Source organism: Rhynchophorus ferrugineus, unplaced genomic scaffold (assembly GCF_030347505.1).
Source record: "Rhynchophorus ferrugineus isolate W39M unplaced genomic scaffold, kcgeb_rfMv2 rfM3, whole genome shotgun sequence".
Classification (NCBI taxonomy): domain Eukaryota; kingdom Metazoa; phylum Arthropoda; class Insecta; order Coleoptera; family Curculionidae; genus Rhynchophorus; species Rhynchophorus ferrugineus.
In genome coordinates, this window is record NW_027472582.1 from 59,285,856 (window position 1) to 59,353,503 (window position 67,648).

Sequence of the window (67,648 nt, forward strand, 5' to 3'; positions counted from 1 at the left end):
TATTTATTTTTTTGAGTCTTTGGAGATTTTTGTTCTGTTTTTAGAGTCAGTTATATTCTGGCGATCGTCCTTCACATGTGCTTTGGATTTACCGGCAACTATCCTATGTTTGACAGTTGAAGCTTCGGAGCATATGGAAATATTCTTATTTCTTCTATCAATGTATGAGATATGGAAATTAACTATTTCCTGACGACAGGATATACTCAAAAGATTTGACCTCGCCCTTTGCGATAAAATACTTTTGATTATAATTTATCGAAGTTGTCATCCCTGCCAACATTGAGCTGAAAGTAAGGACAGAACGGAAGAGCCTTTGCAGCAACATCTCTAATAACAAAAATGCGACTAAACATTTAACATTGGTCTGGTTCTGGAGTTTCATGCCCTGTCCTCAAAACCATGTGGGAACAAAAATATTTTAGGAATTTTCTATTTAGTATTTACGTGGATAATAACTAATATTGATGGACTAGAAAAGAGTAAAACAAAAATATGTGTAAATATACAATAGCAAATAAATTCTAAAAACTATTTCAATCAAAATTGCTTTACGCTGCACTAGTATCATATTAGAGTCGATATTACTAAACAACACAATGCTGAGTAAGTATAAAACTTTTAGATCTATATTGTGGGGAAAAAAGGAGTCGAAGAAGATCTAGGTGAATGTACTAAACAAAATAAAAGAAGTTACATTAAATACATGACAAAGAAAACGAGAACTGAATGTTATGGAAAACTTCACCTAAAATTAATTCGTTTGTTAAATCTCTGAACTAAATTGAAAAAGTGCATAAGAGCGTAAATACTGTTAGGTATTATTTATGCTTAGCTAAGATTTCAACAATTTTTATAATATGTAAAGCCACTAAAGTTTGCGTTTCGGACGTAATCGTTAAATTGTATAAAAACTTTCGCAAAGCGCAAATACTAGATATTTAATTAGTTATTAGTGCTTAAATATTTATAATAAATTTAATTAATATTTAATTACTTTTGCTCTTGTCCACATATACTTTCAACGCGTTATATTCTGGAAATATTTAAAAATTGTAACATATTTTTGATCTTTAACCAAGTGCGTGGATATCGTAAGCTTGACTGATTCGAGTTTTTTTAATATCCAATATACAGCTTGCAAATGCAGGAATTAAGAAAAGGTTTATAATAAAAAAGGAATATAATAGATATTGAAATGTAAGACAAGATTGAGTGGCGAGCAGTGCGCATTTTTGGCAAGATTAAAGGAGAAAATTAACGTGGTATTATGGCAAGCTTATACCAAAATAAACTTGCTAAAAGTAGATTTAAATATTTTAGAACCAGTTGCTAACGACTACAGATTACTATAGTGAACGAGTGAAGTTTTCCATCATTTTTCAACTAATTCTTCCAGTTTTTCCCAGAGTTTTCACTAGAAGTTCCACCGGTGTTTCCTTCGAAACCCTTGCAACGTGTCTCTTACTCGCCCTTGATAGTATTCTGGCAATAATAGGTCACTTAATTTGTTAAAATGATGTCGGTAGACTTCGGCAGTAACAGTTTCATTCGGTTTTAGCAGCTCGTTTACACTACATCTTGTTGATCTCACTATATGCACATGTCTTTACTTTATTGGGCACACATGTTGAACTTTATTGGGCCCCTGACTGTTCACCATTGATAAAAATTACCACTTTAAAATTGTTAAAGTCAAAATCTGACATTTAGGATATAACGAAGCACATAAATGTTACATAATTAGCATCTACACACTGAATAGAAAATTATTTTATTATGTAGCAAATATTTACGTAGAGAAACGTCAAAACCATCGAATTAAACTGTTTTGTTAGATTGTAAAACACGCAAGCACCTACTAATAATAGATAATATAATATATTAATAAATATTTTATTCAATAGTATACCCTATATCCGATATAAGACAGTAGTTTGAAATATAAAATGTATTGAAAACATAATTATTACAAGTTAAACCACGACTAGCGATTCCTTAATAATTTATTAAAGGTTTTCTGTTCGATAGTCAGTTTAAAGGGAACTTTTATTGGCGCAGAACAAAATTATATACTATTTCTGGTAGGGTAATATTAAGACAACGAAACATTTTTTTTATCCGACGGCTAGTTGTTCAATTCCCTTGAAATATCTGATAGGTCCTGAGATTTGGTTTTTTCTTAGAATTTACGTCAAGCACTGGAAGCTAAAGATCGATAGTATACCCACCGAAATAAAGGTGAATGTACGTTATCGGCGCTGAGACTCCATGAAGGTCAGCATAATTAAACTCTGGACGTTACCAACACGCTATTCTAGGGTTAGTCTCCAAAAAAAAAAGACAGGGGAACTTGAGAATGGCTACGGTTTACTTGCATGGACGGAACTTAAGTGTCGTTTATCAAAACCAAAAACGACTTTAAAGTACACAACTCTTGTAAAAGAGCCTTATCGTTAGACCAGCATTGCCATTTCTATTTAACCAGTTTTTTAGGGATCTCTGTTTATTAAAAACAACAGACAAATATAACTAAAATTCGATTTTTCGTCATATTACATAGAATTCGATCTCAAAAATAGAATATTCGCATAAAGAAAATCCTTCCATATATGTGGTGCGACTTGAAGAAGATGGTTTATTACGAGGTCATCTTGAAGTTGGAATGGAAAATTCCGTGCTTACGTCAAATTCACCAGACTTAGAATCTCACCAGAGAAAATTCAGTAATTCATATCATATCTATTGGTTTTATTATCTAATAAATTGTTAAGAAGATACATAGATATTAATACAGGTAATCAATAGTTGTATGTAATAAAATGGAAATAAATCAAAATTTAACTTCCCAAGCTCCGAAAGGTCATTACCTTCAAATTTTCATACAATATTAGATTATCTTGATTGCGATCTCTTGGTTAAAATGCGAACTATAAGCAATAGTCTAATCTAACAATTAAATTCGATGATTTTAACATTTCACTACATAAAATAAAATGACAAAGCCAGAAGTACCAAAAAAATTCAAAAAATCAATTGCAGGGCTTCTTGGGCGAAAACCTAATTTAAACCAAAATAATTTTCAGACATCTTAGCAGTCGATGACTCAAACATTTTCAGATGTTTACATGTGACAGGAAGTATCTAATAGCAGAGAAAAGATTACTATACGAATTGCCTAAAAATACAACAATACAAAAACAGTTTTCCATGACGTCTACGACCAGAGCGAGGAGTCGTGTGTTCAGGAGATCCATTCATGTCTATACCGATGCGAAATATTCATGCCAATAACTTTTGCTATGCATATGGAACGATTAACAAGGTATAATATATTACAAAATGCTAAAACCAAATTAAACAAATCAATTGAATGACATATTGTTGCAAAATTGACCAGCAATAGCAAGTGACAAATGCAAAATCTTCGTCTAATATATTAAAGCTGAGCTGTATCCAGCGTGCTCACCAAGGAAAATAATACCACTTGTTACCACTGCGAAAATAGGCCAAAGATTGGATCGCTGACAGCATCATTTTTTCACTACCATCTCGCCATGTTGTCATAAATATGGGGAAAAGTTGTAAAGAATTCAAGAAAATATTTTGATTAATATATAATATAGAAATTTAGACCTGAAAGAACCTAATGGAAACATGTTTTTTCATTTTAGTCACAACATTTAACAATACATAACTATTAATTTTATTTCGCTTATAAGTAAAACTATTTTAAACTATGAATTTTTTAAATTAAATCGCATCGTGCAGTTGGGCCAGCACCTGCGTTCAGTTTTCCAGATATGCGTTATAAGAAAGACCAAATCCATTATTATCGAGCAAGTACTAACAGACAGTTTAAGGAAAGGCATTGACGTAAAGGCTTCAAGTTCGATATCCGTTCATTTTTTTATATCGAATAATTTCTCATTTTCCCAATGATTTTCCATTAGCGAAAAATAACAAATAGCTATTAAAAAGGAGTTCTTAAACTCCTAACGACATAATAAATAGATTTTAACCAAAATAACACGAAAACAACAAAACTTATTTTAAATAATCAACAATTTTCTATTTTCACGACAATCTAAAGTCTCGTTGTAAGTTACCTTAGAGCATTATATTTGCCTCGGGTTTTATCTTGATCAAGAATTTTGTTTTATGTTTTATGTTACATGAGTAAAATTAGCATTATCTAAATCTCAATAATTTATAGATATCGTACACTACCGTAAAAATATATGAAAATAAATGTAGCTTTTGATTTACTAAAATACTTGTTACGCAGCAAGAACAATTTTCGAATAAAGTGAGCAATAGAGAAAAAAGTGTTTTTATAAGGGTGTGTAGTCTTTTTTGGTATTTTTTTTGTGGGAATCAAGTTTCCTATTTTTTACATTTTTCTACCTTCATCTACCCCAGAGAGTTGTAATAATAATAGCAATAGTAATAAGAGTAACCTTCAAATAAAATTTCTTTTGTACCACCTAGAAATAAAGATATAACTTCTGACCCCTTATTATCGTACCTACTTATTTGAGAATGTGCTAAAGTTTTCATCTCTTACTATCTTTTCCTTAGATTTAGATTTACGATCATGTTAACATAGGTTCCATGGACCAAATCTTATTTGTATTGTTAAAATAACGTAAAATGTTTTTTAATACGTCTCAACACTGCATTTGAATATTATTTTTCTTCATTACTAACAAATGATACACGCACCTTACAGCTATCCAGTCTCTTAATATTAACTCTTTAATTAAATATAAAGAGTCCTTTTATTTACGAGTGTAGCTCGGCTTTGTACCTTCCAAAGATACTATTATCATCAGCTATTACCTACAATAAAGATGCAAAAATACCATCCAAATGAAACTTCATACATGTTCATAAAAGTGTGTTCCTTTTTTTTTAAAGGTATGCTCTTTTATAGTATTGCCAAGACATATTGAATTTAATATGTCATATATAAATATTGACACATTCAAAATTCCACGTATAGTAATCCAAATAAAAATGAACAATGAATTATAATATAGCGCATTAAATAAAAAATGATCAAAAAGCCTCCCATAAATCCATATGATATTTTAAATATGTCTAACAATATATTACGTGTGTTTCTATATATATTTCCGAAGTAATAATGAAAAATAAATAGAAATGATCGAAATTGTAAAAAAATTCGCTAGTTTTCGTAGCACTATCCACTTCAATTGAGATACTTCCAAAATACGCGATTATAACGCATCAACTGAAGATTTCTATCAGACAAATAAGTAATGCAAAAGGCAACTATTTGTTCCGATATATCATCCACGAACAGCTTTTGTTGGGTGTAGCTAGTCTCGGAGACCAATAAAGGGAATTTCTGTTTCATTTCTCATAGTCATACGTCCATGATTCGTCATCTGTATTATATCATACATAGTTTTTGATGCACTTTAAACGTGTTATTTAACATTTTCTTACAGCAGTCGACGCCAAATATTTTTTGTGTATTTGTCAGATTATGCGCGGTTGAACTTGAACAGTTCTTTTCTATAACTGAATAATATCGTATTGGCAGAATAACCAATTTTGGACCACATCATAAAAGTTGTCCAGGAGCTAATTTTTTACAGTGTTGTAGGATGGCGTTCTATCAGTTGTTGAATGTTGCACCATGAATTTTACAAAATGTAAAGCAAAAACACAAATCAAAATGTAAAAAACGCGAATACGGTATAATTATAAAATGTTCTGGGGATGATTATGTTTAAGTTTTCAATGAAAAGATCGGATGATGCCAACATAATCTTGAATAAATAACCCTATGGATTGCAAAACTACATGCATTGATATTAATCATTGTTCTTGATGAAATGCCATTCAAACAAGGGATTGGCTTTGGCAAAATCACTTGCTTTGGGTTACTCTTTGAAAAGAGATGGCTATCACTAACTAATTTTGTAGCGTTAGTAGATCCAACAAAGCTTAAAATAAACATTTTTTAATAAAAACAAATCTTTTGACTAGAATTAAACAGATAGATCATGAACTTTTCAATCAACACACTATGCTCACTCTTAAAACGATAACCGCTGATGTCACCTTTGGGTCATCTAACTCTTGACCCAGCCTAATAAAAAAGCAGGGAAATAATTTATTGTTTAAGGTATTTATGATGGGACAATCAATATGGACAGTGGGCTAAAATGAGGTCGAACAAAAGTGAGTTCAAACTAAAGACGCTCAATATTTCATTAAGTCGATAACAGTTTTTTCTTTCTTTAGAAACATATGATTTCATGTTTGTCATACATTTTTTACAGGAGTGTTTAAAAATTTGAATCTTCATTTGTTTAATAAAAAATAAAACATGTATGTAAATTACATCAAATAACGTGAGTGGTTGTTTAGATTGAGTTAGAAAAAAAATTAATAACCAATAACGCAGGTCTTCAAAAGAGCTGTTTAGATTTTGTGGCGTAATCAGTGTTTTTGGTTTTGCTGAGCATTAAAATGACTTACTTTTTGTTATAGGACGACATGTTTCTTAACAATTTGGGTAACTATGTTGAAAGAGTTATTACATTAAAATAAAAGAGAGTAGACTTAGGATGGAAAAATATTGTATTTGTAGACCATTAACGATAAATATTTTTTAATTTAATATAGATTTACTAGCACGCACTAATACTTTTCCTTTTCTCAGTGGGGTTTTCTGTATGGTTGCGCTTGTGGGGAGAATCTGGAAGGTGTTTGTGAAGCGTCAAGCAGAAGTCTGATTCATTAATCCACCTAAACGTTGAAACCCTCCTAGCATTCTTTTTTCTTCTATTTATGTTCATTCTTTTCTTTTCCTTTGGTTGCCGAATAAATTCTATAACCTCCTTACAGGCAATTCACCCCTACCTTTTGAGAATCGTTATGGTCGTGATGAATTTTGGGTCATAAGACGTCTAATGTCTGGTCCGACGAAAACGGCTTCTCTCGCCGTTGATTCCGAAACTGTAACTTTGAAACTGTGTCTTTAAAATAATCTCCATCTTAGAGAAGTGATTTTACAAATGTCTTCATCAATCTAAACTTTATGTGCAGCAGTGCTACAAGAATTTACATGGAAATACCAATATTTCTTGGAGAACGTTCATTTCGACAACTTTTAGCTCCCTTAGCGGTCAACCTTCTTTGGTCCAATGATTTGCTTGGTTACTACTATCCCACTAATCATCTTGTTCGTTCAACATAGTGTACGATTATAGGAATGGAAACATTAAAGTTGTCGTTAGAAGCAGAACTATTTTAAGCCTTCCTCTTGATGAAAAAAAATAGCTAATTAATTAAATTTCCTAAATCCTGTCCTATTTTTTTTTCGAATTATTTTCATGTTCGACATACACAAAATGCATAGAAATCAGTTCCAAATGCTCAAACAGCTGTTTTTGTTATAGGCCATTGTTATAATACACTGTTATTTATATTGTATTAAATTAGATTCCATTATTGCATTAGATTTGCTTTAATATTTCTAGGAACATTAGCACGTAGGTATATACAATATCGTCATTAGCAATTAACAGAAATTATAACTGTTTCCACTAACGCTTGACTAATAATCTTTATGGACACATCAAATTAACTTTCAGTCTTGTCTAAATAAAACTTTCCGTTTTTTTTCGCGTTATAATAATCGTCATGCGCCAAGAATCCAGACACCGGTCAGCCAGACGTTATGTCCACTATGGTCAGCGGTCAGTCTAAAGAAAACTAGAACGCCGAGTCGACGCGAACGCGTTTTTTCCCGAAGAAACCGGCTTTGATACCGCCGTTATCGCCTTGAAATCGACCGTCAACATATATATACACACACACATACAACATACATGAATAAGGGCGTCTAGAAAGCGACTTTCAAGAAACCATTGTAGGTCTGAAAATTGTTGTGGGGCACCATTACTGGGTCAATCGTTGGTTTTATTGACGAAGACATGTTTGGTATGCCTGGAATTAAGTATTAATAGTAACATAATCAATAAGCTTAAAATTTCGTACCGTTCATAATTTATTGATAAACGATTCGCACTTTTTCTGTTTCTTTTTTTTTTTTCGTTATTTTGAAACCATTAATTAACTGGATGAGACGTGCTGCCCTAAAATCATTAGTTCAATATAAATACAGTTTCACTTTATGCACAGATTTTATTTTGAACACGTTTGTTTAGTTAGAAACTACTTATTTTATATAATTAATATATTACTATTGTCATTAACTAAAAAGTAAATATACATTTATTTCTACGAAATTTCAATACAAATACTAATCAATAACGGTTGATAATCCATTAGATTATTGATTATTGAATCCCATAAGTTGTTTTTTAAACCCAAGATAATTTTTATAACAAATAATTCAGGGTTTATTTAAATAAAATTACAAATTAATGTTTCTGTTGAGAATTACAGGCTATGGAAATAAGTTGATCCTTTCTTCTATAAAAATATAAGAACTGAACATCTAAGTAATCAATTAAAAAAATAATAAAAAAATAACTCATTAATTAAGCCTGACATTGATTGTAACAAGTATTAACCCAAATGATAATATTCTAATTAAGGAGATAAATGTAATAAGTTCTTCTCAGATTTTGTCATACGGAATTTTTAGTACTACTCACTAATTGAAACAACCGAATAAATTGATGATTGATCTTAAATTGTGTTCTACTTTTAAGATTTGATAGCATTTAAATCGGTCTCACAAATTATTTTAATGTTGATCTTGAGAATGCACCTAGGCATCATTGACTGCAATATTATTCTCATCATTATTTTTTACAAAATACAATATTTATTGATATTGGAGAGCCGATAGATTTATTACAAAATGTATTATATTTAAATGGCTATAATTAATAGAATACAATAACGCTAAAATTTGATAATTTACCGCACGTTAACGGTCTCAAAGGACCATTAATGGATACTTTTCAAACAGTCCTCCTAAATTTCCATGCTTATTTCCCGTGACTTAATATTGTCGAGATTAATTCATATATAACATGACAAATTATGAATAACTATCAACTCATTTTAATATTTATTGTTGGTAGATATAAAATTGATACATTCCTATACTTCAATAATTTTTAATATTTTTGTTATCTTCGATAAACCAATATTAAACAGAACAAACAAGTAGGATCACAAATTTATTTCCGTAGCATGTAATAACAGAGAAATACACCCGGAATAATTGTAATTTAGATAATTGCAAACCTTTTAATAAAATCTGGTAAAATTTATACTATGTGGAATAGATGCCTACCTTTTCGAAATGAGTGATTAATATATAGAAGACAAACTTAACAGGCAGAAAGCAAAATTTTTTTACTTACAAATAAAATAAAAATGTCCTATATACGGGGATAGATGCTTACTCTATGGGTTAGATGTCGCAATAGTTGTAGGGATAGTTACCCCTAAAAAAAAATTTGAATATTTTTAATTTCTTAATTTTAATCAATATAATAAATCAGTGGCAAGATAAAACTAATAATAAAAGTAATCATATAGTTTTATGATTATATTTTGTATTTACTTTAGATACTCTTTATTAATATAAATTACTACAAATTCTTGATAAGTTTCTTATTCGTAATTACTTATTCTACGCCTTGAATTACTATTATCCTTACGTAATACTAGTTTTTATAAAGTATCTAATTTAAAATGCAGTAATTTTTCCTGTTTTTAGGAAGTTTCTTAACTTTAATTAAAGTACAATCGTTTTTGATAGTAATCTCAAATACTTATTATCTTAAAAACAATCACATTCCTCCTTTTCATCACAATCAATTCCTTTCCAGTTTCTTCTTTCTTGTTCCTTTTTCTTTTTTCGTTTTCTTCTGGCTATATTAATTTTATCTTTAATTTTTTTTTCAGTGTACAATTTTAAACGTTGATATTGGTTACAATATAATCGTACACTGTGCAGGTTTCGTGCAGCCATTTTTACACATGATGCATTGAATCCAATCTGCCTTAGATTTTGTTTCCTCAAAATCTTCCAAACATTTGTCCTATTCTGGGATGTCTGACTCATTTAAAAGTTTCATCCATTTGATTGCAAATTTACCTGTTTGTTTTGTATCCTGTGTTTTAGCCTGATTTGTTTTTTTGTATCTCATTGTTTTAGTTCTATGGCGCTTTGTCTTTTTTATAATAATTATTAAGCTCGTTTTCTATTAAAGAATCATTGTCGAACATTATGTATGACATCTTCTGTGACAGGAAATCCAGCAGCCTCTAATTTTTTAACATGTACGACGATCTGTTTCCAATAGTCGAAGTTCAAAACCGAGTGTTTTCCTAAAAACAAATTAATGCTGAAATAAATGAACACATAACAATCAAATGTGTTTCGTAGTAAGATTTTTGTATTTAAGTTTTCAAAACTCTGGGTACCTAGATGTTAATTTTCTTGTATCTTGTTTCACAAACCGTCCTAGATGGAATACTATACCGACGAGAAGTTTCATTAATAGAACATGTGCTTTGTTTCAACTCTACAAAGGCGGCTAATAAACGTGTTCAGTCTATACGCCTCAAGGTTTTGCAGCTGCTTTGCGCACATATTTCTTTATATAATTAATAAGTAAAATTAATATTTATGAGAATATGATAATATAGGTTAATTAATAAGAATAAATTAATTAATTAATTAAGTTCATGATTGTGATTTAACTAACACGATAAAAATGATTTTGTCGCAACAACTCATAACACATTCGTTTCAACGAAGTATAACCCATTGCCTGTGGGTGTAGATGTGGTGGGCGGGACGCCTTTTCCGTTCAATTCGTTATATGATTACTTTGGCATCTATCCTCCTATGACATCTATTCCACATTTACCATATATTATAGAAGTTCTTCCATAAATATCATAAATAATTTAATATAACAGCTAATCGATAACTGATCGACAACATCGCAAATGATGATACTCAATCGATGATGCTCGACGTGGTAATACCAGAACTCCCGATGTCCTCTGACGAAACCGACGACGTGGCCTTCAAGGTCCTAAACCAGGACGATCTCCCAAACATCGCTGTGATCGGCGAGACCATTTTTAAACCCTTCGGGAACGATCCGAAGTTGAAGCCGAACCTTATCGTCCATCCGACGAGGCGAGTACTGACGAACTTGGAAGAGAATAAACAGAAAGGTTTCGCTAAGTCGCACGGAAACATCAGTAACAACGTTAGTAACAATAAAGGCTTGAAAAAGAAATTCAGCAGCTCGTCCAATCAACTCAATCATAACAACAGTAGTTCCGGAATAAAAATTGAAGATCTAAAGAACCAGGTAAGATAATGGTAATAGGAGATAATGATAACGATATAATTGATATTACTTTCTTTTTAAGGATAGTTGTTACATCAACATCAATAAATATCAAATATTATTTAATATTGATCGATTGAATAAATATTGTTCAATAAAATTAATTTAACATTAGACATATATTAAGATAATTAAATGAAAACGATTTTTGTAATTTGTACATTGTTCTATTATCGATTTATTTTCTAATTAGATAATTGCGCTATTATTTGCAAATTTTATTAAATATCTGCTTGTATATCGGACGCTTTCATTACCAGCTTTTGCCCATTTTGTTAGCGTTGACTGATATAAGAAAAAGGAACGGTTTATGTCCAGACAGAGAGACCTGCGTCTAAGGCAGGTTTGACTAGGATATGTAGGACTGCCTCCGGGTCTCTATCTGGAATAGTAGGATGTCAGTGCGGTCGATTTGGGAGTTTCTGATGAAATTTTAAATATTTTGGATCTTTGAATGTTTGGTGTGACCACTTGAAATAGATCCATATTGAACTACGGATTGAATTAGCATCTTATACAATAAGTACTTGACGGCTGTATCTCCAGATGAGCGGAATCAGAAGGTTGGCTATCCAGCTAACTTTTTGGATAACGATCTGAATTTCGGTAGACCAACTGAGCCTTCGATCGAAGTTGGGATGGTGACTTGCTTGGGTTTTCTGTGGGTCGATTTTAATATCCGATTATAACATATATAATTTTAGCCTCTCTGCCTGGTCGTTGGGCTATTTCTGCAATCTTATTTCAACATGGATTTGGCTCGATGCGTCATCATTCCATATCCGGATTTCAGGGAGAGTGTCTATTTCTCAACCAATATGCTGCTGTTGGTGCCGCTCACCTCAAACATTCTCGCTATACTATTTTGGCCTCGTACAATGTTGGTTTCCTATTTTTCAGATCGCTTTCTATGATCTTAACACATGTCCTTTTGGAGCTGTTTGCAACGTTTTCCAAACAGAAGGTCGAGTTTGGCACGAAAATCTGTGAAGAATTAATTTCATTTTTCATTCGATGGATACGTCCAAATCATTACAATTTGCGTTCCTGAATATATTCGTCAACTCTGTTCTGGCTGCTGTATCGTTCTAAATGACTTCACTTCTAATATTATCTCGGTGAGAAGCGTATATAATTTGCATTAACCAACGCAATTGCAGGATAATTGCCAAGATAGGCGTTCAAAAGAGGCTGTTTTTAATGTTGATTGTAACATTCCAAAAGCTTGGCTAACTCGACTACGGTATTTACTCGACTTTTTTTTTCCTCTATTACAGGTACCAATTTATTACCCGATTTACAACAGTTTTTTTTTTAAATTAATTCTCAGCTCTAGAGTGAGATGATAAAGAATGCTAAAACCATCAACATCTACATTAGCTAATAGGGCGCTATTATCAGCAAACATCACATCGGCCAAGGAGTTTGTTGGATATAGAACGTCATGTCTGTTGTGTGTATACTATGTCCTCGCATGTTCTCGCACTATGCAATCGATAGAAACCTCTTCTGTTGCTTGCATTTGATAATACAATTAGTTACAGAGCAGAAATTGCAGTTTTTACTATGCATATGAATAATATTACTTAGTGTACTTTCTAGGTTGGAAGTCAGATATATGATTTTCTACAGTATTGATGCATTGTATTGATGATCTTACAACCTTTTAAACTTACGTTTGATCACCAGTGATGATAAATTTCATACCTTATTGCATCCTATATCATTTTCAAACTTAATTTTGTATCAATCATAACACTTACAGTGTTTCCATATTATCGTAAATCCAGCTATAAATAACGGCATATATCCCCAAGAAGTAATTGTTTGTTATCAGTTTTTGATGCATTAAAGAACTCTTCTATTTTCATTATTTTTGATTGAAATATCGTTATTGACAAACAGCGAAAAATTATTCAAATTTATAATACATAATTATTTGCAATAACTAATGCATTATTTACTACAACCTTCCATATTCTAAATTACTTTTGTCAAGGGAGCTTTGAACGTCAAACCAAACAAATCACAAATAAAAATCGCTTTGTTTGTTACCCATTTTATTATTAAGTCTACAGAGACCCATTGAGGTCCATGCTACTCCCGATAATAATCATTTTTCTATATCCAAAACTAAATAATAGAACATATTTACAGAGAATAAAAATATTGTAATAAGCACGACATACTACAGTTAAAAACAAATTAGGGTTCTACAATCAATATAAGTATTGCTGTAGTTATATATGCTTTACAGTGTTGTTCGTTCACAACACCGCTATATCAACAGTTAAATAATTATCATTATCATAATTCTTATAATTAATATATTATAAATATTGGAAGCTTATAGTGTATGACCTTTGTTCTCTCATTCGTTCATTAATTTTTTCGTTTGCAATTAATTTCTTTATTCATTTTATAAATATTTTCATATAATGCATTATACTCGTAAAATGTAACGTAAATACTCAGAAACGAACACTATCTAATGGAAAAAGTATATTATCAGTGCATTTTACATTGCTGTGAGAATATTTAAACGAAACCAAAGAAAATTATATTGTACTGTGATAGACAATAATAGCCTTATTTAACTACTATAAATCAATTTTTAATATATTTTTATTTAACATGATATAATATCGGTTATGTACCACCAGTCATTAAAATATTCGCCATTAAGCAAAGGCAAACCCTTACGCTACTTCTCACTTTTATTATACCATATTTATTTAATTTTTCTCGCAAAAAACTATCTAGACATTAATATACCGCATTATTGTTGTTGCTATGCTATGCTGTCAAGCTAACACAACCAGACTGCGTATGTTTGCCCGGAAACTCCATTAGAACGAAAAAAATCTTTATTGATTTTCTTCCCAAAACAACTCGGTAAATAATGTAACTCGAGTTAAAATAAATAGCGTTATTTCTGATTTCTATTTTAATACTATAACAAAATTTAGAATTTTTTTGATTTTTCAATTGAAAAGTCTCCAGCCTACCATAATACAACACATTTTTTTGGCAAAATTAGTTCTTTTTATTCAACATAATTCCCTTTAATGGTGATACACTGATTATAGCGACCCTCCCACTTTTCGATACCATTTTTGTAGTACAATTTGTCTTTTTCTTCAAAATTGGCCTCAATTTCTGTCTTCCCAGCCGAGCATTCTTTTAAAATCTGAGAACAGAAAATAGTCACTGGGGAACAGATCTGGAGAATACAGTGCAATTCAAAACCCAATTCATGGATTTTTAACACGATGCATTGTCTTGGTGAAGCAGCACTTTCATTTTCTTCAAATGCGACCGTTTTTTGGCGATTTCGTCCTTCAAACGACCCAATAAGGCAATGTGATAGTCGCTGCTGATAGTCCTTCCTTTTTCAAGGTACTCAATGAAAATTATTCCATGCGCATCCCAAAATACAGATGCCATAACATTGCCAACCGATTATTGAGTTTTCCCACGCTTTGGAGCGGGTTCATCGTGTGCAGTCCACTCGGATGACTGTCGATAGGACTTCGAAGTGTAGCGATGGAGTCATGTTTCATCCATTATCACAAATCGACGCAAAAATTCATTGCGCTTGATCATCTTCAAACACTGCTCCGAATCATCAACTCGTCGTTATTTTTGGTCAAAAGTTAGCTCGCGCGGCACTCACTTTGCCATCTATGTGGCAGGCCGGGGACTTTTCAATTGATCTGTTATGTGATCTAAAAAAGCACTTTTTTAAAAAGTTTTAAAGGGCATATTCTACAAGGGTACATTCAAAGGGCTCTAATACGTATTATATGAAATTATATATAATATGAGAATATGAAAAAAATCGATTTTTTCAAATATATGGACTAGAATACCTTCTTAATATAAAAATGATGTTAAGTTTATTAAATATAATATTTGTAAATTATTGATTACTTAGATTGTGTTAACTATGGATTTAGAAGAACGATTCTTAAAAATATTTTATAATATTTAATTCATATTTTCCTATACTATAACCAAAATAGCAAATTTGGTTTAAATACGCAGACAAATCTGATTTTCATCCACATTATACATTATATTAGCTGGCAAGAGATAATTGCTGTTCCCAACGATATCAGTATATCTTGTGTACGTTGTTGTAGATAAATTTGTGTTGTAAACAATACATTTAAGCGAATTCAAATTTAGTTTTATTTGGTTTGCAGAGAATCACCGAAAATTTTGACAGAATCTACTTCAAACAAATGAAAATAAGACTGATACTCAATGAGCTATTTTTCAAACGCTATACGTTGCATTTCACAAAATTAATTGACATTGGTAGAGAGTAAATTGGCTACTGCAACAGTTTAGCAAGACGCTAAAATTATTTAAAAATTCCCTTTGCTTTCTATTAACGTGGTCGGTAGGCATTCCATCTGTTAATAAATTTTTTCTCAAAGTATATAACTAAATTATTAGTGTCATTTTGAACAAATAGACCGCGAAATAAATGTGGCACGTACTCCACGTGACAAAACTTTAACATACCACACATTGTTTTATTACATTCTTAATAAAAATAAATGTTTGGATTCTATATTATATGATTAAATACGGTTAGTCATGATATTAACATAAACACCACAAAGAGGCATATATTATTTACTTGTAGATTCCGCATAAAGTCTTGCCTCTCGAAAGCTGCGACAAAACTATAACAGCCAGTTAAAAAAAGATATCCAATTTTTTTTTAATTTTATTTCAGTAACGAGACATCCTCCCCTATTTTTTACAACTTCAATCAGTCTCTTCGTATTGGTATCTTAACATAATTTTGAGCTAACATTTTCTACTTATTTTGAATAGTATTTTTTTAGATCCTCAACAATAATAAATTGTGTATTATTTAAGTAAACAGCATGTGCTAGAATGCTCCAAAATTTTCAATAATATTCAAATAAGAAGAGCACTGGAGCCACTTTATAATTTGAATATTGTGTTCTGAAGAAAGCCATTAACGAGCTTAACACTATGAACATTGTAACATTCTCTTCCTGAAAAATATAATTCTTGCCAGCAATTTGTGTTAGATAATGATGAAATGAAATTTACAATGAAAATAAAATTAATTTATGAAAGTGTTTTATATAGTGATTAATTAAAAATAACTATATATCGTAGCAACAGATATTAGTAATTTAATTTCAATTTTAATTTTATGAAGAAATAATAGAATATAATGAAAGCCTATTCGAGTAATGGGCTTAGTTACTAATATATTACTACTAAATTTTTTTAGTTATATTTTAGAATCACTTTTGTACCATCTAAGGTTTATCTGGATTGCTTAATTGCTTAACCTGAACTCTTAACGTTAAGAGATTATCCCAAAAGACATCCGGTATAATCCAGCCGGCTTGCTGGCGTGAAGAAGATGCCTGGGATATAATTTTTGAATTACAATATGTAAATCACTTAATAAAGCGCAAATATTTTAACACCTAACATTTAATACTTAATGTCTTAAAGATACTTTTATTATATTAGTTATTATAGTAGTTATACGATTACTATATTAAAACAAATATACTTTTATATTATTAATATCAAGTCAACACTAAAATGTTTTATCATAAAGAAAAGAAACTTTCTTACGATGAGGAAGTTATTACCATATATTATCTGCAAATTTTATGTGATTTAGATCAGTTGTTTAGCGGGCCTAATTATGATAATATTTTCTCGTCACAGTTTTATGTATCTATGGTTCATATATTAAGTTTATATATATTGTTAATTATAAAACAAATAAAATCAAAAATTGTTTTCATTTAATTACATATGACAGTGCACATTATTTTACACAAACGTAAATATCATAACAATTTGTAACTATACATAGGTGGACTCCAAGTTCACCAAAACGTTGGACGCCAAACTCCGTCGGCTACAGAAGGAGGAGAAGCAGTGCAAGAAAATTTACCAGACCAATCATGTAGACAAGCACCGAAAACCTTTCGTCACCACCGTTCCCAAAGGAACGTTTTTAGAACCACCACATGAAATCGAAAAGTTGTTCAACAAGGAACTTGCGAAATCCATCAAGGAAAACGAGTCGAAGTCGAAGAAGGAGGATTCCAAGAAGCTATTCACTTACGCCAGTCAGCCCAGGGTTCTAAATAGGAGTCCCGCAAATTTTGTCCATGTTCAAAAATGTGCGGCTGCATTCGCAGCCGCGAAGATAATCGGAAGTGTGGCAGGATTAGATTTCAACGACAAGGAAAATGCTAATCAAAACGAACAGTAAGTTAAAGATAACTACAAACAAATCTAACAGTTCAATTGAAAAGTCCCCGGTCTGACGCATAGATGGCACTACTAGTTCATATGTTTTTTTAGTTAGCCCTAACCCTCAAAAGATGCCTGTATAAATTTGACAACTGTCGGATCGTGAATGTGTAATTTGTGAATTATAACATTTTGAATGAAGCAACTTTGCTTATTGTGAAAAAATGCATAAAAAGGAATTTCGCATGTTGATAAAATATTGCTTTTTGAAGGGAAAAATACAGTTGAAGCAAAAACTTGGCTTGATGCCGAGTTTTCAGACACTCCCCCAGAAAAATCAACCATCAAGGATTGGTATGTTAAGTTTACACGTAGTGAAACGAGCACAGAAGGCGGTGAACGCAGTGGACGCTCAAAAGAGGTTGTTACCGACGAAAACATTAAAAAAATCAACAAAATGATTTTGAATGACCTATTCACACTATTCAGATAGATTCACGAATATTTGGGTATGAGAAAGATATGTGCAAAGTGTGTGCCGTGCGAGCTCACTTTTACCAAAAACAACGACGAGTTGATGAATTGGAGCAGTGTTTGAAGATGATCAAGCGTAATAAACTCGAGTTTTTGCATCGATATGTCACAATGGATGAAACATGGCTCCAACAATTTACTCCGAAGTCCAATCGACAATTATCCCGGTGGACTGTCCACGATGAACCCGCCCCAACGCGTGGGAAAACGCAACACTCTGCTGGCAAGGTTATTGCGTCTGTATGTTGGGATGCGCATGGAATAATTTTCATTGACTACCTGACTACCTTGAAAAAGGAAGGACCATCAACAGCGACTATTACATAGCGTTATTGGGTCGTTTGAAGGGCGAAATCGCCGAAAAACGGTCGCATTTGAAGAAAAAGAAAGTGTTGCTTCATCAAGACAAAGCACAAGTGTCACAAGTCAGTGAAAGCGATGGCAAAAATCCATGAATTGGGCTTCGAATTGCTTCCTCATCCACCGTATTCTCCAGATCTAGCCCCCAGCGACTATTTCCTGTTCTCAGATCTCAAAAGAATGCTCGCTGGGGATAAATTTTCGTCGAATGAAGAGGCGATCGCCGAAACAGATACCCATTTTGAAGCAAAGGACAAATCGTACTATAAAAATGGTATTGAAAATTTGGAGGGTCACTATAATCAGTGTATCACCCTTGAAGGGAATTATGTTGAATAAAAAAAAACTAATTTTGCCAATAAATGTGTTTTACTTTGGTAGGCCGGGGACTTTTCAATTGATGTGTTAAATTAAATTCGCAGTCACCAAGTCCGACAATAGATTCGTTTTGTTATATATGTGTTATTTATCACTTTATTTAATTTTGATAATCTCTGTTTTAAATTAATTAGTTAATAATTATTATATTAATTTAATTACTAATTAATAATTATAAAAATTTAAACTTATGATGTGATCTAACCTATATATGGTATTCTGTTAAACTCATTTTCAATTTCCAGGTTTAACACAAGGTAAATACTACTATGTATTTGTTTCTCAATATTTGTCGTTCCATTTTCTGCTGTCCGTTCTGATGTAAATTTCAATGTCGGTAAAAGACATAATAACAGTTATATTTCCATAGAAATTTACTATTCAGAATTAAATCCTGCTATGTTCTTTCATAAAAAAGTCTAAAACATTTTTTTAATCCTATTTTATTAGCAACCCAATATATCACATCTGACATTATTACTTGACAGCAAATAAGTACGCAGAATATGAATATAACATAATTATTATTTTCTAGCAGTAGATTATAATTTATATATTTATAAATTTATTATTGCTTTATTGTTGAATATCTTTAAAGTAGTATCAACCATAGATTCGCATCTTCATTATTCAATTATTGCTTGAAATTTGAAGCCTGGTGGGTAGAATATATTACTGCTGTCAAAAATCACCAAAAAATATAAACCGTTTATTTATTTTATTAAATTTTAAATATATTTATTTCATATTTTTTTTAATTTCTAGAGTCATTGATTTTGATTTCTGAGAATTAATTTAAACCTTCTTCAGTTTGGTTGTAATCCAATCAAAACAATGTTCTCGAAGCAATTTTTTCATTGAGTATTGGATATCATCACTAGATGTACTGGAATCTACTACATGTACTAGAATCTACTGGGATGTATTAGAATACTAGGTTGCGAAATGATATAAATTTTCTACATCTTACCCTTTTTTCATTAAGATAGCATGGCGTCAATGATTTTGTTTTACCAAGTGGCACTGACGTCATGATCTTACCAAAAAATATACCTTACCTTACTCTTGTAATTGCTGACCTTCAAATGAAAATTTCTTATAATGTTGTTTTTGTCCATTTTCATGCAATTTTTAGCTAGTATGCAATATACAGTACATCTTAGACAGTAGTTATATCTTTTAAAACTAAAAACATTTCTGCTAGTTTGCGTTAAATGTTAAAAATTGTTTAATACCATTTTTTCATCAGTCTAATGTTTTCAAATATTTTTGACAAAGCAATATTTAAATAATAAACGACTGCCTACGTTTTTATATGACATAATTTCAAGGTGTTATTTAAGCATAATTATGACTGATTACGCTAATAAAATGTCGTGAAGACTGTCGTGTTTACACTGTAATAAAAACGTACCTTCTATTACAAAATTAATATTGTTCTATTTTCTTACAACTTAACTTGTGATAATTAATGGTTAGCTAACAGAAAACAAATAAATGCCAGGTAATATTTTTGTCACTGTTTGTTCAACTATAAATATATAATCTCGTGACACTAAGTGATAATACAGGAAATATATTTGTGTTTAGGTTAATGAACCTAATTGTAACTAAAATTATTGAAAAATCAAATTCATATTTAATTAATAATAATACAACATTTTTAATTAGAAATCCTTAGCAATAAATTAATTTACAATTAAATTAATTACAATTTACTTTATATACAATTTGGAAAAATTATATCGGCTAAATGATGACCGCGATTCGCTATGTAACTTTCGGCTCTTCCTCAATTTCGTGAAGAATATTTTCTTTAAGGTGTTGAATCGTTTGGTGCTTATTCACATAAACTTTTGAATAAAAAAAAACATAAGAAAAAATCTGGTGCTGTTAAATCCGGAGATCTGACTGGCCATAATAAATCGCCACTTCACGAAATTAGTCTTCGTGGATAACATCATTCTATAATTGAATTGTTGAACGAGCTGTGTATCTTGCTGGAACCACATGTCTTGAGTACTTGCTCTTCCTTTTCAGGTGCAAGCAAAATCGAATCATGTCTTGGTACCATTCAGGAGTAACAGTAACAGCAACACCTTGGTCATTTTCATAAAAATAGGGACTAATGATATTTCCAGCATGAATATCACACCATACAGTTATTTTGAGGATTCTCTATTCTCCAAAACCGAGTTTTCTGTTTGTTGACGTGGCCACTGAGATGAAAACTGGCTTCATCGCTCATTATCAATTTAGACGAAAAATCTTCAATTTCACCTCTCAGGAGTCAGGTCTTAGGATTGCATTGCTATAGTCAACTAGTTGATCAGGATCCCTCGGTAACAATTTTTGGACTAATTAAATTTTGTACGGGAACATTTTCAAATCAGTTTTCAAAATTCGCCTTAAACTGCGTGCATAAATAGCAACTAGAAACCACTTCTACGAATTCATGTTTCTGGAGACTCTGCAACACTACCGGGCACCAAAGCCACATTTTCAGCGTTACGAGACGTCCGTTGTCTTTCAGAACGAGGCCTATCTGCTGTTGTACCGTACTGTCGAAAATTCGCATGTAAACGATTATTTGTGGTTTTGTGAGGCACCAGGGCGAACGATTATTTTCAATAAATATTGTCACTTTTTCTGCTCGTTCGTGTAGCTTTTATTTATCCATAATAAAATTTGGACGTCTACACAATACAATGGTTAAAGCGAAACTGAGCTAAACGTCACATAACCAAGATGGTAGCAACAAAAATGGTAAAATAGTAAGATTCTTGTGGTTTGCTTCACTCCCATATTTTAATTTTCTGCACGTTGTCCAGTTATTAGTATTGTTAGTATTTTATTACTTCTACGTCAGTATCATACATTAACTCTTTTTCGTATTATTATGACGAGTTATTATGTTGGATAATCTATTTCATTTCGAGATCATGGTGCAGTTCTTGAATCACTGAAGAACTTTTGTTTAGGCAGCGCTTGATTATTGGTCGGTTTGATGACTTAGCGCAACCCCATATTTGCTTTCCAATGTCCAAATAACCTTTACTATTGAGTTATTATCCACTACTTTGGTCTTAGTTCAAATTATTATTTTTTATTTTTAGTTTTAAATTTTTGATCAACAAATAAATTTATTATATATACTATATACGCAAATTTAAAAAAAGCTTTTCGAAAAAAAATAATACCGAAATATTTAAAACCCTTTTGAACTACATGGACTAGATATTCATAATACTTAAATAAAAATAAAATACCTTTTACATAAAGTTACTACCTTTCTTGAAATGCAACTGAACTATTGCAGCTCTAAGAGACTATTCTGATTTTCAAATAATATGACCATTAATATAATTGAATAATTATCTTCATTAAATACGAAAACAAATAAAATATTCTGGTATTATAATCACTTCTAATACGTTTTTTTAAATTTATATATTACATTGCTACTAGTCTTGTAGACTAATCTACAGTTTGTCTTTAGAGTAACTTAAAACTAGGTATAAATCTAGGAAATCCCATGGATCCTATCTTAGTCTCTGGTGTATAAATGTTTATGTATTAGCACTGCTGTTAATCTATTAAATGCACCTCACTACACTATACTACACACGACTAAATGGATTGGCTCTTCTGAGTCTCTGTCAGGAGTTGTATTAGTTCGATATTGACATTAGAATGGAGTCTGTCCTGTCCTGTGTTTCTTTGCATTTCCTTAATGACAGCCGGTATTTGAAGTTCTTGATATATGTTATCAGAGCTGTAGTATCTGGGTACATCTACAATAGTTATCAGGACTTCGTTCTGAAAAACTTGTGTTGTATTTATATTATTATTTGCAGAACATTCCCATAATTCAATTCCGCATGTTCATATGGGTTTCAATAATTGCTAGTTTAATAGCAATTTAATAGGTCAAGTCCCCGGCCTGACACATAGATGGCGCTGCTAGATTCAAATCCATATAATTTTTAAATAGCCCTAACCCTCAAAAAATGCCTGTACAAATTTGACAGCTGTCGGATCATTAGTTTTTGAATTATAGCATTTTGAGTGAAGCAGCTTTTGTTATTGTGAAAAAAAAATGGATAAAAAGGAATTTCGTGTGTTGACAAATATTGCTTTTTGAAGGGAAAAAATACAGTTGAAGCAAAAACTTGGTTTGATGACGAATTTCCGGATACAGCCCCAGGAAAATCAACCATCAAGGTTTGATATGCTAAGTTTAGACGTGGTGAAATGAGCACCGAAGACGGTGAACCCAGTGGACATCCAAAAGATATTGTTACCCGAGAAATCATTTAAAAAATTCACAAAATGATTATGAATGACCGTAGATTTAATTTGAATAAAGAGAAAGCTCTGTACAAAGTGGGTGCCGCGCAAGCTCACTTTTGAACAAAAACAACGAGTCGATGATTCGGAGCAGTGTTTGAAGATGATCAAGCATAATACATCCGAGTTTTCGCATCGATATGTGACAATGTGTCATCCGAGTGAACTGCACACGATGAATCCGCTCCAAAGCGTATGAAAACGCAAATTGGCTGGCAGATTTATGGCGTCTGTATTTTGGCATGCGCATGGAATAATTTTCATTGACTACCTTGAAAAAGGACGGACCATCAATAGCGACTATTTGGACCGTTTGAAGGACGAAATCGCCCAAAATGGCAGCATTTGAAGAAAAAAAGTGCTGCACTATGTCACAAGTCAGTGACAAAGATGGCAAAAATCCATGAATTGGGCTTCGTCTTGCTCCCTCATCCACCGTATTCTCCAGATCTGATCCCCAGCGACTATTTCCTGTTCTCAGGCCTCAAAAGAATGCTCTCGCTGGGAAGAAATTTTTCGTCGAATGAAGAGGTGATCGCCGAAACTGAGGCCTATTTTGAAGTAAAGGACAAATCGTACTACTGAAATGGTATCGAGAAATTGGAGGGTCGCTATAATCAGTCTATCACCCTTGAAGGGAATTGAATAAAAAAAACTGATTTTGCCAAAATAAATTGTTTTACTGTGGCAGGCCGGGGCCTTTTCAATTGACCTGTTATTATGTACTTATAGTTTAGGTGTTCTTCCAATTAACCAATATATTTTCCCATATTTTATCACCGGTTCTTTCCTTTTCTTTTTTACATGTTCTCTACAGCGAAATGTTGCATCAAGATTGATTCCGGGATACTTATCATTGTTACTTTGTGGAATAATAGTATTATTTAATGTTATTGGTGATATGTAGTGTCATTGGTGGTATTGCGGTCTGATTATACATGAAATGCACATGCATAGATTTAGTTTCATTCATTTTTATTTTCCAGTCATCAGCAAACGCCGTCATGATATTTTATAATTGGCCCCAATATATTTACTTCTGGTACACCTGTTACTAATAGACGTTACCAGCTAATATTTAATTAGTAACTCTACACTTTATACATTTTTAAATCCAGGACGGCTCGCTTTACTTTACCGTTTCATACGCACAGTATATAAAGATTTGAGCAATAAAACAAATCGATTATTTTGACCATCTAAAATCGTTTCCATCCTTAAATACCAGTATTAGCGGTATTAGGTGTAAATATAAAGCCGGACATTTTTTATAGAGCTAAAGAACAAAATTAGCCGTAAAATAATCACCATTAACACAAATGTAAATGACTAACCTACTTACTGCTGCATAAAACTAGGTTAGACACGACAAATCGAAACTGCATTTGAAAGTGTACCAATTTCAGACAGCATTCAGTCGTTTTCTCATTATTATTTCAGAAGCGACGCCGAGTTTTCCGAACTATTGACTTTACAATTGCAGTATTTAAGTTTAATCACTTTTGATCGATCAGTTGTCTTGGCCATTTTTTGGTTTTTATATGGATATGGTTAAATTGTCTGAATTTTGTAATCAAATAAAGTAGATAGTGTTACGAAGTAGTCAGAGTCGTGAAAACTACAAATAGGCACTAAACATAATATATTAAAAGTCTTAAAAATATTTTAAAATTCAGTAATACTCAATACCTCAATTTTGTTCACCAACAATAACAGGTTAATTTTAACGTACAGTGCTTCTTCATTTACAAGTAATTAGATTCCCTTGTTAGAGGTCGAAACACTTGAATTCAGTATCTAAATCCTAACACGAATATTCTTTTTAGATATAATTTTGTACAACAAAATTTTTGGTAATAAACGTGCAAATGAGATACTGTATTTATCAAAACCAAATATCCTTCATGCACTGATCATTCGATTTTGTTTAATCATTGAAGATTTTTTCATTTCTTCTCGGTATTTCAACTCGCAAAGAGCATCTTGAATCACCTTTAAATTTGTCGAAGCCACTTTGTAGATGCAGAATGTTCTCGTTACCCCTACTTATATTTCCTTACTGGAAATTAATTATTTCCAGTGAATCCTATTTCTGATAATACTGATCTTCCACAGTCCTTTCTATTTCCTCATTTCTTCACTATACGCGCTGTTTGTCTTATTTTAGTCTTAATTTTGTCACACCAATTTTAGATTTGTGCCTATTGCTACAATTTCATCTCTTTTCGTTTTTTTAATTTCTACATGTATTTTATGTATTAACTATTATATTGTAATATGTAACAGGTTATTTAAAATCTGGCCTACCATAAAAAAACACATTTTTGTCAAAATTAGTTTTTTTTCATTCAACATAATTCCCTTCGAAGGTGATACACTTATTATAGCGACCCTCCAACATTACGTTACCATTTTTGTAGTACGATTTGTTCTTTATTCGACGAAATTATCTTCCCAGCGAGCATTCTTTTGAGATCTGAGAACAGGAAATAATCGATGGGGGCCAGATCTGGAGAATACGGTGGACTAGGAAACAGTTCGAAGCCCAATTCATGGATTTTTGCCACCGTTTTCACTGGGTTGTGACACGGTGCATTGTTTTGGTAAAACAGCACTTTCTTTTTCTTCAAATTCGGTCGTTTTTCGGCGATTTCGTCTTTCAAACGATCCAATAACATTATGTAACAGTCGCTGTTGATGGTCCTTCCTTTTTCAAGGTAGTCAAGGAAAATTATTCCATGCGCATCCCAAAATACAGACGCTATAACCTTGCCAGCCGACTGTTGCATTTTCCCACGCTTTGGAGCGAGTTCATCGTGTGCAATCGACTCGAATGACTGGCAATTGGACTTCGAAATGAAATGATGGGGCCATTTTTCATCCATTGTCACGTATCAACGCAAAAAGCTCGGTTTATTACGCTTGATCATCTTCAAACACCGCTCCGAATCATCAACTCGTCATTGTTTTTTGTCAAAAGTGAGCTCGCACGGCACCCACTTTCCACATAGCCTTCTCATATCCAAACATTCGTGAATGATATGATCTGACACGTTCAGTTGATATACTTAGAGTGTCTGCTATTTCATTCATTTTCAATTTATGGTCATTAAAAATCATTTTGTGGGTTTTTTAAATGTTTTTGCCGCTAACAACTTCTTTTGGACGTCCACTGCTTTCACCGTCTTCGGTGCTCATTTCACCACCTCTAAACTTAGCATACCAATCCTTGATGGTTGATTTTCCTGGGTCAGTGTCCGGAAACTCGGCACCAAGCCAAGTTTTTGCTTCAACTGTATTTTTTCCCTTCAAAAAGCAATATTTTATCAACACGCGAAATTCCTTTTTATCCATTTATTTCACAATAACAAAAGTTGGTTCACTCAAAATACTATAATTGACAAATTAGTGATGCGACCTATGTCAAATTTGTACACGCATCTTTTGAGGGTTAGGGCTAACTAAAAAACACATGGATGGAATTCTAGTAGCACCATCTATGTATTAGGCCGGAGACTTATCAATTAACCTGTTGCTATTACATGTATTTTTATGTATTACGTATGTATTTTTTACATTTATTATTACTTATTATAAGATACGAGTTATCTATTACTATTTTATATTTTATTATTAATTTACTGTTACTGGTAGTTGCAGACTCACCTACTCACCTCACCTCTATAATAATAATGCACTATAAAATAAAATTGTTTGACCCTTTTGATTCTCTTGATATCCTGTGTAACAGTCCGCATCAGCAGTATCGATGTAAGTAACCATTGCTATAGTATTTGAGTGCATCTGTAATGCCCCTTAGGTCTTTGTTTAAAAAAGTAAAAAGTAAGTGTTAGTAATTTGTTATTATTACTTTTTGCGGAAAATATCAATAACTGGATTCCATAGGTCCATATCGATTTTAAAATTTGTCATAAAACAGAAACTTATTATAAACGGATAATTCGATTGCTCTTCCAATAAACCAACATATTTATATGTAATTTATAATATATTTATATGTATTTATATTTATATTTAAAATAAAGTTATTTCGTTTTCTGTTTCCAATGCAGTTTTACAATGAGACTCATCCCAAGATAGTTACCATTGTTGCTAAATGGAATGATAGTATTATTCATTGTTATTGTTATACATGCAATTTATTTATACAATTTATCACACTTGCTGTAATTTTCGGATAAATTAACTATTAATTGTTGAAAGTAGTAAAAATTAAATGAAAAAATTGGCACAGCATATTTTACAAAAATTATTTTATCTTTGTCGATATTCTTATAATTAATTTTAAATTTTATTCAAGGAATAAAAAAGTACTAAATGATTTATTTCTCTAGGTATTAATTACTAAATACTGGATACTAAATAAATAGGATACTAAATCATCTAACATAAAACTTTTGTTTGCATATAGAACCTAATGTAGGGGGTGTCGGCCCCCGAAAAAATATCGATATTTCGATATATCGGAGGAAAAAATATATCGATACTTTTAAGAAAAAATAAAAATAGTGAATATATAAAAATACAGCCTAAAAGCTTTTTTCCTAAATCTCTTAAAGAATAGTGATATTTTGTATAAGCCTTTAAAATGAAGTACCAAAAAAGTACCAATTTTAAAGGTTTATTAAAAATTATATTTTATTTATTCTGAAAAAATATCGAAAAATGTCGGCTAAAATATATCGATATATTGGTTAAAAATATCGATATTTTATTCAGAAAATATCGATATAACGATATATCGATATGTTTTCTGCATTCCTAACCTAATAGTCCCGTTTATTATTCGATGGTAACTGTATTTTTGTCAGAAAATAGGGAAAAAACGATGGCCCTTTCCAATTAAAATTATTATCAATAGATGGCAGCAGCTAAAAGTATTATTTCAAAAATACGTCAGTTTCATTAAAATTTTTCATTACCATTACTATTAGATATATTTTTACGCTAACTACAACAAAATTAAAATACAGATTAAATTTTAACTCTTTTATTCTATGAACCATTCTGTAGAAATAAGAATATAAATAAAACATATTAATCTGTTATAAGTTTATAATTATATTAATATATTTTGTAGGGATATTAACTATTCGAATGTTATGTTCGACAAGAGGGTGTTTCGAGGTAGCAACTTTTCCCAGCAACACTTGGTAATTATAATTTTGTGTTTTTTGTTTGTTTTGTTCCAAAATCGGCCCATTTTTTATTTCTGAATTTCATTCTAGATGTTTGTCAGTTAAGTTCTTTAAATGTACGATATATTTCGTTATTAAAACGTTAATTGTTTAAAGCAGCCCAAGTGGAATCCGCATTTCGCATATGCCAAACTACTATCGAGAGATAACGTAAGTATTTTCACCACGCTTGGACAATGTCAAAAATGTGCCGATTTTATTACTTCATCTTCACCATCGGCTATAACATAGCACCTGCATGTTTCCTAAAATCCACAAAGTAGTTTAAATTTATTAAAAATCCGAGAAAGATAATAATACTTTGATAATTAAAAGTAATAGTTTTATATTTTTATAAGTTTTAGTTAGATGATATATAGTGTCTACAATTACTATATATAAAACACATTCATGCTGTCAACATATTTGTTTAACACAATATATTGTTGTAATCAAAAGTAGAATGACTAGAAATAAAACAATAAGTATTTGCTAACGCTTTTTTAGTTCAGTGAAATTATTGAAATCGCTTTCTGGAATATTAATTGTTCAATTTAAATCTTCTCAATGGCCTTAAAACGATACTCTCAAGGTATTTTTTTATGTTTATGAAATAACCATAAGGTGGAATTAACTAAGACGAATAGAGTGGTTTTGGAATGTTGAGATTTGCATGGAAACGTCGCAAAGAGCCAATAGTGTTTGAAGAAATTAACAGGATATCAGTCTACTGAAGCACAACACCTCAGACAAGCTACGCATAATACATAAAAACATAATATTTCTTATTTTTTCTACTATGGAAAGTTTTTTTATTTTTCGATCACAGTAGTATTAAATATATATTCTAACACAACAAATATGCAAATTTAAATATATTGTATATATACACTATCATAGTACTTATACCCTTAATATGCATAAACTAATTTTGCAATAAAAAACACAAAACATACTCTAATTTTCATTTAAATTTTAGGGTGATGGAGAGTCAGCTGCTGCTCGAGCAGCTGAAGCAAGAAGACGGGCTTTGGCTCGTAGAAAAGCAAAAAATCAGCATTATCGTTCATCTCAACTTCGCCTTGGATCTCCACCGCCAGTAGCAGGTAAAAAATCAAATTTAACTCAGATTTGTTAATCTATTTTTTTTTAAATATATTTTAAAGTCTCCTTTTACCAACTATGGGTTTATCTGGACTGGACCTACAGTTTAACGTGGGTTCCGAACCACGGTCCTCAGTATTAAAGCCTACCAACTGGCGAGTGACCAACTTTGGAAATCATCCCAGAAGACATCCGGTATTACCCAGCCTGGTTACTGGCGTGACTGGTATCATTTTCCTTGTCGGATTTTACACTCTTGCTTAGAATATTCACAAATTTTAAACAATCACAAACATAAATTTACAACCATGCCCCAGCAGAATTCGAACCCGCGGCTATCGCAACAATAGGAGGACTGTCCCATCGCCTTTACCACTGCGCCACCAAGCCAGCTGTTAATCTATTTACGGTGATATTTTAAAAAGAACAAAATGAAATTAAACGTAGAAATGTTTACTTGAGTTTAAATTTAATTAATGTTACTTCATGCTTCTTTCTGTTTGTTCCTCCTAAGTTTCCTTTCTTGGATTAGCTTTAGACGGACCAGCATCTCCTTTACTGTAACCACCCATAAAATACGTCCTTCTGTATACTCCAATATTTTTTGTATTTCTAAATATTTCTGTAATTCTCTTTTAAACATTACTTTTGTATCCCTCATATTATTCGGGTTTGGACCTATAGTACGTGATAAATTCCAAAGAGCCCTTACGATCAAGAGATAATTGGACACAAATATACGACGTTTATTTATATTTATATTTATTTTATATCAAAATTGTTTTCGATTCTTTCTATTATATTTAATTTATAACGAATATTTTTTTAAAATTTATATATAAATATAAAATAAGCACATTTATAATTATCAAAGATTATTAGGTGCTTGCATGTATTTTGATCTGTGATGTTCATTTATGAAAGTGTGAAGTATTAACGTAAACAACAGTTAAACAAACTACAGAAGGTTTACTGAATTGAATTTACACGAGTTTACCATACCATTTTTAAACCGTTCTAATATACCAGTTTTATTGCTTAAGGGGCTAAAAGAAAATGTCATGGATTGAAAATTGTAATGAAAAGCGAATCTACTACAGTCTCAGTCTACTATTAATCCAGGAGGTATATGCATATTGAAATTGAAGTGGATTAAAGTGAACAAATCGTACTGATTTCAATTGAACAAATTTAACCACATATTGTTAACAAACAGACGAATAATAACGAGTAATACACGCCAAACCATTCTCTTGCATGACATGTTTCAAGAGTTATGAAGGATGCACTGTTACCGCTGGAATGGAAAAGTCTGCAGTACTCAGTGTACTTACCAGACAGAGTGCTATTTAATCGCTAGTAGTGCAAATTGATGTAGCATGGCTTAGGTGACACATAATTTCGAAATGCTAAAAAAGTGCAAAATTGACCACTACTAAACCAACAAGAAATATATAGAGCAAATAGTGGAAATAGAATTAAAGCATTTTTATAGTAAAAAAAAAATTAGAATACAGGCAATCACCTAATTCATTGTATGAAGTTATATATAGAAAAAAATTACATACGTGAATAATAAAAACAGCAAACAGTCATAGTTTAAAATTAAACACATCAAGATTAGAGACGTCAATTTAAAAGCAATAACGTGTATATTTGGTACTAAAAACCGCAGTTTTACAATGTCTGAAATTAGCAACAGTAAGAATAATGCCATAATAATTATTTCCCTGGCGCTTTCAGGTCGGCGTCATGAAAACATCCAAACCGATAATTATCTGGAAGAGTTGTTCGTCAACCCGCCCGTAGAGGACATGTGCACGCAAACCGACCTATTCCTGGAAAGACCAGTGTCACCATTCTACGTTCCTGCCAAAACCGGTGCTGATGTCGAAACACAGATATATCCAGGGGATGTAAGGATTAAATTACAGTTACATGAAGCGACAAAACCGTCAAAATATAATTTGTGATGTTTCAGCTATTCGATTTCGACATGGAAGTCCAGCCGATCCTGGAAGTGCTGGTAGGTAAAACGGTGGAACAGGCGCTGATCGAAGTCCTGGAAGAGGAGGAGTTGGCGGCATTACGGGAACAACAGAGGAGGTTCCTCGAGTTGAGAGCAACTGAAACTGCAGAAGCTCTGAGGTAATTATAAGACCTCTAATTTAACTATATGTTTCTACGTATACTCAATACTAACACTAAAAATAAATAATAAAATCAATCAAATAATGCTCTGAAACTAAAAATATAAATTAAAAATAAAACCACCGCTTATAAACCTTAATTATTTACCAATTATATTCAAATAATTTACAAGGAAAATGTAAAACATCTGACTCCCTACATATTATCTCACATAAATAATAAATTGTCTTTCAGCTTGGCCTAAATGTATATTTCAGCAAATCACTAAAATCATTCACTATTATAAACTACAATTGGTACCTTCTATAAGTTCATATTAGTTTTTCCAAAATTGCAAACTAATATAATAATATAGCAAATTGCCAAAAATAACATTTTTATTAATTCAACTCTTATTCAAAACAATATCCAACTTCTCCTTGTTTTTTCTTAGTTTTCTGTTATTTTACCCTTTCTTCTTACATGATTTGAATTCTACATCGAGAAATACCGGACAAAAATTAACAAATTTTTGTCTGTCTTAATAAAAATGGAGATACTACTCAACCAGAATATACTCAAGTGATAGGAATAAATAGACCAAAATCAATCTCTCGGGTTTGTAATAATAATTTGAAGATGCTAACTTTCAGTATAACTTTTCCTCTAGCTCAAATTAGAAAAGGAAAACTTCTCTAGCATTGTTTTTTGTTCATTTTTATTAGGTACTTGTATGTATTGTGAAAATTTTATAAAGAAAAATTGGTACCACATATATCAACCAAAGTAATTTATATCATTTTCTGCAAATTTTTGCCATCCTTCTGGCCACACTTCGATACCACGTCGAAAGAACGATACTTGTTTAGCAATGAACCAATCATCGATCCATTTTCGTACTTCTCCAGAATTTCGAAACTGCGAGCTAACCAGATCTTGCTGCATCGATCTGAATTAGTGGTAATCAAAAAGAACTATGCCCGGTGAGTATACTTGTGCAGCAGTATACTCTTCAAAACTACTGCAATGTCTTGTCGAGCCTTATTATGCAAGAGGATGACTTTGCGCCTGTTACTGGCATTACTGATATTGTTTACAACAATATATCGATCGGTTTGTTCAACCGACGTTCGTAAACATAGAGTAACTATTTTATTCAGCTTTAGCAACTCCTAATACGATACACCTTACTGATTCCACTTACAGCAAGACTTTAAGGCCATTAATATACTGCTTCGGCGTCGATGTGGAGGGCTCTCCTGGACCAACCTTTTTACGTTTAAAATTATAGCAGTAATTTCACTTTTCATCGCTAGTAACAATACGTCACAGAAAACTCTTCTTTTTCTGCATGGCAAGCAGCAAACTGTTGAAACTATAAACCTTGTTTGACCATTCGTTATCACTGATATCAAAATCAATCGGATCAGATCTTTCAGATCGTTGAAATGAAAATCGGCAATTGGGATTTGAAGGAGCAGCGTCACAGTGGAGTTTCTGAATATGTTTGATGGGCTTCGGCAGCAGCTTTATTCAAATCAACCAATAAAAGTAATGAAAGTCAAAAATGCAACTTTGCGCCTTGTATGTCCTATGATCTAACATATCACACTGAATAACTGAATAATAATAAATAGAAAATTGTTATCTTATGTCGAAAAATTGCAAAACCGTCAAATTTAACGGTTATATTAAGTTAACAGTTGATTACATTCATACAGCGCGTTTTCACCAATAAATAAAGCTAATTAAAATGCATGCAAGTACTTAACAATTTAATTGTATTGTAAATACTGGGAGATGAATTGAACTTGTTTTATTTCATTACTGTAATATGAAAACATTGCTTGCAAAAACAGTTGAAATACTTAGAAAGATACTAAAAAATCTTCAGCGTATCTTAAAACCAGCCCAAAATACTCAAGTTTCAACACTCAAATAGAAACTCTTACCTCATCTGTTATGTTAAGAACTAAAAAAAATTAATTGCAACACCAAATGTCAAAATTGATTCACAATCCTACATATAATTATGTAATTTGTTGAAATTACTTACCTTTATGCAAATGTTAAAGGATCTATCATATAATAGGTTAGAAGAACGAGAGAAGCGATTGGTCAAAGAGAAAGAACGAAGACTAAGTGAACACGAAGAAGGCGTTAAGTTACAAAAAATAATGGAAGAAAGGATAGCAGCTTCCGTGCTGATGCAGGGGTACATGGCCGATCTGCTACCTTCGGTAATAGAAGGACTGGAGTCGGAAGGTTTTATGACAGACAATGTTAAAGAAGGTAAGATAGAACTAAAGAGATGATCGATAAAAATTGATTGGATTCGAACTTTTCAGTTCTTGTGTTTCTAGCTTGAAATTAAATATAATTTATATCATTAAATTAATAATTATATAAAAATGCTTATTGCAAAATTGCAAAATTTATTTTGTGTATATTAAAGTTTTCTTCTTTGTGTCGTTAAAAAGAATATTTAGCTTTATATTTCAATTTTTCCTTATACATTTCTATATTAAATTGTTTACTATTTACGAGTACAATCGCGACAAGACGATTTGTTCTTTAACTTCTTGAGAACTTTTTTTGATATTAATATTATTTAAATAGCGAAAAAGTGCTAAATTCTTCGTAAATTCACATTATACTTTCTCACGTTACGAAGAGCCCCAAAATAAATAACCAGTTTGAAAATTCAAACAATTATGAAGTCACTAAAATAGGGGATAGACAAAATAATATGAACACCATGCCAATAAGTATCTTGTTACATGTTGGCAATATTGCTTCACGTAAATAATGAGACACGTATGTTTTGCTGTAAATAATTTTGTATGTATGTTTACATCGTATTATATGCTTTGTTCTGCGACAGGTAAAACAAGCGATCGATGAAGTTTGTGATCTCATACTTTGAATTGTTTGACGTTTCATAAAACATAGTAAAACCCCATCGAGGAAGAGGAACAGTGAGCGAATCCCAAAATTAACTGACAGATACCAACGAATATTAAAAAGATTGTGCTTGTACAACGTAAAACCAACGCAGCAGAAGTGTTTCGACAAAAATAGTACGATGGGAGCTCTTTAACCCTTTATAATAGAAGCTAACGCTAAACTGCGAAAGAAGTGGCTTAATGATCATAAAACCTAGACACGTTATAGCTGGAAGAATATGGTATGGTCCAATGAATCATCATTTGTATTGTTTTCTATAAAGGGCCAGGTTTATGTATGGAAAACCCCAAAGGAAGGCTATGATCGGAACTACCCTGCTTCCAACAGCCAAGCATGGAAGAGATTCCGTTATGATTTGGGCGGAAATATCGTGGTATTCAGCTCATCCTCTCAGTCACATCACTCGTCGGTTTACTGTAAATGAACATATCGACCTTCTCAATGATACATTCTTACTATTACTAGAATATTGCTGCCAAATACTGCCATATTCCAAGATGATACACATAGTCAAGAAGGTTCAGTCTTTATTTGAGTAACATCAGACATTAGAGTACTGAGTGAGGAGTAAAATTTCATCTTCAACATCAATGAAGCAATTGGCATATGTTTTAGTACAAAGATGGGATAGCATTGTATTAATTAATAGTCTATAGTAATGATATCTTATTAAATATTGGTATATGTAACGTGTTCTTATTATTTTGTCAATATCCCCATTATAGGAAAAAAGTCTAGGAAATTAAGAAAAATTATTTGTATTTTCGGAACAATATAAGAGATAATAAGAGATTTTTTAATAATATAGAGAATGCCCAAGATAATTAAGATTGAAACAAAACAAGAATTATCAAAAATATTAACAAAACTGGTTCACTTCAAATTCAACTCGACATTTCTGTAAATAATCAATGAACATTCAGAAACAGAACAATTCATTTTAACCTAATTCGCTACCCGTTTCCTAGTTCTGGCGTTTCTTTTCAGATATTGACGAGTCATTCATGCCATGGCTAATTAAGGAAGTCACGAACGAACTGCAGGACTTGGTGTGTAGCAGGGATGTACTCTCAGGTCAGTAACTGCGAATAAGGATTTACGTCACTTAACTAACTGCTATTATATATTGCAGATATCGTTCGAGAAATCTTGGAAAACAGAGCGGAAATATATAAAGCCCTCAACAAGGAACAATCGGCAGAAGAAACCGAAGAGGAGGGTCCGTCAGTGGAAGACATGATTCTGCAGGATCACTTGAAATTACAGGAAGAACTCAAAAGGAAAGAGGCTGCGGAGAACCAGACAAAAGAAGAAAGTAAATAATATGAGGTAATATGACTAAATTTACCTGATTGTTCTATATTTTCTATTTACATTACATACATAAATTTACAGTTACATAAGAAATGCAATTTTATTACAAATGTGTTTCTTTTGAATATAAATAGCACTAATTCCAATTTACAACATATATTAATATATTATTCATAAAAATGTGTGAAATTATTAATAAAAAAATATTTTTAACACAAAATTTCATTTTGTTTTGTTGCTACAAAATGTCGACTCTAGTAAGTAGCTGCTTACGAAGTATTAATATTGTGTACGAGAACAGAAACTATCTCATTAAGTATATGGAAAAGATAGAATAACAATTTTTCAGCAACATAGTTTGTAGTGCAATAGCCTCTATTCACCGAAGATTGAATGATCCGATCTTCAATTTTTGACTATCTTTTTCCCATAATGTAATGTTCCACGTAGATGTCTTTTTTAACCAACTGCGGCAAAGAAAAATCGAACCTACTGGAATAAGAAACATTATCCATAATTTTGAACGCAGTTTTATTCAAGTTCGATATAATGTTGATAACATTATTAGTTAATCATCAGATATAATAAGTCATGAGCCACCAGAAAATAACCACAACCGTCCCGGCAAAAGTAAATTTAATCACCGAATTTTTAATTTAGAGGGCTGTGATGATAACAAATTGTACAAAAGATCGATTTCATGTTAAAGAGCTTCTAGTAGTTGCATCAGGAGGATAAACTCACTTCGGTAGATTTCTTTTATCCCACTCTTGATAAAGAACGATTACAAACTGGACTGTCAGTTATTTATTCAAGAAATGATTGCAGAACATTATATGGTGCACTACCTTTTCTTAAAAAAAATATAATAGCTAACAATCTAGAAGATACGTTGAAGGAGACTAGACAATTATTATAAATCGTGGTAACAACCCCCATGATAATATCAGAGACCACAAGGTGTTTCTCAACACTAAAGCGCATTAAAATATTTCTCAGAAATTCAATGACCGAAGATCATTTAACAGCTCTTTCCATAATATCTATTGAAAAACAGTTTATCTCCGATATAGATAATATTAATAACAAAATGATTACCGAATTTGCAAACAGGACTTAATTTATAAAAATAAAATAAAAAATAAAATTTTTTGCCAAAATTACAGAACACCTTAAAGTTTTTATCAGGAGCCGCCACGGGCATGTATGTTAAGTATCAGGAAACAGATTATTCTTCAACTGCTAAGCTGTCGGAAAATGCTTTGTGTTTTTGGCCTTGGATCTCGTTTAATAAGTCCTTCAATTCTAACTGTTTAGTCGTCCAAATAATTTTCTGTTATTGGAATCAAAATCACCACGTTAATCATTTAAACCAAAACTGACAATTATGATATAATGGAGCAGCATCGCCATAAGTTTCTAAAAATGTTTGATGGGCTTCGGCATCAGATCTTTTAAAATCAAACAGTAAATGTAAGCGTTCCATGATTAGCGTTTGTGTAAAACAAAATGGAAAATTTAAATGAAAAACTGTAAAAGAAAAAAAAGGAAAAAAAAGTATATAGAGAAATATCCAAACCATTAAATTTAACAATATTATTTAGATATAACTGATAATAATATTATAAAATAATATAGTACCTAATATTTGAAAGGTTTGACTGATAGATTCACGTACATCAATGAAAGATGTGCAACCTGTCAAGCTGGACGTCTAGTTTAATAGAAACCGACGCCGCAATAACGAACCACCCCGATTTATATAATTATTCAGGCGCAAACCGAAGCCCATTGAATGACGGACCGGCCGTACCATATCAACCCCCGCAAATTTAAACGATATCTGAATAACAATGTCCCGATATTAAAAACCAAAACAAAAACAGACAGATCAAGATTTAATAAAGCCCACCACCCCGACGACGATCCAGATACCGCGATCCGATTTGCGAGGGTTGGAAGTCGCAGCCACCCCACCAGTTGAGGGTATAATGCGAGTGGAAAGAGGGGCAATTTGTCTCGCCAACACAGGTGCTCGGATGTGCGACGAACTAGCAAGAATTAGGGGTTAGTAACGCACGTACGATGCTTCAGTGAAAAATTGAAATAAATATTGCATATATTTATATTAATTTCTAATTTATTCGGTTTCTAATTATTAGATTGTTCAATAAATTCGGAAACTAAACGAAAATTTTTAATAATGGATACTACGTAAAAAGCACATGATAAACGTATTACCACTAGTTAGTATTACGTATTACCGCCATCTAATATTTTTTCTTTAGTACTAACCTATTTTTAGAAGCCATATTTAAGATATCGAACTCAAACTCAAACAAATCTCTGATGGATGTACTTCAAGTGGTGCACTCCACATACATTTGAAATGCTAATTAAAAGAGTTTTTGTCTCTTTACCCTCCGGGTAAGTCCACTTTTTTCAAGCAGTTACTGTATAGGGTGAGGCAAAGGTCCCGCTACCATTTTCATTGTGCGATCTTGGTTATGTGACGTTTAGCTCAGTTAACCATTGTGTTGTGTAAACGTCGAAATTTTATTATGGATAAATAGCATATACGCCATAAGAACAAGCAAAAATAGTGATGAAACATCATTGCATCCACTAAAAACAACTGCATGTTATGGTATTCATGCTTGAAAAATAATTGGTCCCTGAAAATGACCAATATGTTGCAGTTATTGTTATTGCTGAACGGTACCAAGACATGATTCGAAATTTTCTTGTACCTGAAATAGAAGAGCAAAGACTAGATGATATGTAGTTTCAGCAAGATGGGGCCACAGCACACACAGCTCGTTCAACAATTCGATTATTGAATGAGGTTTTCCACGAAGACAAATTTCGCGAGGTGGCGATTTAGCATGGCCATCTAGATCTACGGAATTAACAAAACGATACTTTTTCTTACGGGGTTTCTTAAAATCAAAAGTTTATGTGAATAAACCCCAAACGATTCAACATCTTAAAGACAATATTCATCATGAAAGGAGCCTGCAACTTTCACGAAAAGATAGATAATGAAATAATTCGTACTCTAATTTACTGATTTTAATGATGGGATTTTAATCTCCATGGGTAGCGACATTACCTTGATTCTACATCACTTCGTATATTCTAACTTTGATTCAGTGTGATGACAGTAAATACAGTTCTCATTCGTGGTCATGAAATGATATTGCATTCATTGTGACATATCTTTCTGAAACTCAAAACTACATTTAAGATATTGTTCACAGTGTCTACTGAAATGCCTAGAAGTTCTTCCTTCAGCTAGTACATGATCATCCCAATACATGTGCTGTATTTTTGCGTAGATATCTGGTATTAGTATAGTATCGTATGTGGATTTTTTTCAAGTTGGTCTTCTTCAAGGCTTGTACTGCCTTTTCTAACGGATCCAATCTAACTTTTTTAACCTGATATAACTTTCCATAATCTTTTCTATAAATAATATTTCCGTTATACACTGATTAATTTTTTTTATTCTGTTCTGAAACCAGGCAGTGGAATGCATGACGCATACCTGGTCGCGGAGACTTGCCCTGGAGTGACAAGTTGGACCAGGATATGTGGGACTGCCTCGGCTTACCAATACACAAAACCGAAACAGCCTCACAGTTGACCTTACTGCTCATATTATTGGTCGCTACTACTACTGCATTAAATTTGGGAAAATGATACCTGCTAATCGGACTGCCGTTATTGGGCACAAGGACCCGGCAAAATAACAGATAGTGAAACTAACTATTGATTTACGAACTTGAGTAATATTTCCACGACTAGATACTGTCGCATGGGGTCAAAAGTTATGACCGCAGGGATGTCGAGGTCGTTTCAGCCTGGAAAAGGTGAGATTACGATGACTTAGTGCTAAGCTCCCAGCATGTCGACAAGCTCGCGAACAAGAGCTTTTTTAGAAGAATTTGAACTGAGTTTGCGGAATGATCGCGATATGAAGTTCTTGATTTCTGGAGTGTCAGTTTCCCTATGAATTTTATTATTTCTGACAAACCATGGAACATTTAAGATTCCCCTAAGGAGCGTATTTTGGAAAACTTGAAGCCGTTTCACCTGGTTGGGTGTAACAAACTTGAAGTAGACATTCGATCCGTAGAGGAGTATGGACCAAATTAACATCTTGTAAAATAAGCATTTGATGGAGATGGGAAGTCTGCTAGAAGGGCAGATTAGAGAAGATAGCAGGTGTACTATCCTCGAACCTTTCTGGATTTGGGACTACCAACCGAACTGTCGGTCGAAGTGGAGTCCTAGGTACGTGACGTTATCCATCCATGGAATTGTTGTGGTGTCGATATTAAGTTGCGAGACGCTCAGTGACATTGATTCATTGTTCGCATTACCAAATATGTGGTTGTATATCTACAAATGATTTGAAAATGAATAATTAATTGTAACAAGACGAAATAGAATTTAGATATTGAAATATTCAAATGGCGTCGGAAATAAATTTTCGATATAAAATACTTTTATTTTCTTGAAAATATTAAAGATATCGTTACTTCAGTATAGCTATAAATCTGAGTTTAATTTAAAGATCAATATATCGTGAAACTCTAATCCACTTTTGAATTTCAATCTCAATGTAAGCTTCGTACAGTTGTTCGTTCGTTTTTCACGTCGTCCTCTATATTCTACTGTATGAATAAATTACATAATTACAGAATTAAACAAAGCTATTATTTTAGGCATTTGCCCTATCTGGAATGAACGGTAACGGACGAGCTAACTACATGACTGGTAATAAAAATAAAGATAAGAACAAATTCTGAAATATATCTTTCACCAATGCCGTAACCAAGAGAAATTTAAGCATAGTAAACTCAACTTTAGCCCCTCAAAATATAAATACTCACTCTTGAACGACTTATGAATTCTTCCTGAATGGGACGAGCTTGTCAACGACATCTTACATTTTCTTTGGATAAGTTTCCTAAACACACACACACAAATAATACTCACGACATCACATTCATATTTATTTCATTTTGATTTTGAATATTTCTTTACATTCGTCATTGATTAACAAAATAACAGTGTATTCATGAACATAATTCTTTATACGGTAATAAAGCACTGTCCTACACCACTGTCATAGCTCACACTTACTCCAACACTAGTTAATGTTATGAAACTTGTCTAAAATCGGTTATGTCCGAAAACATCGATGCTGTATACCGTGACATTGAGGCATCCTTAGCACTAGTGGGCCAAAAACATGATAATTAGGCTGTAAACATGATTTGCTTGCGTGTGGTCCCGCATAATATCACAATACTCAAAATGACATATATCGATTTACCCAAAAGAATGTTACTAAATACCTTTAGGATTATAAAATCCGTATACAGCATATATAGATCGGTTGAGGTTGATATTGTTGAATATTTTTAAAAATTATATATTTTATTTTTTTATATATTTTATTTTTTTGTTTTTAATTTTAGAAATATTGAGTAGTTTATTAGTTAGTTGGAGTTTATTGGCTTAAAATATTGAATATTAGTAAATTGCATTTAAATAAAAATTCGCATATTCATTATAGTCATGTCCAATGCGTAGCGCCGATTTTTAATCGATAAATAATAATGCTTATATCAAATCACATGAAAGACCTAACGTGGTGTAACATCCCGGTATATATGGGAAAACAACTTTCTTGAAAAGATATGAAATCCTTAAAAATGTGTGCAACTTTTACTCTAACTTTTCATTCTATTTTTTCTTTTCAGCAACTACAACTGACAAAACATCTTAGATCAACATTCGAAAAGAAAATGGGTTTTAAAAACATATTTTCAAAATATATTTCTTAGAAAGTGCACTTTATTATATAAATTTAATTTAAATCTATTTTATTGTAAAATTTGTTGCAAAAAATAAATAAACGTTTGTTAAAAAAACTAGATAGGTTTTGTTCCTACCCCCTGAATAGTTTTAAATCAAAGGTGGCGCTCTTTCGAATGATTATCTACAAATAGAATAAACTCTAAACAACTCGTTAGAGTGTGAAAAATATCTAGAGCTCTGACTTATCTGTTATACTTCTATGTTATTTTATATTTTGTTTTCTAAAATTATTAGGATTGACAATTCTAGAAAAATAATGTTGAAGAGAAAAAATACAATAAAGTATTCCTTAAATATTTGTTCAAAAAAATATAATTAACAAACATTTGAGAAAAGAAACAAATTGTAATTTTAATCTATTTACATTAAATATTCTATGTCAAACAATAAAAATAATAATTAGCCATAATAAAAAACCATACTCCATCAACAAGTTGACATTATCATGAGCCCCATAACAAATAAAAAACTGTTCGTGTTTTTTTTAAACTTTTGAGAGTGCGAAGTTCGTAACACTTCTGTCCTTGAATGGAAATGACGTCAGCTACCGTCTGAGCCAGATAATGGTGATTGAACATATCGAGAAACGGACAAAGTGCCATGGAAGGTTCATCTGATAAAATGGAAATATCAGTTATAGTCGTGAAAGAAACCTGGCGAGGGTTAATGTATACAGCTCTGGTATTAACCAGGACGTAGGCCCATCTGAATAAACGTTCGTTCAGCACGCTATCGACTATACCGTCGCAGCATGAGCAAGTCGCCTTGGTCAGTATCGATTGCTTCAGTTTAGAAAAGTTCTCCTAATAATTATCCCGCAATTTTCAAAGTATAATTACAACATTTGAAAAAAAGATACAAAATATATCTTAAATTTTTATATATTTACATTAAATATCCTGTGTTATACAATAAAAATAACAATTATGATATATTACTACAAACATAATAGCTAAAACTAGACATATTTTCCTGATATTTAAAAATTAAATTATACAACTATTGTTATATATACAGAGAAATACTATTGAATATAAGAAACATTTTTGGTTAAGTTACAAAGCAGTTTCTTGGCATATTTTATTCTGAAATCTAAAAAGTCTTTTATTAAAGCCAGTTGATCATTGGTTCCAACACTATCATGACTCATATGCTGAACATCATTTTCGAACTCATTTAACTTATAGTTTAAAAGTTTTTCTAATAGTTCTTCCACGTCGTGTGAAAAATCATTTGGATAAGCTTCACTGAATATGATGGAACTGTAGTTTAAACAATCTACGTATGAATGAATGAAGCATATAGCTTTCAGGTTAAATGATGGCCCAGACCAATTGATATAAATATCTTTATCGTCGAAACAATGGTTCCTAATGAACTTATATTGTTTTTCGTTAAAACTGAGCTTCAGTATAAGCAGCAATTCTTGAAACGAAAATTTAACACAGTCGTTTGGATTGTCAGGAATGAAAAAACCATACTCCATCAACAACTTGACATTATCATGAGCCCCATAACAAATAAAAAACTGTTCGTGTTTTTTAAAGCTTCTGAGAGTGCGAAGTTCGTAAAACCTCTGTCCTTGAATCAAAACGACGTCAGCGACCGTCTGAGCCAGATAGTGGTGATTGAACATATCGAGAAACGGACAAAGCGCCATGGAAGGTTCATCTGATAAAATGGAAATATCAGTTCCAGTCGAGAAAGAAACCTGGCGAGGGTCAATGTATACAGCTCTAGTATTGACCAGGACGTAGGCCCATCTGAATAAACGTTCGTTCAGTACGTTATCGACTGTACTTTCGCAGCACGAGCAAATCGTCTTGGTCAGTATCGATTGCTTCAGTTTAGAAAAGTTCTCCTGATAATTATCGCGCAATTTTATTATATTTTCTCGCAATTCCCGAGGAATACGGTGGATACATAGTTTAAACACATCGTCAGCAACAGTCCATGGTAATGTCGGTTCCGGGTCAGGAAGAGTACGTATGTAGTAAAACCAGGAGGATTTATCATGCTTATGCTTTTCCAAAGCTAAGAAAAATGCCAACAGTGTATGTATATTCAACCGCCCTTTTCCACAAACGTGTTTAAACACCCCACTTTCGGCTAAAGTATTACATGTAATCAGTACCGACATAGGCACATGAATCAAAGCATCGCCCTGTTTAATTGGTGAAGCCGAAGTCACACCACGACCAGTAAATGGAAATATACGGAGTTTTAGTTTAAGAGGATCTGAAAATCCGTTTCGGTATAACCATTTTTTCAAATTAATCGTTTCAACTTCTCCATCAGCAACAGGAATATATAATGATTGTTTCTTTCTCGTTCTTTTCCTTTTAGTTCGCCCCATATCTAAAAAGAATATATAATTATAATATCTTTAAAATTCCAACATTTATTAACTTAATTTTAGTTCCTTTAGGATTATCATATATAACAAATTTAGTTCAAATAATATTTATGGTTCTGCGAAAAGGTTCGTCGTCAATTGCAAAAATCTTGTAGCGACTGCTACAACCCTTTATTTGTACAACAACTTTGTTCGTTTTTGTATTGGCACTGTTTGTTCGAACAGTCGCTACAATTTAAAGTAAGTAATATGCTCGGAAACAGAAAACATTGATTGATTTAAATTTATTTATTTATGTGATTGCTAATAATGGTCGATGGAAATATGGACAAGGTATTAGGTGGTGGATTATTAGGTATTACGTCAAGGTCGTGCGGAAGCTGTACAGGAAAGGAAAATAAACAAAAAAACAGAAAAGAGCAATGAAACTTTTTTTTTTGTAAAACCATTACTAACAGGTCAATTGAAAAGTCGCGGCCTACCATAGTAAAACACATTTTTTTAGCCAAATTAGTATTTTTAATTTAACATAATTCCCTTCAAGGGTGATATACTGATTATAGCGACCCTCCAACTTATCGATGCCATTTTCGTAGTACGATTTGTCATTTGCTTCAAAATAGGCTTCAGTTTCGGCGATCACCTCTTCGTTCGATGAAAATTTCTTCCTAGCGAGCGTTCTTTTGAGATCTGAGAAGAGGAAATAGTCGCTGGGTGCCAGATCTGGAGAATACGGTGGATGAGGAAGCAATTCGAAGCCCAATTCATGGATTTTTGCTATCGTTTTCACTGAGTTGTGACACGGTGCATTGTCTTGGTGAAGAAGATTTTCAATTGACCTGTTATTTCTGTTAAACCTGGGATACGACTGGGACTGGGAAAAGGTAGGGCTGTAATCAGCGGGTGTATATATTAGGTGCCAAGGTAGAACCTTACATTACATAGAGGATATTCTTCAAGCTCTTCAAAAATGAGATGCCTGATTAGAGGTGGATATTAACGTTCCTCATGAACGATGGGCTATTGAGTAACCCGCGGACTCTTTTTGGTTAGAACACCTGGATTTGAGCAAGTTATCTCTCAGAGATATAATTGTACCAAACCTGTGTTCCGTAGATTCAGATTGATAAAACCAGCATTTTAGACAGGGTCGCTTGCTGAGAAATGTGCAGTTTGCTATTTCTGCAGAGTAGCGAAAATTTAAGAGGACTACTGGAACCTTTGATCGAAATGGAAACCAAGGTATGTAGCTTTCTGGCCCACAGATAGGGATATTTTCGATTTGGAGTCACCAAAACTTGTACCACTTGACTGCGTCGTTCAGCTGAGCTTGAAGACAGTTTTGAATGGCGTCGGAACAGTATCGTGTGGTGAAGCAGGCGGTGTCGTCTGCGTATGTATTCGGTTGCTTCTGGAGGGGAAACTCGGCCATGTACAGATTGTTTTCGAGTTGTACATCGTTTTCGAGGGAAAATTTCGTCGCCCATTTTTACTTGTAAGGACCTATTTCCCACATAGGCATAGATCAGAAATACTAGGTCATCTGGTAACCTAGTTTTTTGGAATTAAATATGAGACCATCCTGCCAAACTTGGTGGAAGGCTTTGGAGGCTTATAAAGAGACGGCACCAACCCTTAGACCCTTACGAAAAGTCTGATGAATGGTGGCTGCGACGCGAGCAGTTTGACTTGAATTGTTCATCAGGAAATATGTGATTTGCGTCTGTGAAGCTGTTTAGTGCGTGCAGTATCGCTTTTCCTGCGAGCTGATGAAGCTCAAAGGCCTGTAGTCGGAGGAATCCAATTTAGTCTTTTCCTTTGGGATAACTGCGATGTGCACATGTTCCCACACTTTTGAGAAATGTTTAAACTTCAATATGGAATTTATTGTTTTCAAGCTCGGAAAGTTGCTTACTGGCGAGGTTTTCAGATAGTTTATTGTGCTACGATCTGGACCTGGACTTTGTCTGAAGAAAGATAGTTTGATCAAGATTTGCAGATCTCTCAGAGAGACTAGACTTTTTAGAAGATATTATGACTTGAAGTTTTTGAAAAGAGACGTAGTCGTGCTGATCTTTTATACCCTGGAAGCACATGGTACCAGTTCTCCAGCGTTGTCAGCGGGAGAATAATGTGCGGACATATTTTTGATGATCTAAAGAGTTATAGCAGTCGCTACATACTCAATAAACACAGATAGCTGCGACACCACTAGGAGCAACGCAACCAACTGAGCGAAATGTACAAAATATAAAATACAAGATACACAAAAATTCCTAACCATAGCTGAAATAGTAAATCTTTCAAAATGATTGATGTACATAATTGAATTTTTAAGGTCGTAAACTGAACACTTTTAAATCGAACTGAAAGTTATACCATGTTCAATTCAATTCCACAGGTTCCACAGCCCTAATCACATATGGCTTCATCAATTAATATCTTCAACTTCAGGCATATAGGAACCAAATAATTCAACACCAAAAGGACGAAGAAGTAAAGCAAATTTGGTAAAATTTTTAAATAAAATAGAAATAAAGAAATAAATAAAATTAATAAAACTGATTTATTACCAAAATTATGCAGAATACCTCGAAAATATAATAGGATTTTAAAGGGCAGATGGAAAAAAATTTTCTCGCTAAATATATGTACAATTAAGTACATACGAGAAATATATAACAGAAAAAATTATTCTGAAATAAAAATTCAAAAGTATAATACATAGGGGACAGATAAGATAACATGAAGACCATTCAATTCACTACTTCTTATTATATGTTGTAAATACTGCTTCCATATAAAGAATTTGACGCATATATATTGCTTAGTTTGCATGCCAAGTCTTCTAGATTATATTTCAGTGTATTATACGCTGTCTTCTGCGACCTCTCAGCTTAACCTTTGTGTCCATAATGATAATAAACGCAAAACACGGTAAAACGTAACACGGTAAATGTTCAACGAAGAAAGGCGTTATAGGCGAAACCCAATGTTAGCTAACAGACATGACGAACCTTAAAAAAGAAGTAGAAGTGACAGCAAAACTCAATACGCAAATATAACATTCATGGAAAAGCTGTGAGGGCGAGACTGTTCCAACGCTAAGCTGTGAAAGCAGTGGTGCAACTATCATAAAAGTAATATGCTAGATTATTAGAAAAATGTGGTATGGTCCAATGAATCAAAACTACTAGGGTTTATGTATGGGGAAGCTCAAATGAATGATTTGTGCCGCAATATCGTGGTATTCAGCTGGTGCTTTCATTCATATCACTAGCTACGTTACTACGAATCAATATCTCGACATCCTCAATGATGAAGTTCTTACTATGATTAGCATATTGCTTCCAAAAACAGTCTATCATTAAATCTTCATCTTCACTGGCTTCAATCGTCAGACCACAACAAATCTGAACTATTATGACAACTTTTAGAGTAGACAGTGAGGAGTAACTTTCTATCGCCAAGCAATGTTTTGGTACAAGAATGGAACAACATTCACTTGAAACATATTATAACATTATATATATATATATATATCAGGTGCTCATATTATTTTGCCCATCCCTCGTATGTCATTCAACTGAATATTTTAATTTCAAATGATATTAGTATGCCAGTGCAGAATTTTCCTATATATTCAAATAAAATTTATTTTATTTTTTTTTTAACAATATAAAGAACTCTGACACTGATACTTATACTGTTTTTATTCTCTATTCAAGTCTCTATTCAATATTAAAGACAGTATTAAAGATTAGCGCAATTATCTCTTAAATCGCGTCATAATGTTGTTACAGCGATGGAAAATATGGACGTGGCAACAAGCTTGTTCAGTATTTCAAAGAATTTGCTTCAAATAAAAATAATTAATTGACTTCATCGATCTGTCTACTATGTTCTATGTAAACTAGTAATCATTATGATTTTTTTTTTCATTCAATAATATCCTGCACATTTCCTTTCAACCTCTATTCCTTTCTGTGTAAAAAACATTTTTAACAAAACTAGGATTTTATTTAAAGAAGCACAAACTTTATCCCACGCACAATAATATATATTTTTCAATTAAAAAAACCAATAATGTTTCTGAAAATTGATAAAATCTTGATAAGAAAATTATCCTTAATTTTTATAAAAAAATAAATGTACAATTAACAATGACTAAAACAAAGCAGTTTTATTCTCAGAAATTCCAAGATAATAAACAATTATAAAACTCAAACAAGCATATCCGGATCTGTTAAAAATAGTCAGTGAAGATCAACTCAAGATTATTCTAAAAATTATTTAATTACACTATTATTACGTGATATTATTATACAATTTGATTAAGATTCTTAAAAGTTCGAAATTTTATATACATTCATAAGAAATAAAACAAAGTGCTCCTATTAAAAGTAAACACTAAACAATAATGTTTTAACTCAAGTCCTACCCTGTGTTTAAAGATAAACTTTAATGAGTATGTATGTGCCTATACTACTTTTATCTTATCAGCGGGATTGAATACCGGTTAATGTTATGATCATTTTTTAAGTTTTACAAATAAAAATATTGCAAAACCCGGTTCTGTTAACATGCAGAAAATCAATGTCTCCAAAGATAAAGATAGAAATGTTAACGTGACTTTATGTTTGGCAAAGAAAGAAAATAACCTAAAAATTTGCCCGAAAACGCAATTTCAGAACTCTAAGAAAACAAACAATATAATGTGTGTTTTTTCCTAAATTTTATCTCACCTGAAATTGTAATCTATTCACGGTAATATTTTCACAATAATAAAATTTTTTATCTTCATAATAATTCAAAACATTTCAGGAAGAAACATACCAACACGCGTTTAGTTAACCTAATTTTTTAATTTAATAGAAAGTGATAATATAAATTTAAATATATTTTCAAAAATGGGAAGTACAAATATGGATATGAATTGTACTAAGGAACTGGAAGTTTGTAAGGAATACAAACGTTTAAAATTATTACCTGCGAATGATCAAATTAAGGAGTTACAAACGATATTACGCGATAAGTATGTTGTTTATTGTAATCATGTAATCATAATAAAATATACAATATTTGTAGAAATACTACTAGAAGTGATTTCAAGTTTTATGCTGATCGGTTGATCCGTTTAGTTATAGAGGAAAGTCTTAATCAATTACCTTTTACAGAGTGCAATGTGATAACACCAACTGGAGCAACATATAAGGGTATTACAAATATTGATAATCCAATATTCTTAATATATTATTTGAATTTTAAGGTTTAAAATATAAATCTGGGAATTGTGGTGTTTCAATTGTTAGATCTGGTGAGGCTATGGAACAAGGCCTACGAGATTGTTGTAGAAGTATTAGGATTGGTAAAATTTTAGTTGAATCTGATGCTGATACACATGAGGCTAAAGTGGTTTATGCTAGATTTCCAGAAGACATATCAAGGAGAAATGTAAGTAAATTATATTTTGATGGGAAGGTTCTCTCTAAATTCAATATAGGTACTTTTAATGTATCCAATAATGTCTACTGGAAATACTGTATCGAAAGCAATTAATGTACTGAAAGAACATGGAGTAAAAGAAGATAGTATAATATTGAGTAACTTATTTTGCACACCACAAGCTGTTCAAACAATTTTGCAGTCATATCCAAGGGTTAATAGTTTTATTAATTTTATAAATGTTTTATTACTCAATATTAATTTTTAGATGAAAATATTAGCCTCGGAAGTACATCCGGTTGCACCAAATCATTTTGGACAAAAATATTTTGGTACGGACTAAAAAGACTGATTTCAAAATGAGATCTTAATCTATCTATGCCTTAACTATAACTAACAGTAAATAATCTATTGTTTAACTAATGGATTGTAATATGATTTTAATTTATATTTTTCTAATTGCCATTGATATATATAATTTTCCAATTTTCAGCTACAACTAGTTTCTAGTCAATATTTTTAAATAAATATCGATGATGTAAGTATTTTAATCTGTATATGAAGCTTATATAATGGTAAAATAATTAAAATCACATCCTAACTTATTACTAATTTTACATAAAGACGTTTTTAACTTAAATCTGTTAATAGTAACAAATTGTTCTAGTTTATTTTTAGGTAATTTTTTTAGATTGTACTTATTTATATATATATTATTTTTGTATCAATAAAAGTTGTAATTGTATGACTATGAATAAATTGACAAAGGATATTGAAATAAAGAATGTTTGTTATTAATAAAAATATTGATAATTGAATAAAAATATTGTTTAATCTTTCTGAAAAAAAAAACAGTTTAAAAAAACATTTTTGAGCTCTATTTATTTGCTAAAATAAATAGTTTTAATAATGTAGAATTATATTAAAAATTTTAACTTTACATTATCAGTAAATATAAATAGAATTGATATGTTTGGAACAAAGAGTTAAAAAAATTATCAAAACTATATATACTGTTTATTATGTTGCCAAATTACTATTAAAATTTTAAATCCATATTCATTATTTACAATTGAGAGGTTTTATTTAACTTATTGTTTGTTTTTAATAAATAAATAACATGATCTGTAACAAAAAATAATTAAATTTAAATTAATGTAAAATTTAGGCAGTATTATTTCTGATTTTAACTTGGAATGCCTAATATTTCTTTTTCGAGTTGTAGATTATTAATAATGTATAAACACTTGCATCTTTAATTATTTTTACAATTTTTGAAAACGACTTCTATTGAAAACTCTCCAATATAATTGAACTTATATATATTTATTCTTAAAAAAGGCAATTGTTTCCTTAACACTCTCTCTTGATATATCAGTGCTGACCAGTATGTCAAGTGAGAACTTCTTTTATTAAATTCAACTTTAATTCACAGGTATCATGATTGAATTTTGTGAACGATATACAATGATGCAAAATATAGGTATTTTCGTTTTTAAGTGCTTTGGGTGAAATTGTGTTTTTTACACATATTAACACTTCTGTTTCTGTGTTTCATCTCTTAATATAAAGCTCTTCCCATACAGCTTACAATAAATGCTTAAAAAAGACTAAAGCTATTAATATGATTCAAGTAAGTCTCATTTTAGTAACTCATTTATATTCTTAATTTGTAGGTTGTAATTAATTATAAGTTTCAATACATCATAATTATGTCAACTCCACCTATAGCCATGCAAAGTCATATATGTAGATTTTCCTAACATAATTACTGAAAATAGCCGGTGTTTTAAATCAATTAAAGCTAGCGATGTTTGAGTTCCCTGGGAAGTTTAATTAAAGGGTTTTTTAATAATAGTATGTACATTTTAAAATTTAATGAAACAGGCTGTTTCAAGAGCACAAAGCAAAAATAGTATTTACAAATATATAAAATAATATATGTGTTATAGACGTGAGACATCACCAAAAGAGTATAGCAAAAACCATGGATAGTTTTCTATCTTTCAGATATTTTTATAATATAACTAAATATATGTGACAACATATATATGAAGCTAATAGGTCATGGGATATTGGCCGATTATGACTCACTGGAATTGACTTGCGATTTCAGAAAATAACGAAAAGTGTAACGGAGTCAAACCGCATTTACATATAATTCACGATATCTCTACTAGAGATAACTATGCATTCCTGTTTGCCACTCACGTCCTGTAAGAACGATTTCCTGTCCATGTTCATATTTACAGAATACTCCCACATATAGAAGGCGATCTTCCATATAAAAGTAGTCACTAAATTATGATATTCAAAAACCATTAAATAGAGAGCGCTACAATAAGGAATATTTTTAAAAGGAAATAAAAAAATATATATTTTAATTGAATATGTGTATTTATAAAAAGTATATACATAATAATAACAATATAAATACCACTTGACATTAGACAATATTAACAATTTTGACTAGGTCAATAATATAATTTTAAATTTGAAAATGTGTTAGTGTGGAATAACTGAAGACATTACATATTATTTATGTAAATCATATCCCCTTAAAGTAAACGTTTCAAAACTTATTTCCTGATTGTACGTTGTTGCTGCCTTAAATTTAGTAGAATAATTTTTAAGTTCCGTTAAGTTTAAGTTTCGTTCCGTTAAGTATTAAAACTTCAATATAACATCTACAAAATATATTGAGAAATACTATTTATTTTAATACAACAATTTCTATATTTAACATATATAAAAACCTTCTTTTCTTCCTTATGTATTTCTTGAAAGTATTTCATTTCAATTATGATCTAAATTGTAAGACTTGCTAAAAAAGCAATTCAATTAACCTCTTTAGTGTCGTATTACTTAGTTCTTGCCGGCTCAGTGATAAAAGTGCAGATTCGTATGTTACCATACGTTAATCGGTTACCATACGGAAATCAACCATCAAGGATTGGTATGCTAAGTTTAGACGTGGTGAAATTAGCACCGAAGACGGTGAACACAGTGAACCAAAAGAGGTTGTTGCCGACGAAAACGTTTAAAAAAATCCACAAAATGATTTTGAGTGACCGTAAATTGAAATTGAATGAATTAGCAGACTCTAAAGATATCAACTGAACGTATACATCATGTCATTCACAAATATTTGGGTATGAGAAAACTCTGTGCCAAGTGGTTACCGCACGAGCTCACTTTTGACCAAAAACAAGGATGAGTTGATGATTCGAAGCAGTATTTGAAGATGATCAAGTGTAATAAACCTGAGTTTTTGCGTCGATATGTGACAATGGATGAAACATGGCTCCATCATTTCACTTCGAAGTCCAATCAGCAGTCATCCAAGTGGACAGCACACGATGAACCCGCTCCAAAGACAATACATCGTGCCACAAATCAGTGAAGACAATGGCAAAAATTCATCCATCCACCGTATTCTCCAGATCTGGCCCCAGCGGCTATTTCCTGTTCTCAAATCTCAAAAGAATGCTCGCTGGGAAGAAATTTTTGTCGAATGAAGAGGTGATCGCCGAAACTGAGGCCTACTTTGAAGCAAAGGACAAATAGTACTACAAAAATAGCATCGATAAGTTGTAGGGTCGCTATAATCAGTGTATTACCCTTGAAGGGAATTATGTTGAATAAAAAAACTAATTTTGCCAAAAAAATGTGTTTTACTGTGGTAGGCCGGGAACTTTTCAATTGATTTTTTAAAATTAATCTCAACTTGTTGGTCTACCAATTGTATTATATTATTCGGTATTAATACGTTTTTTTAAACCTAATTGTTAAAGAATTATTTTTTCTGAATTCATGCGTAGACACAAACAATTTTCATCTATCTAGGTTAGGTAGCTTTAGGTAAGAATATTAATTATGAATATCCTAACCTAAATATATTTGTATATGTAAATGGATCCTTTCAAAATAATTGAGCTCTTAATTGATGGCACTTTATAAACATCTTTTTAAAGGACAACTTTTATCACATTTATCTTCAATGTAATTTTGCTAGTTGGACTTCTCTCCATTTGGACACATTTGGGATTTAAACTCTCGGTAATGTTTACGCAATGTCTTGTGAATACAGCTGGTAATGGTAACACTTAGTAATGAACACAAATGATGTATATAAATAATTGCATACGTACTAGGTAAAAACAATGCTGTCACACACACATTCCTAATCTAGCTAATTTGGGGTGTTCCTTCCAAGGAGAACAAGGTTTGATTTTTTTATTTCCGTACATGCACTGGATACACAACACTTTTGAAACTGAAGATACATTATAATCAAATAATAGTGATTATAATTAAGATCACAAAAATTCTGATCGTTCTCTACAACAGGCATACAGAAATGGCGATATAAAGAAACTGAAACACACTATATGAACAAATAATTGCATTATAGAAATGAGCCAATCAAATGCCTTTGTGGGACAATTCAAATAAACCAATCCAAACAGTGATCTCAGGTCTCAAAGCCTGCATTGTTGGGACCACGCAAAACATTTTTTCGGCTTCTCCTTTTAATTTAAGAATTGAATTTAACTTGAACCTCTATATAATACTCTGACTATAATATGACTGATATAATATGACTATTAGTTCATAAAACATATTTCCTACAAATACACTTATAAACACTTTTTAGTATGTTTTAATATAATAACTTCTAACAAGCAATAATTTCTTAGTAAAAGTCGTAAAATCAATCATATATAACTAAAATTAATAACTACTGCAAAATATTTCAAAATTATAAAAAAACGATGTTACCAAAAATCTCCACTTAAACTGCAAATCAAAGCATATTTATATATATATATATATATATATATATATATATCAATGTTCATATCCTTCAATTTGAACTTTGAAACAAAAGAAATTGATTATTATTATTCTGTAACATTGGCCAGTATATGCAAATGACACAACGGTCTCAAAATCTAGGAACCTGGTGAATTTCATGTAAGTTGGCGTTGTTCCATATGCTAAAAAAAACTAAATAACAAACAACAGTTTAGATAGACGTCACCAAAACAAAATAATCGCCGCTGATTGCCAACTTTGATCTGCCGTATTTAAGAAAACCCTATATAATTTATACTTAAGTTGAAGCTTATTTTTATTATTGAGGTCAGTCATTACCGATTAACTTACAATTTGTATATAAACAAAATAATTCAGTAAGAGTCGTCATTTCCAATTTTACAAAAGTTATTAAGGGGATAATCTAGTCTATAAATTTAAAACATCGATTATTTGCTTGTTTTTAGAGTTTAGACCTTTAGAATATGTTCTCATGAATATTTCTCAATATTAGAATTATTTTTATAAAATAATAAAGTCCGCTCGGAGAAATTTCTTTATAAACCATGCGTTTATGTCAAATTGAGAGATGCAATGAAATGAATGAGGTGTCCAGGCATATTTACTTGGGCAATACATTTTACACCAAAATTCCTTGTGTATTGAATAGCGTTGAATGAGAGATATATGAGAAACAATGTGAGCCAATCAGATCCCATCAGCTTATAGCGTAGCGAATAAAGCAAGTAATAAGCTAAAAGTAGCGACGACTAGATGTTGGACGTCGCGAAACATTTCTCCAAAATTTCTTATGAAGTTAAATCTCTATTTCTCTATGGAAGAAATATATGTTATAAATATCAATTTTCAAACATCTCGATTTACTTCCTTTGATGAAAATTTGATATTTGTATTTCTAATTTTTTTTGAAGATTCTAATATGATCTGAGTAACTTCTGATTTCAATATTTAACTTCTAGCTATATTTTCTTTTTCGATAGATTGGCGAAAATGATCTGCGAATATATTATATCAATTCAGTTATCGATGTAGGTTTTAATGAAATACTTACTATTAAAATTATAATAAGGTTTAATTTGCATCTTGGTTAAGTCTTTATATTATCTAAATGTTATTTAACGGTACCAGGAATATAGTTTAATTCGTTTGCGTGAAAAGCTATCTCTAGACTTTTTTACTTATTGGCAAACATTTACATACCTAAATATAACAAAAATTGTCATTTATAAATTATCATTAATTGGTGATTTTTTATAAAACCATTAATTACGTACAACATCCTGAACAAAGGCAATGTAATAAGAAAAATAATAATTGGTTGTTGTTTATGCTAGTGGATTAAAATAATAGTTAGAATTGCAAAGGGATTTTTTTAAATTAATCTCCTAGAACGTTAACAATCTGCCCGTGGGCAATAAGTATTATTATATGGTTTTAATTATATAATATAACTATCCTGCTTAGCTATTGTTTTACATGTATTTTAAAAATGTTTTCGACAAACTAGGGCAATACTTGGTGGCGCGGTGGTACAGGCGATAGGACGGTCCTCCTACTGTTGCGATAGGCGCGGGTTCGAATCCTGCTGGAAGATGGTCGTAAAATGTATGTTTGTGATTGTTTAAAATGTGTGATTGTTCTAGGCAAGAGTATAAAATCTGACAAGGAAAATGATCCCAGTCACGCCAGAGTGGACCAGGCTGGGTAAGACCGGATGTCTTCTGGGATGATTTCTAAAGTTGGTCACTCGCCAGTCGGTAGGCTTAATGCTGAAGATTCGGAGCCCACGTTAAATCTTTAGGCCCAGTCCACATTATATCATGAAGAATGCTAAAAGCTTCAGTATCTGTATTAGCGAATATAGCGTTATCACCAGCGAACTTCAAATCAGTCAAGGAGTTTGCTGCTTGAGATTGAACTCTATCGTCTGTTTTTAAAAACTTTTCGGAAAATTACATCTTGGCAACTTGGCTAACACTGGCCCGTATCTCAAATTAATTTAACAAATTATTTTGAATTTGCGCACAGTTAATAAAAGCAAGAAGAAAGTTAATAATTTTTAGAAGAACATGTTCAGTAAAGGCACTAAACCAACTTGACAGATTTCACAGTTACGCTTTGTTGTTTACGAGAGTTGTGGTTAGCAGCAAATGTATAGGACAAATTTATGAGAATAGTTGTTTTACACTGTATTGTACAATATGTAAGCTTTGTACGCGTAGATACGTCTGTAGCTGTTCAGAATATACAATAAAGAATAATCTGTGCAAGCACATGCATTTAATACCTATGCACGAGGAGAAAATGGGTACTAATTCTTTTATAGGTGATGTCGCAAATGCTTTAAGAGAATAGATGTAGAAGCAAATAAGGAGAATGAGATTGGCAACAAAATAGACAATATATATAAAGTTTTGAAATCAATCGATCAAGAACTTCAAATCGAAATAGCTAAGAACATGGAGGTGATGCTTCAACAAGAAAATGATTGTAAAGGAAAACGTAAGATGAAAACCCAACAATAATTTCCGACAACCAAACGTAGAAAAGAAAATATATTTCACCAAAAGCGCAACATATTACCTCATTGGTTTTCTCACATTTAGGAGTAAATATCAGTCAAGACATTTAATGAATACTTTTAAACAATTAAAGGAAACCAAGTGCCGAGCCCGAACAATACAAAAATAATAACAAAAATTTTCTGGCATATAATGACACAAAATTAAATTAAACAAATTTAAATTTTATTTAGTTATTACAACGATTGTCTTGTATATATTTTATTTTAAAACGTTTTTTTTGTGTTTAAGATCTGAATTTGATTATTTTTTAATTTTTAGTGAGTTGCTTATTTATTTTTTGAAGTCGGTTAAATTTTTTTGTCAAAAATATTTTTATAAAAACGTGTTAAGTATAAATACTATGTTAAAATATATTGTACTTATTCTAATTTTCGTTCTAGTATTGTATTTACATTGTTTGTATGACAGCCTACTTGTGTCTTACTTAAATATTTTTTTGTTTATTTTATTCCTTTTATTGCAATAAAATTTGTTTTACGTCAATGATGTCAATTTTTCTGCATTATTTATCTGCTTCAGAGAGTTATATAAACAGAAAGAAATAATAGATCACAAAGCTTCAAATATTTCTTTTAACTGCATCTTATATTTACACTGTCCTAAAAATTCATGACATCTCATTTAAACATCTACTTTTTGGTAATCTTTTGAAATACCAACAGAAAACAACGCGAAGCCGTTAAATCTGAAAGGTAGAAAATTTCAGACAGTTTCAAACATGTTGTATTATAGCTTTGAATCATTTATTAAAACAATTTCATAACAAAACAAGATACATAACTGGATCTTTTGCGCAAGTTTTTTTTAATGTATAATGGTAGCAGAAGTAGTAATATATTTTAAATTCCCATATACTATATTTATTTTATTAATAATATATTCATTTAGATCATGTGTTAAATTTTTCAAAAGTCAACTTTAAATTAATATATTACATAGTGATCGGTAATATCGGCTGTTCTTGCTGATTTGCAAACGAAGAGCCAGCAAGGACCAACCGCTGGCCCTGCAGATTGGTATCCCCTACCTACCAAGGCGTGAAGTGTAGCTAAATGAACATTTAATATGGGGGTGAATTACAGAGTCACAAAAAGATCCGAGCACAATGGGCTGTCATAGACCGTAATTTCTGTATTGTACGAGGAATCTACCCCACGAATACTTGCTTATTGCTTTATAATAATATCAGTAATAATACAAGTGGAAATAATATATTTTCCTTAGTGATTTATTGTTTATCGCTGCGCGCTGTGGTACATTTTTCAAAGTTTTAGTTTTTAATAGTTTTTCAAATTTACAGATAATTTTAATCACTTAAAAATGGATTCTATGCGATATGGAGTTCTAAGAATAGCGATTGGATGTGCGTAAAATGCAAAATGGGATGTTCAAACGGAGCAGAATAATTCATTGTAATTAACACTTTAGCCGAAATGCGATGAAATTATTTTAAAATATGGTCTATAAGTAAACCTTTACGTGAGCCATCCCACCTTGCCTCACTAGTTAAAAACGATCTTTTGAAATAGGCTGTCAGTAATGTAAAAAATAATTGAAAAAAACGGCTGAGACTTATTTGTACTCCCAATATTGTATATAGAAGATATTTGCATATATATTGCTCGTTTTTTTTTTTCACTTTAGAAAGGAATTTATTGAGAAAAATATTTCCAATATTTTTTAATAATTTTTCAAACAATAATGTTGGCTCAGCAGTAGTTGTTGGTTTCGCACTTTCGAAATCGAAATTTCTCTGAACCAATGGCAAAAAAAGGCACAATTTTGATGCTTTTATTTCAAATCATTCTGCTGATCCCACCATATGCACAGCAAGACTTCATGGTCATGAATATTCCGCATCTCTGTCGATGTGGATAGGGTTCTACTGGATTAACATGGGTTATGGACTTTTTGCGCTTGAACCTGTCGTGGCAGATTCATCTAATATCCAGATACAATGCGTCAAAAAGCTCTACTTTTTGACATTATCTCTTTCAAATCGTAGAAACTAAAACCAACAATTAATTTCTTGTAGTGTTTTATGAGCTTCGGTGTCAGATTTATACAAATTAAACAAGAGAAATAATGAATACCGAAAACGCTACATTTGTGAACACTGAATAACTCAATAACACTAAATAGGAAACTGTTATTTTATTTGGTTGGGTTATTTAACAATTGTTTAAAAAAATATTGTTAAAAAAAATTATACTGACAAAAATAAATAAGGTAATCATTAAATAGTAAATAAATAATCAAATTTAGATTTTTACCACAAATAAAAAACATTTTAAAATAGAATATGTACCTAGCAATCGTTGTAATAACTAAATAAAAATAAACAAAAACTTTATTTAATAGACAGGTTAAATACTCTTATTTTATATTCTACTATATACACAATTTAGCTTAATACTAGCGTTGGGAACTATCGACTGAAAACAGTCGAAACAGTCGATAGTAAAAAAAAAGCGATTGAAAATAGCAAGTACTATTTTCAGTCAAATGCATGGTTCGACTGTTTTTTTCGATTCGTGATGTCAGACGAAGATGTACGAATTCTTGTCTGTATAAAATGTGAGATAGGAAAGGACGGAGATAAATGCTTGGAGCAGTTAATTTTAAATGTCTTTATATTCTCCAATGGTAGTATAAGCGAGACATACATGTATATATATTCATTCACATGATAACTTAAAAAAAAGGAAAAAAAAATACTAAATATTTCTATTATCATGTAATAAATATAATTTTAAAGGAAGTAGGATTACTTTTATACTGAAAGTTCTGTGGATGTGTAAAAAGGAATGGAATAATGACACCACAAATGTTTTGTCCTGTTTTAATATATTAATTGCTATTTTTAAATAACATAGCATAATAAATATAAATAGTACAACTTAAATAAAACCCAAAAACTAAAGATTTTCAATAACCACAACTACTAAATAAAATTTAAACATATACCTAATCATTGAAAAATCTAATCCATGATGAACCTAAAAATGATCGTACAATAAATACCAGACCCTTTTTAAATAAAAGTTTTATTTATTTTTGAACGGAAATATTTTAAAATTACTGTGAATATTATCATGTTCAACTTTTCTCCCGTGAGGCGATTTCTTCGATCGTTAATTAAAATATTTTGAAAAAACTCGTTCCCAGGGGAAAGATGTTGCGGGTATAGAGGAATATTTTACATGTAACTGATATAATACAGGTAGTGTCATTTTATGGTTTTGCCAAAAATCCAATGGGTTTTCTAAACGCCCAATAAATGGTATTTCCAAATACTACTTAATCTGTAAAGTTGCTGCAGTACTTGGAGTAATTACTTCTTTCATTCTAGCCATTTTTTTTATCAAAATATCTCCAGATGTCAATACATTCTTGGTCAGTAGTTTTGTCTTGAATTTTGAGTTGTGGAACTATATTTGTATTTTTTGAAGTTAGAATGGAAGATACCTCTTTTGTGATAACTTTTTGTATCGTCTCAGCATTATTTGCAATACCAAATCCTTCTTTTTCAAATATAGGATCTAAAAATGTGGATTTCCCGCATATCGTATTCATTTCTAAAATTGCCAGTCTTTTATTGATGACACCTAATAGACAATTTTGTCATTTATCCGCCATTCACAATCCTGGATTTGATGGAATGTTGCAGTCCTCTTATTAACCGTATAATTAAAGACATCGTTGGGATATCTTTCACCAGATAACTCGGTGGTCATTATTTCAATTGGCTTTAAAAGTTGAACACATTCTGTTAAGATAGTCCATTCGTTAACAAATAAAAACTGTGATGCTCTTCTTAATAACCAACAAAATAAATTGTTAAACATTAAAGTAGAGTTTTCCTATCAGGAAATGTATTTATTACAAATACTTAACATACTTTATTCACCTCTTTACGGATAAAATTTTCAAAAGAAATTTAACAACTGCTACTATAAAAAATTCTTCAAATCATTTGGATCTATGCAATTTCTGAAACCTTTGGAACCTAATTTTGATTTTCAATATTTTAGGAAAAAGTTTCGACAAACAAGAGGCTTAGACAAAAATCGTGAAAGTTTATCAAAAAAGTATTTCCTATTATACCAGTCCAAAGTATTACCTATTATACCAGTCCAAAGAATTACCTATTTTGTCAGTCAAAAGTATCTTACTATTTATCATTTACAATTTTATTTTTTTGCCCTCGAAAACTAGCGCTCCAAAATGCTGCTATATTAATTTACAATATATAGTTATTCACAAGCAAACTACAAAAAAAAACATAAAACCACATATATTACATATAAATCTATATAAGCATAAATTCGGCGCATAACTTTCTCGCGGCTCGGACGGAAGGCCAGAATGTAAAAAATCAGTCGAATGGACTAGTAGAACCGAAAATAGTAAGTAAAAGTAAACGACTAAAACAGTCGATAGTAAATAGTAATAAAATTAGTCGGATTGAAAATAGCGACTGAAACAGTCGATAGTAAAAAATAGTCAATTACTGAACAGTCGATAGTCGATTTCAGTCGATTGTTCCCAACAGTACGTAATACCTACCTAAACCTATTTATCTATTTACAATATTACTTTAACTACTACCAACCGATCACTTTGAATTCGGTACGAGCAACAAATTAAATATGTTTTGTTCGTAATTTAATTTTGTTTATATAACATAAAATTATATTATTATATTTCTATTGTTTGAGCTCAGTACAGTCTTCAAACTGCAATATTTTTACGGCTTCTCATATGATATGGTTAGTGATTAATAAGCAAACTGAACAGCTTTTGCACTAAACAACTTTGGTAAGCAAACCTTTACTAAAAACTCCTCAAAATCCCCTGAAGTGTATTGCGGTCCGGTTCCTGCTTTCATCATCAGCTTTCCTAAATAAGTTCAAGGTATACAATTAGTTGTCTGTACGTCCCTATAATATTTAAGGAAATATCCTCTAACTCCTAATCGTTAAGGAGTTGTGTCTTCTGTCACATCAGCTCAGCAATAACATTATATACAAATATCTGATTATTTTAGATAATAAAATATGTAAAATAATTGAATTTTGCCTTTGAAATTTCATGGTTTCCTTCCATTCCACCATCAGATCCTGATTTGGTTCCAATGGGACCACCTCGGAAGTGCACTCATTCGAATAAAAAAAGAAATTTGAAAATCTGTCCATAATTGACGGAGAAATCGGTTAACAATAATATTGGATATATGTGTTAAACAAATTTTTAAGGATTTTAGGCAGTATGAGGTTTAATCTGAAATAAATAAAAATGTTAAGAAAACCTCGATTCAAGTGATCAGTAAAGGGGTACGATGAAAATGTTTTTTATATCAATGAAACTGTTTTTCAATTAAATCCCTAATACGAATTGATGAAGTTGTAATGTAAATTGCTCAATGAGAGGTAACGCAAACCATCGGAGGCTTTGTACGATTTTAATCTGAAAAATAAACCAGCCCACTAATCCCCGAGGGTCTTCGGATCGAGGGTAGCGATAACTCGGAATGTACGACAAAGTATGCGTGTGTGTATGTGCAGCTTGCATTCAACCAGCGTCACCTCTCGCTTCTTCTAAATCCTATTTGGGTTTTAAGGATTAGATTTAACAGGCTGGATAATCGCGTGGCTGTCAATCCGTTCGATTTATAAAATTTTAAATGAAATTCACTGGAATTTTAACTAGTACCGTAAAATTGCTTCGACTTTAGAACTTTTATATTTTCAATAGTCGTTGATAATATTTGATATAAACCGAAAGTCAAAATTATCTTGAAAGCGTGCTGTAGCATACTTAGCTTTAAATATAAAATTTAAATAAGCACATTTCGATGTATGAAACACCTACAAGGCGTATCTTTATATATGAAAATTCCTATATATATATATATATATATATATATATATATATATATATATATATATATATATATATATATATATATATATATATATATATATATATATATATATATATATATATATATATATATATATATATATATATAAATATATATACCACGTTAAATATCTGGGGCTGCATTTTGATCGATGTTTGGCATGGAAAAACATATAGTGACAAAACGGAAACAGCTTGGGCTTAAACTAAACCAAATATATTGGCTGATAGGGTATAAATCTAAATTATCATTAGAAAACAAAGTTTTACTGTATAAATCAATACTTAGGCCCATTTAGACGTATGGAATTGAACTGTGGGGTATTACTAGCAAATCTAACATAGATATCCTCCGGAGGTTTCAGAATTAAGTGTTGCGAGTCATCGTCGATATTACGTGTCCAACAAACTGATTCAACGTGATATCTCCTTAGAACCCATAACGAGTGTGATTAGAAGTGCTAGTGTGAAGTATTCTGAAGGACTATTAGTGCATTCCAATGCACTCGCCAAACAGTTAAATGTGCGCGATGACAATGAAGTGTGTAGGCTCAAACGCAAACTACCGTACGAACTGATTAATAAACACATATAGATTTAACAATCTCTAGTTATAATAGTAATTAGAATAAGTTAGGATAAACTTTAATATAAGTTAGAATAGTATCTAGAATAGGATTTAGATTATTAGTTGTACAGCAGATCACTTACTGAAGTGATCTTCTATATGTTAGGATGGTTATATTATATAACAGAAATCATACAATAATACTTACTGCCCATGGGCAGATTGTTGACATTCTAATAGATCAATAAACAAGAATCTTCAATAATAAATATCAAACTGAGCCGGATTTATTTCACTAACTTCAAGCAAATAATCTTTAATTCAAATAAATAATTTTACAATTTAATGTACTTAAATAGTGCAGAAATGTGTATTTATAGAATCTTATAGCAATAGAAAAAAGTAATTCATTAAGAGTATTGGTGAGTCAACTGTTTCAAAATATCAATTATAAGGACTAGTATATTTTATAGTTACGAGGATATTTTGAGTCTTTAACAAATTTGACTAAAACCATAACTTTCTCCAGAATGTCTTGTCATTTGAACACAATTTGTGTATATATATGTTAGTGTGTATGCATGTGTATATATATTCTGTGAGTATTATGAAAGGTTTGTATGCATTTAACCGTGACTACAGTTCATTCAGGGACGAAAGCCATGAACGTCTTTCAAAATCAATTGTTGTGCCAGACAACATTGATGTTGTGTCCGAAATGCTATTGTAAGATCATCATATTCACGCGGGATCCCGCATAATTTGATAAAAACGTCAAAAAGATGTTTATATCAATTTGTGGAAAGAAATGGTATGGAAATATTATCTCGGTATATCAAAACTTGAACCTGAACAAAATCAAACAATACAAAATTACAATGTATAGGCTTTCCAAGACGAACCAAATCTCACAAAACCGATTCGTGCGAAAAGTAGTACTTCGAAAAAATGATGGCCTATTTCTTGGGAATAAGTGGACATGTGACAGCCGTGCCGTTAGAGCAATGTAGAAAGATGAATTCTGAATGATAGACAGCCATTTGTTTACCAGGACGCCTTCATGAAATTAGAAAATAGAAGTAGCAACGAAGGAACATTCTTCAACATGACAATGCAAACTCTAAAAACACCTATTTGACTGGGAGAAGGTCGAATTGATGGTTCATCTTCCATGCAACTTTTATTTGGCACCAAATTACATTCTTTATTTCCACATATCAAAAATAGATTATGTGGGCACATCTGTTGGCGTCTGAAGAAGCGGTTGATTCAATCAAAAACCATATTTTTTCAGAGTAAGAAAAGTTATGAAAATTGGTTCAAGCGCATACAAAAAAGTGTATTAATCATCATGTAGAATATTTCGAAAACAATAAAACCACTTTCGTTAATAAAATACTGTCTTTTACTCTTAACAATCCTCATATATTTAATCTGATTAACGATATGTGTCCTATGTTAATGCTTCTTCTACTTTTCTATTTTTATCCATTAAATTAATATGTTTCAATAATATGTTTGCTATTTCCAATTCCTCTAAAATCAGAAATACAAATATAATTCAATAGATATGTTAAGAATAATCAAACCAAGAATCTATGAAAATGTAAAAGATTCCAAACTATGCATTGGTTAGGCCCAGAAAATATTAGGTCATTTACTTCGCAATGTAAAGAAAACTAAAAATTATCTTGATTGCTAAAGTAAATTGACTGGAAGAGGCAATAGTGGTTCTATTAATAAATGCTTGGGTCTTGATTCCTCTGTTTCAATGAGCGTAAAAATCGTATGCTTGAAGATGTTTTAATAGCAGGAAATAAGTTTACGAAGAACATTAGTTGTTCATTTATCTAAAAGTTGTATTGTTTCATTTTACGAATTTATAGTATTTTGAAACTTCAAACAGTGCTTTCACCAATTCCTGATTTGGAAACCAAATGGTTTTTTTGAAGATAGTAATTATGCTTCTGACTGTTGTGCTTGTCACCCAAGGCATTTCAAAAAATCCTGTACAGATTTCGCAAAATCACAGTTGCTGTTTTCTAAAAACGTTCAAATTTCTTTCACTATTTTTGAAGTATTGCATGCTTAAATAATATTTCCATTGAAAAAATAATTTTATAAAATAATTAAAAACAATTTCCGATACCGGGAATCGAACCCGAGCCTCCTGGGTGAGAGCCAGGTATCCTAGCCACTAGACCATATCGGAGCCGTTATGTTGTTTTGTATATTCAGTAGTCTTTATATAAACCGAACATGATATTTAATTATGCACAAATTGATTAATTAAAAAAAAAGTTATACTAATTCTTGTTCAAACTATTTTTGTAAACATTATTTTGGAATCATTATGTTAATATTTTGGAACAAGATAATTTAATATTAATACTAGAAAAATTATAATTGATTATAAACAACTAATTTATAATCTAAACTAATGATTGAGGCAGTTAACCAATATTTACGTACTAACAATAAACATTTGATCTTTTATTTATCTCTGTGTTTTATAAAGTTGTAAAAATACGTACTATATATTATTTTAAAAATGATTTCAATAAAGGAAATATTACTATTCTTATCTAAATGATAAATTCATCCTGTCAACAACATGCTAATTAACCGCAAGCAGTGATAAAATAAGTTTGTGTATATATATGAAGTCATTTATTAAAGAATTGTTTTTGTTAACAATGGATATTTGAAGCTGTTGCATTTGAAGTATTTCGGAGACTCATAATCACATGGTCAGCGAAAAATCAAGAATAAATATTCAAATTTATTTGTGGATATATTGTTGTGTAAGATATATTTTAATGAGTCTAATGCTATTATCTTAGGCAGTCTAATGTATAGAGTATATATAGAGGTTTTACTTAAACAGGCGATACCGAGGAAATGTTTTACGTGGTCGGTTCAATGCTTGCTCTGATACCACTTTTTTAATGGGTTCCTTTGAATTGGCCTACAAAGGCATTTGATTGGCTCGTTTCTATAAAGCGATTGTTTGTTTCAGTTTATTTACGAGGCCATTTTTGTGTGACTGACATAAAATACAATCAGCTTTGTGTCTTAAATATAATCACTTTTATTTATTTATAATGTATCTTCATCCTCAAAAGTATTCTGTATCCAGTGTATGTGCGGAAATAAAAAACCAGACGTAGTTTTCCTTGGAAGAAACAACCCAAATTAGCTAGATTAAGGATATGAGTGTGTCTTAACATTACTTTTCCCTGGTACGTATATAATTATTTATATAAAGCATTTGTGTTCAAATATATAATTATTTACAGGAATACAACAGAAGAAATTATGAAAATATTACACTCAGTTTAAACAAAAAATGTGTCCAAATGGGGCTATGGCAAAATGACATTGAAGGTAAATGTGATTATACTACATGAAAAGATTTTGTTACCCTTTAAAAAGTTGTCTGTGAAGTACCATCAATTAAAAACCTAATTATTTTGAAGGCATTCATTTACTTGGCACAAATATATATTGGTCAAGATACTTATAATTAATATTTTCGCTTAAGGCTTTTTACCCGAGATAACCTTTTCAAGGATGTTAATAAAATACATTAATGCAAAATAATATACAATTTGTAGACAAACAAGATGAGCTTGATTTTATAGACAAGAGATTATAATGACTGTTTTATCTTTTGTTAATAATAGATGTTAATAATAGATTGTTAATAATAAGAGCACGGCAATAATTTTAATATATATCGCTGCATTGTTTCTTGTTCTTGTTATTAAAACTATATCATCAAACAATCATTAAATCATCGTCATTAACTGTTCTAATAATGCAACACTGATTCTGGTACTTACTGAAGTCTCGTATATACCATTTACAATAATAGTTCCTATGGGATAACTCAAATATATTTTTTAGTTATTTTTATACACAAATTAGCATACGAAATCAATAATATGTAAAATTTGATCAACATATTTTTATATTTTTAGCAGTAATTTAAACCAACCAATTCAAAAATAGCTTATTGAACTAATAGAACT

General features: G+C 31.4%; 3 protein-coding genes, 1 long non-coding RNA gene and 1 other non-coding gene across 8 annotated transcripts in view; 3 read left to right on the forward strand and 2 right to left on the reverse strand.

Annotated features, from left to right (window-relative positions):
• The first annotated feature begins 7,731 nt into the window (after positions 1-7,731).
• Rsph3 (Radial spoke head protein 3) lies at positions 7,732-41,952 on the forward strand. Of its 3 annotated transcripts, none has more exons than XM_076398940.1 (12): positions 7,732-7,983; positions 10,954-11,357; positions 17,284-17,684; positions 28,393-28,465; positions 28,607-28,660; positions 29,469-29,595; positions 31,337-31,509; positions 31,575-31,741; positions 33,816-34,015; positions 35,678-35,764; positions 35,823-36,019; positions 41,779-41,952. In XM_076398940.1, exons 2-11 carry the CDS (start codon positions 11,001-11,003, stop codon positions 36,011-36,013), a joined length of 1,830 nt encoding a protein of 609 aa, XP_076255055.1. In that variant the 5' UTR covers positions 7,732-7,983; positions 10,954-11,000; the 3' UTR covers positions 36,014-36,019; positions 41,779-41,952. The 3 variants fall into 3 exon arrangements, with proteins under 3 accessions (XP_076255055.1, XP_076255056.1, XP_076255057.1); XM_076398941.1 differs by having other exon boundaries at positions 28,610-28,660; XM_076398942.1 differs by lacking the exon at positions 28,607-28,660.
• Positions 41,953-42,761: 809 nt separating this feature from the next.
• LOC143193024 (SET domain-containing protein 4) lies at positions 42,762-49,108 on the reverse strand. The gene is made up of 2 exons (XM_076398943.1): positions 48,998-49,108; positions 42,762-44,254 (listed from the first exon to the last, which is right to left on the reverse strand). Exon 2 carries the CDS (start codon positions 44,250-44,252, stop codon positions 42,921-42,923), a length of 1,332 nt encoding a protein of 443 aa, XP_076255058.1. The 5' UTR covers positions 44,253-44,254; positions 48,998-49,108; the 3' UTR covers positions 42,762-42,920.
• On the forward strand, positions 48,880-50,521 carry kri (uracil phosphoribosyltransferase krishah). Of its 2 annotated transcripts, XM_076398944.1 has the most exons (7): positions 48,880-49,019; positions 49,077-49,287; positions 49,341-49,468; positions 49,522-49,706; positions 49,756-49,911; positions 49,966-50,029; positions 50,191-50,521. In XM_076398944.1, exons 2-7 carry the CDS (start codon positions 49,163-49,165, stop codon positions 50,205-50,207), a joined length of 675 nt encoding a protein of 224 aa, XP_076255059.1. In that variant the 5' UTR covers positions 48,880-49,019; positions 49,077-49,162; the 3' UTR covers positions 50,208-50,521. The 2 variants fall into 2 exon arrangements, with proteins under 2 accessions (XP_076255059.1, XP_076255060.1); XM_076398945.1 differs by lacking the exon at positions 50,191-50,521 and having other exon boundaries at positions 49,966-50,172.
• Positions 50,522-65,754: 15,233 nt separating this feature from the next.
• On the reverse strand, positions 65,755-65,826 carry TRNAE-CUC (transfer RNA glutamic acid (anticodon CUC)). Its single transcript has one exon. It is a non-coding gene; the product is annotated as a tRNA-Glu (tRNA).
• An 890-nt stretch (positions 65,827-66,716) lies between these two features.
• Positions 66,717-67,648, forward strand: part of LOC143193035 (uncharacterized) — a 1,123-nt gene continuing 191 nt past the window's right edge. The window contains exons 1-2 of the long non-coding RNA XR_013004932.1: positions 66,717-66,856; positions 66,914-67,001. This is a non-coding gene — a long non-coding RNA (uncharacterized LOC143193035). The remainder of the gene's footprint in view (positions 66,857-66,913; positions 67,002-67,648) is intronic.

What these genes read in the sequence shown, in the direction of transcription:
- Rsph3 (XM_076398940.1), top strand. Translation starts at nt 11,001, where the DNA reads ATGATGCTCGACGTGGTAATACCAGAACTCCCGATGTCCTCTGACGAA. An exon ending in AATGCTAATCAAAACGAACA is followed by an intron (nt 17,685 to 28,392) that starts GTAAGTTAAAGA and finishes TATATTTTGTAG; the next exon opens with GGATATTAACTATTCGAATG. An exon ending in ACTTTTCCCAGCAACACTTG is followed by an intron (nt 28,466 to 28,606) that starts GTAATTATAATT and finishes AATTGTTTAAAG; the next exon opens with CAGCCCAAGTGGAATCCGCA.
- LOC143193024 (XM_076398943.1), bottom strand. Translation starts at nt 44,252, where the DNA reads ATGGGGCGAACTAAAAGGAAAAGAACGAGAAAGAAACAATCATTATAT.
- kri (XM_076398944.1), top strand. Translation starts at nt 49,163, where the DNA reads ATGGGAAGTACAAATATGGATATGAATTGTACTAAGGAACTGGAAGTT. An exon ending in AACTGGAGCAACATATAAGG is followed by an intron (nt 49,469 to 49,521) that starts GTATTACAAATA and finishes TTGAATTTTAAG; the next exon opens with GTTTAAAATATAAATCTGGG. An exon ending in TTTTGCAGTCATATCCAAGG is followed by an intron (nt 49,912 to 49,965) that starts GTTAATAGTTTT and finishes ATTAATTTTTAG; the next exon opens with ATGAAAATATTAGCCTCGGA.